Source organism: Eschscholzia californica, unplaced genomic scaffold (assembly GCF_041429995.1).
Source record: "Eschscholzia californica isolate CP2 unplaced genomic scaffold, dmEscCali1.0.p SCAF_1, whole genome shotgun sequence".
Classification (NCBI taxonomy): Eukaryota; Viridiplantae; Streptophyta; class Magnoliopsida; order Ranunculales; family Papaveraceae; genus Eschscholzia; species Eschscholzia californica.
The window spans coordinates 32473507-32545595 of record NW_028238198.1 but is presented as its reverse complement, the minus strand read 5'-3'; the positions used below and the strand labels follow the sequence as shown (position 1 = coordinate 32545595).

General features: G+C 36.1%; 5 protein-coding genes and 2 long non-coding RNA genes across 20 annotated transcripts; 3 read left to right on the top strand and 4 right to left on the bottom strand.

Moving 5' to 3' along the window:
* Positions 1–160: 160 nt before the first annotated feature.
* On the bottom strand, positions 161–1731 carry LOC147566165 (uncharacterized). The gene is made up of 5 exons (XR_015237397.1): positions 1598–1731; positions 1392–1463; positions 1150–1220; positions 938–982; positions 161–806 (listed from the first exon to the last, which is right to left on the bottom strand). It is a non-coding gene; the product is annotated as an uncharacterized LOC147566165 (long non-coding RNA).
* Positions 1732–2348: 617 nt separating this feature from the next.
* Positions 2349–10040, bottom strand: LOC147566164 (histone-lysine N-methyltransferase ATXR2-like). Of its 12 annotated transcripts, none has more exons than XM_086652655.1 (19): positions 9775–9976; positions 9229–9298; positions 8620–8789; positions 8360–8447; positions 7764–8080; positions 6371–6468; positions 6209–6297; positions 6005–6075; positions 5852–5898; positions 5532–5565; positions 5374–5415; positions 5215–5289; positions 5050–5127; positions 4286–4604; positions 4060–4145; positions 3838–3881; positions 3702–3746; positions 3349–3437; positions 2349–2813 (listed from the first exon to the last, which is right to left on the bottom strand). In XM_086652655.1, the coding sequence occupies exons 2-5, from the start codon at positions 9244–9246 to the stop codon at positions 8036–8038; spliced, it is 321 nt and encodes a 106-aa protein (XP_086508781.1). In that variant the 5' UTR covers positions 9247–9298; positions 9775–9976; the 3' UTR covers positions 2349–2813; positions 3349–3437; positions 3702–3746; positions 3838–3881; positions 4060–4145; positions 4286–4604; positions 5050–5127; positions 5215–5289; positions 5374–5415; positions 5532–5565; positions 5852–5898; positions 6005–6075; positions 6209–6297; positions 6371–6468; positions 7764–8035. The 12 variants fall into 12 exon arrangements, with proteins under 12 accessions (XP_086508781.1, XP_086508785.1, XP_086508778.1 ...); XM_086652659.1 differs by having other exon boundaries at positions 6221–6297; positions 9840–9941; XM_086652652.1 differs by having other exon boundaries at positions 4060–4604.
* A 7505-nt stretch (positions 10041–17545) lies between these two features.
* On the top strand, positions 17546–19086 carry LOC147566163 (uncharacterized). Its single transcript, XM_086652645.1, has one exon. It carries the CDS (start codon positions 17711–17713, stop codon positions 18659–18661), a length of 951 nt encoding a protein of 316 aa, XP_086508771.1. The 5' UTR covers positions 17546–17710; the 3' UTR covers positions 18662–19086.
* A 25232-nt stretch (positions 19087–44318) lies between these two features.
* LOC147566161 (uncharacterized) lies at positions 44319–47213 on the top strand. The gene is made up of 2 exons (XM_086653635.1): positions 44319–45131; positions 46993–47213. The coding sequence occupies exons 1-2, from the start codon at positions 44363–44365 to the stop codon at positions 47211–47213; spliced, it is 990 nt and encodes a 329-aa protein (XP_086509761.1). The 5' UTR covers positions 44319–44362.
* Positions 45462–46575, bottom strand: LOC147566162 (uncharacterized). Its single transcript, XR_015237395.1, has 3 exons — positions 46473–46575; positions 46318–46334; positions 45462–45788 (listed from the first exon to the last, which is right to left on the bottom strand). It is a non-coding gene; the product is annotated as an uncharacterized LOC147566162 (long non-coding RNA).
* A 5515-nt stretch (positions 47214–52728) lies between the features above and the next one.
* LOC147566160 (SNF1-related protein kinase catalytic subunit alpha KIN10-like) lies at positions 52729–59928 on the top strand. 3 transcript variants are annotated; one of them, XM_086652648.1, is made up of 11 exons: positions 52729–52913; positions 54326–54516; positions 54651–54835; positions 54943–55125; positions 55768–55899; positions 57184–57369; positions 57831–57923; positions 58063–58146; positions 58678–58818; positions 59042–59281; positions 59471–59928. In XM_086652648.1, exons 2-11 carry the CDS (start codon positions 54330–54332, stop codon positions 59582–59584), a joined length of 1545 nt encoding a protein of 514 aa, XP_086508774.1. In that variant the 5' UTR covers positions 52729–52913; positions 54326–54329; the 3' UTR covers positions 59585–59928. The 3 variants fall into 3 exon arrangements, with proteins under 3 accessions (XP_086508774.1, XP_086508775.1, XP_086508773.1); XM_086652649.1 differs by having other exon boundaries at positions 52832–52991; XM_086652647.1 differs by lacking the exon at positions 52729–52913 and adding an exon at positions 52937–53042.
* Positions 59929–60482: 554 nt separating this feature from the next.
* LOC147566159 (hyperosmolality-gated Ca2+ permeable channel 2.3-like) lies at positions 60483–69052 on the bottom strand. The gene is given in 12 exon segments (XM_086652646.1): positions 60483–60845; positions 61103–61336; positions 61463–61732; positions 62045–62321; positions 62529–62827; positions 63503–63672; positions 63675–63696; positions 63983–64192; positions 66839–66902; positions 67128–67283; positions 67517–67918; positions 68606–69052. Coding segments are annotated over 11 exon segments (2145 nt in total). The 5' UTR covers positions 67798–67918; positions 68606–69052; the 3' UTR covers positions 60483–60683.
* Positions 69053–72089: the final 3037 nt, after the last annotated feature.

Here is a 72089-nt window from a genome sequence, read left to right as displayed (position 1 = left end):
ATTTATCATGGGTTTGTATAATAGATTTAGTGAGTGGGTGAACGAATTGTCTTTTTTTTTTAGGTAGGTAAGAGATCTAAAGGCTAATATCTGAGAAAAATACAACAGACGGTTAGATTTATCTTTTGGTTTGTCCCAGTCAGCAAAAAACATTGCGTTTTATATAATACTAGGTATAACCCGTGCCCTAAGGGCACGGGTAATTTCTTCTTCTTTTTTGGTTGAAAGTGCACGGGCAATTATTTAACGCACGTTAGAGAAGGCTATGAATAAATAATGTATAGAGAAAAAAAGTATGTTTAGTGCTTTTAAAGTTAACTACATGAAGCAAAAGAACTGTACCAATACGTGAGAAAACGACATATTCTAAAAAACTTTCTGCAAATAAAAAGAACAATAAGAACACATTTTATTTTCTTTTTTACTATTTTCCTTCCATTATTATGTGACTTTGAAACTAAAACGTAGATGTGAGGTAAGAGACATACATGAGATTCGAACTGTATAACTTAGATCAACTAACAGACTTAAATAAGTTATTGAAAGAAAATGAGGAAGACAATGGTTGGAATTTGAGTTATTAAAGAGACGCTAAAGAGAAAATCTTGGAACAAAGGAGATTAAACTACAAAGAATGGTAAAAAAACAAAAATAACAAATATAAAAAAAAGAATTGCAACTTAGCAAATCAAATTCAAAACTAAGTGTTGAAGATAGATGGAGAGTATAAAGACACTCAAATTTAGTCTGAAAACCACCGATAGAGACTGATTGATATCAACTCTGAATTTTTTTAACACAATTGCCTACGAAGCAAAATATGAAAAAGAAGATTAGTAATTAACAAACAAAAAAAGTGAAACTACAAGGGAATTAAATAAGGAAGAAACTAAAATTAAAAAAGTTATTCCTTCCCACATAATGTCTGGAAATTTACCTATGTGCTTGAAATCCTACACGTTTTTCCGTTTCAGCTGAAGATCTAGAAAACAAAGAAAAGAAACTATAAGGTTACAAAGAAGATGATGAGAAATTAGAAATTTCACAAAAAAAATGATATCTACATAGAAACATACCGATTAACAAACAGAAAACAGTTAAACTACAATAAAATTAAATAATGAAGAAACTAAAATTAAAAAATTATACCTTCCCATATAATGTTTGGAAATTTTCTTATTTGCTTGAAATCCTACACCTTTTCCGTTTCAGTTGAAGATCTAGAAAACAAAGAATAGAAACTATAAGGTTACAAACATGATGATGAGAAATTAGAACTTTCACACAAAAAAATGATACCTAAATAAAAACATACGATTTACAAACTAAAAAAAGTGAAATTACAAGAAAATTAAATAAAGAAGAAACTAAAATTAAAAAAAAATATATACCTTCCCATATAATGTCTAGAAATTTATCTATGTGCTAGAAATCCTACACGTTTTTCCGTTTCAACTGAAGATCTAGAAAACAAAGAATAGAAACTACAAGGTTACAAAGAAGATGATGAAAAATTAGAAATTTCACACAAAATAGTATCTAAACAAGCAACTTTTAAGAATTCATCAGAAAAGGAAAGGAAGATGAAAAACTTTACCTTGAATCTATTAGTATAGCATTGAAGTTGTTGAAGACATTTTCTCTCTCCAGAGATTGGGTAATAAACCTATTTATACAAAATAGATGAGAGATTGGGTAATAAATATATTATACGAAATTTCCGTAACGGACAAGAAGATGAGACTTGAGAGGTTGGGTATTTAAAAGAAAAATTCAATAATGGATAGTGGTTATGATTGGAGTAAATACACATACCCATTTTCTTTGTGTAATAAATTATTGTCAGGTAAGAAAGATGAGAATAAATGATAGGTAGGGGTGGGGAGTTTGGCTCTTCCTTGCAACCTTATTTATTAACCGTAGGATTAAATTGGATGAACTCGAGATCGAGATAATATAACGGGGATAATTTTGGGGCCATTAGATTCATAGTTGAGTTTTATTTACTCTCTTGGATCAAGTGGGTTAGCTAATTTTTTATTTTTAGGGTAGGTAATACATCAAAAGGTGAGGACGAAACCGAAAACGCGATAAACGGCTGGATTTGTCTTTTGGTTTGTCCCAGCCTGCACAAAACATTGTGTTTTATATAATACTAGGTATAGCCCGTGCCCTAGGGCACGGGCATGTTCTTTTATCATATATATCGCAAATTTTATACAATTATACAACTCAAATTTTGTTTGCCATAACACATGAAAATTTAAAAGAGGAACAAAAACATATTTGTTTAAAGACCAAATCCAGCGTACAATCAAATAAAACATAGAAGTAACTAACGCTTCACGAACTATGAAATAGTCAGATGGCATATATGAGTTTAGCAGGTCATACCATGATAGATGTTAAGGACTGAATTTACATAATTTACATATTTTTATACCAACTTAAATGGCCGGGTGATGCAATTGTTTTCGATTTGGTTTATCTTCACGAATGGTGCTTTCGTCTAGAAATGATTCAAAAAATCTATACAGAACCTTAATTTACTACCAATCTCAACAATCTTATTACTTGTAGTCTTTCGCAAAGATGACAATGGAACTTTCCCGGTATGAATTTTGTTAATCTTGCGGTAACCCTGAAACAATAACCTGGGGGACATCTAAAAGTGGGTTAAAGTTCTCAAACAATAACCTGGGGGACATTGTACTTCATCATCTGCCGATTAATCTTCTTCAACAAATTGGTAATGGTAGATGTTGTCCACGGATTAAGACAGTTTGAAGCTCAACATGTCCGTCAATGTGGATCTACAAAAGACAATCCAAAGGGGTAGTCATGAAGCTAACAACAAATATGAACCTACAATATCATCGAATCTTCAAATATTTTAGAATTTTCAGCTCGGAAACAATATACATCTACATTATCAGTATCCTCCTTCGGCCACACCTACACCTTTCAAAAGATAGTGCACTATTTAACACTTCATTTGAGTGACTAAATGCTAGAATCTCATAACAAATGATGTCAACTTGCATCACTTCATCTTAAGTGACACCACACCTACACCTTTCAAAAGATAGTGCACTATTTAACACTTCATTTGAGTGACTAAATGCTGGAGTCTCATAACAAATGATGTCAACTTGCATCACTTCATCTTGAGGTACATAAAGGCTAATGTCAAAACAAATCATGTCAACTTGCAAATATATACCCAAGACGAAAGCATCCAAAAAACAAGTAATGACCCTATTATTCCTCATCCAAGCTAAAGAACTGTAAAAAATTATTACCTTATTTCTCTTATTTTACAACAAGAGTTGCTCAATCATAAATTACCTCCTTAGACAAACTACAATTCACTAAATTAGACATTCTCTAAAAATTTGGAGTAAATCTCTTTCAGTTCCTCGATTGGTTCAGCATTCCTGTAATACCCAAAAAAAGAACTTCTTGAAAACAGACACAAAATGCCCAGTTTCTCCCAAAGAAAGACAAATTTAAGAAGAAAATGAGAACCTTGAAATTCTCATTCTATAAACACTACCGGCTTTGCCCTCCAACAATAATGAATAAATGAAACGACATAAGCAAGATCTTTATACTGCATGGTCCTCATACAAAATTCATAATTTTGAGTTGCTGTTATGTAGTAAAAAAGCAATATACTCTAGGTTTCGAATGGTAGGTACCTGACTACAAAGTTTATCAACCATAGAGAAGTCCAACATCAAAACCTACGAAGAAAAATGAAGTTTTACTTTCTAGAACCAACATTTAATTGAATTAAATTACAACCCCCATTAATAATGTGTCTCATTGTCGTACCAGCCTTCCAAACAACGTGCTAACTCATCGATATCCCTTATCACCTGAAGGAAAAGATAACGGCTTGATCGGTAGACAACGTGAACGGACTAACCAACACAAGTAAAAAAGAGCTACATCTCCAACAAAAATCGTGAAGTTCACAAGTTTTATCTGAAACTTAAAAGGAAAAAAATAAAATCATTTTGCTTAGGTGAACTTAAGTAATGATTGAAGAATTACCCGAAGAAGACTGCGGGGAATATACCGAATTGAGTTCGATGAATGCCCTTTCGCAATGAAGGGTAAATGACCAAACATGATCCTCACTGTTATCATTGATGTTGTACAAATCAATAACAAACCTCTATATTTACAATTTTTGGTTTGTCCCAGTCAACTCAACACTTTACGTTTTCTATAATAGATAATATAAAACGTAATCCGAGTGAATATCAGGAGGACCTACTGGAAGAAGCAACTGGCTCTGGAGGGACCTGGACGCATGAGTCTTTGATGATATGGAAATTTAGGAAGTAACCATCTCTCCAAATGATATGAGCAAGGGAGTATTCGGCCTTATCCGAAAGACTCAGAGATTCGAACAAATGAAGGACTTCGGTCGACGGCCTTAAACAACTGGAAGTTCAAGTATGCAATGGGTGTTCCAAGGAATTGACAGAGTAAGCAAACCGAAGTCTAGGAAAGGAAGTCCTTCTTGTTTCCAGAGTTACAGATACGATAGATGCCAGAGTACTTCTTGAATTCATGAAGGGAATCAGTCACAGCTGAAAAAAAAGAGATACATTTAAGAATTCAGTCACAATTAGAATGCAAGATATAATGGCAATGAATTGAAAATAAACTTCAGTAATAGTTTAATTCATGATTACCAACTACAACACATTCTTAGCATATTTTTGTTGAATAAACCCCCTATCAAATACTAAAATTTTAATAAAAGTGAGATATAAATAAGCTTAAGTCTCACCTACATATTGATGAAAACCCTATAATTGGTAAATATATACGATTTGGCTTCTGACAAATTAGTCAAATCGACAAGGTAAGAAATACTTTATCAACATGACAACCCAAGAATATCAAATCTGATTTAAACAAACCTAACCCTTCATTATCAACCAAAAAGTAAATCATTAAACAGAAAACCTAAGTGAACATCACATGAGTTGCATCAAGGCTTCTACTTATCTAACAAATTACGAACCATACCTCTTCGGGAACTCGAAGATACTTAACTGTGTCCCCGCGAATATAGCATTCGGGCATCCTCCAAAACCTATCCCCATCCTATACACAAAACTTTCAATCAACTTCAATAAAACTTAATTACAACTTAGAGAAAAGAAAGGGCTGAGTAGCAAAATTAATTCTGACCTGCAGATAATAGATGAATGTTCATCCAATTAACAATGGACCAAATGCCCATTATAGGTTTCACGCTGTCACCAACTACAACACAAACAGTATAAGACTGAAATACAGAAGCTTATGCATAAACAAATCCAAATGGGTATAAACAAAAAATACTCTTACCATAGGATGCCCTTGGGCAGTCTTTAGTAACGAAAGAGGAAGCTATAACAAATCAAGATATTAGCAAAAAATTAGAATTTATTCAACTACATTAGAAAACAATAACAAAAAAGAAACCCTAACCCTAAAAGATCGAATCAAACAAGTAACTAACATACCATCTCTGAAAATCAAAACTTCTGGAACCACAATCTGCACTTAAACCATCAAACAAAATAACGTCAAGTCAACAAATATGTTCAAATGAACAATATTTCATCTAGAAACCAAAAACTAATTGAAATAAATACAATATAAATTAATAAACAGGAGAGGGATTTTTGTATCTAATTTTTAGTATGCATTGCAGGCTGTAGTACTCGGACTCTCCATATTGATGTTCACTGGATCAGTCTTAGCTCTAGGAGCAATAGTATCTGCCAAACCTAATGTTGAATTGCATAACAATTTATGCCTCAAGAAAGGACAGAATAATTACCAACCAAATCTTCTGCCATGATTCATCAAAACCCTAAACACCTAAACCTGAAAAGAAAACAATTAAAAACCATAATCAATTCATGAAATTCCATAATCAATTTGATTGAATAACGATTTGATGAAGAATTGAAGAGGTGAAAACCATAAACACCTGAACCTGAAAAGAAAACAACACCAACCAAATCTCCTGCCATGATTCATCAAACCCCTAAACACCCGAACCTGAAAAGAAAACAATTGAAAACCATAATCAATTAACACCCAAAGTTTGAAGTTGTGGAGAGGTCCACAATGTTTTTTTCAGAACAATCTTTATAGAGAGGCAGACCAAATTTATTCGGTAACAATATCTTACCTTATATCTTACCTTGAGAAGTATGATTCTTTGTTGAAGATTAGGGAGGACCATGAAGATTACTTTTTTTTATTCTGAGGATCTGGTTGCTGAAGATTAGGGAGACCCATGAAGATATCTGGGTCACTGATTACTACCGTTAAGATTTGGGGAAGAACATACCTTCAGAAGTTTGATTCTTTGCTGAAGTTTAGGGAGATATTTCTTCCACGAAGATATCTTCTTTTCTGAAGATGTGGGTGTGTGATTCACCATTTCTTCTGCCATGATTTCAACAATTAAAAACCATTAAATCACCATAAAAAACGAAGAAAGAAAACCCTAAATCTCTGAACCTAAATTGAAAAACAATGATCCAATTAAAAAAAATTAACTGGCGCGATTTCATCATTTGAAAAACCAATTAAAAACCCTATAATGCTTCTTATGTAAACTAAGTAAAAACTGAGAAGAATTGAGAGCGGGTGGAGCAACAGAGAAAATATTTCCGACTCATTTTGATCAAGCATTCTGGCTATCAACAGATGGACCTCCTAGAAGAAATTTACTTTAAAGTTATGCGTCCTCCCAAGGTTCGATGGTTGCGAACTTGCAATGTCTACATATTAATGCATGGACCTAGGATGACTCTTTACCACATGAAAACCAACCTTAAACCCGGGCACTAAAATAGCAAATCAATAACATGTGATTCAGCACAAACAACATTATGTAACGATGATAGCAGTAAAACCATGGACCTAGGATGACTCTTTACCACATGAAAACCAACCTTAAACCCGGGCACTAAAATAATCAATAACATGTGATTCAGCACAGACAACATTAAGTAACGATGATAGCAGTAAAACTTGGTCTTGTACGCTCAGAGAGGCATATTCTCTTTCAAATGCTTCATCTACCTTTGGAATAGGAAGCTACAGTGGACTAAGCATCAGTATCATTTAGTAACGATGAAATCACCTGAAAGTCTTTGGTCCATATAAAATGCCATCGCCTATAAAATTTTACCATAGGTGAGCATTTGTTATAATTATGTGATCGATTGGCTCCATATAACTCTATCTATAAGATAGGTGAAGATCAAATCCAAATATATAAGCAAGTGTTCTCTGGAAAAAGTAAGGAACATTTCAGGGTGAAGAGAGTAAAGGATTTGCTTATAATTGGCTCAATGACAAGGGTCAGCAGATTAGTAATACTCATTGAGATGCTGTGAAATTCGGAAAATATCTGCAGTCAGAATTCTTTCTTTTGTCTAAAGTATTAATTGGTGTACGAGTACACGAGACATCACGTTTAAAACAGAGAAATTAGAGGCTGAGACGAGGCTATTTGGAGGCTGAAATGGACAATTGAATAGAAATGATGCAATCAAAAACCATTACAAAACGAACTCCTAGCTACCTCATAGAATTCAAGTGGACTATTTTTATTTACAAATCATTTGGACAAGTAAATATTCTTGAAACACATTACATATTGCCACACAGAATCACAAATCTGAACATGAAATTTAAGAGGAACTTTCTTATTAAACCAAGAAAAAACTTACTGTTTGAGTATAAGGAGCCAATCGATCTTTTCGACTCTGCTCGTCATATGGGTATTGCCACTTATCTCTTTAATGAACTTGAGAGTAATTTGAAGATTTGGTTTCATACAGAGTGTGGGTTCATCTTGTAACAAATCCTCCTACAAACCCGAAAACAAAATCAAAATTAGGTGATTTTATAAACATCAAACCCCAAATTTCATCTATCAACTTCTCAATAAGCCTGAAAGAGAAGAAAAGAAACATCTATCTAGAAAACCATTTCAATTTCCTTAATCAGTTTTGGTTTTGGTCTTCAATTTCAATTTCATAAACACCTGAAATTGAAAAGAAAAAACCCATTAGAAACCCTAATCTCTATACACCAAAGAGAAAACCATTTCAATAAACACCTGAAATTGAAAAGAAAAAACCCATTAGAAACCCTAATCTCTATACACCAAAGAAAAAACCATTTCAATTTCGGAGTAATGACACCACACACCATTGTCCTTATTAAAGTGAAGCAATGTTGTTAACTGGACAAACTTCAGTAGTAAATTATAGTGTTGTAAAATGAAAATAGATTATTGCAAATAAAATAGCTGCAGAATTACCTCGGATGCTAACTCCTTTATTTCCAATCTAAAGGAAGCTTCATCGCAACGATCAACATCATCTGGCAACGCAACACAATCCCACCGCCTACACGTAAACCACAAGGAAAATCACCAATTACAGGGATGGACCATAATGCAATCATGTAAAATGACCGTTCACTTCACTTTTACTTTTGAAAATGAGCGGAGGAAAAAAATAAACAGTTCAATTTTGGTATTCAAGTAATCTGAATTTTTTGAAGTGAGCTACGACTTACGAGTTAAAGTTGAACCTGATTTTGGTATTCAGACCGAGTATAGCTTCCAAGCCTCCCAAAAGAAGAGAAAATTGGGAACTATCAGTTGCGTTTAGCTTGCTTCGATGATTTTGGTATTCAGACTGAGTTGCTTTCAATTTTTTGTACCTAAAAATAGTAGATGAAATTGCCTGAAAGCAGAGGTCAACAATAATGTAAGCCAAACTGAAAAATTGAATTTCGAAGGCCAATCTACCAGAAGACCAAACCAGTTCAATTCACAAAATTGAACCTGATATATTAAAGATAAAATAAGCTAACCTTGAAGACAAAATGGGTTACTTTTTTTTTTTTGATGAAGACAAAATGGGTTACTTGGTTGAGGATGTTCACCAAAAATAATAGAGCTCACAGTTCATTAATTTTATTACATATATACTGGAGAAACAATAAAATTAATAGTGAAAGACTCAGAATTGAGAAAGCCATGACAAATGATGTGGAGGTGATAAAGGATCATCTTCATCGTCATTGGCAGTAAATGAATGAAGGTGAAGTCATTAGAGAAACAGAAGGCTGTGTTAAAAATAAATACAAAACCTTACAATATCAAATTTGTAATTTACTTACTTGAAATCGATTTACCATCAATCAAATTCACAAAACCTTGACAAATGATGTGGAGGTGATAAAGGATCACCTGCAAATCAAGAGAAAAAATATATATCAAAATCTTAATTTACCATCAATCAAATTAAAAAAACCTAACTTTACCATCAATAAACTCAATGTTATCTTCAAATCAGCAAAAGAAAAAACAACCAAACCCTAAATACAGTTGAAATCGATTTAGAGTTTTGTTCTTCAATTTCGGTCATCACTTCGTCAGTTTACCCATTACAAAACCATTTCATAAACAACTGAAATTGAAAAGAACAAACAATCAAACCCTAAATACTTATCAAAATCTTAATTTACCATCAATCAGATTCACAAAACCTAACTTTACCATCAATAAACTCAATGTTATCTTCAAATCAGCAAAAGAAAAAACAACCAAACCCTAAATACAGTTGAAATCGATTTAGAGTTTTGTTCTTCAACCAAACTCAATGTCATCACTTCGTCAGTTTACCCATTACAAAACCATTTCATAAACAATTAAACTCTAAATACCTGAGTCTTAAAAGAAATTGGAGTTGGAAATCTTCTGTGAAAACCCATTACCAAACCCTAAATACCTGAGCCTTAAAAGAAATTGGAGGTTGTAAGGCTGGAATCGATTTGGAGTTTTGGTCTTCATCCGTTTTGGTCATCAATTTCGGTCATCAATTTCTTCGTCGGTTTTCTTCATCAGTGATGAAAACTGGTTTGTAACGCGGGAAGGAAAGGTGGGAAAAGGCGCCACCATGGATAACCGACCAGATTTAAGTGTTTTGTTCACTTTTTTTCAATTAGTGGGTCAATAAACCAAGGTGGGTAATTGATCTGAAGGCAAAAAATGTATCAAAATTCCAATAGACGACCGGATTTGTCTCCGAATTTGTCCCAGTCATCAAAAAACATTGCGTTTTATATAATAGATATATATATATATATATATATATATATATATATATATATATAATTTGAAGTTTGTATTTAGCAAGTATTAAGGTATAGTATACCTTTTAATATGATTTGAAGTTTGTATACTACTTTCAAGTTTTAAATTCGAAATTATTCTATACAATTTTCTTTTTGTGTCTATTATATCTGTCTTTATCAATCAACAATAATTCAAACGCAAAGTTTTTTGCTGGCTGGGACAAACCAAAAGACAAATCCAGTCGTTGATTGTGATTTTGATAAGATACTCACCCTTTGATCTATTACCCACCCTAAAATTTACAAGTTTACTGACCCACTCAATCTAACATAATTTTGTTCACCCTCATGAAATACTAATATGAATGTACACTAAAAGTGAATTAAATACCCTCTGCATTACCCTTATGAATCTAACGTTTCCATCATTATTATCCCCTCATGAAAACGTACACTAAAGGTGAATTGCATACAATTAAATACCCTCACCCTCCCTCAACAAAAAAAAATACCCTCACCCTCATGAATCCTACCGTTTTCATCATTATCATCCCCTAAAATCGAATACTAAAAGCACATGCATCTGTTTCTTTTTTCTTCCTACGGTTCTCTATCCTTCAATCACCACTTGACAACATAAACCTCTTATCATCCTCCTACGTTCTCTCTCCCTCTTAATTCATAATAAAATTCACTTTCCATCTTCCTAACTTTCTTTCCTAATCAATCTTTTACATATATGCGTTTCTTTTCTTTCTTTTCTTTAAGTACCAATTCATCTTCAAAATCCTCCAACTAAATATGGACAAAATCAAGGTGGAGATTCGAGGTAAGAACAACTTAATATAGTTTGACTAATCAAGGTGGAGATTCGAGGTAAGAACTAACAAATCTGTATACTAACCTTGTAACCATATTGTGAATATTTGATGTGGAACAACTTAATTTAGTTTGACTTAAGATGTTTGTAGAAATTCCTCAAAGAAAAATTGTTTGTCTCTACAAATTGCAAGAAAGAGAAAACACAAATCTTTATTTGAGATGTCTATCATCTTGTAAGTCTTCATCTCTTTCATTTTTTTTCCTTCTTTAGAAGAGGGACTTACTTAAATGGTTATTCTACATAAAGAGACGAGAATCGGGAAGAAATTTTCAGTGTTTAGGGAACATATTGTATCTTTAAAGAAGCTCGTCTTTCACAATTTTTGGATCTCATATATTTAGGGATTTGTCGGTTTACTTTATTTAACTTTTGTTGGATTAATTAAAAAAGTTTTCTTGTTTTTATCTTCCGGTGCAGGAAGCTAAAGAAATTGCAACATTTGCGACAAAAAAAATTGCAAAGAAGAACAAAATCTGTATACTACCATTGTACCATTATTGTGAATATTTGATGTGGAACAACTTACTTTAGTTCGATTTTAAATGTTTGTAGAAATACCTCAAAGAAAAAATGTTCGTCTCTTCAAATTGCAAAAAAGAGAAAACACAAATTTTTACCTCAGATGTTTAATTTAGTTTGACTTAAGATGTTTGTAGAAATTCCTCAAAGAAAAATTGTTCGTCTCTACAAATTGCAAGAAAGAGAAAACACAAATCTTTATTTGAGATGTCTATCGTCTTGTAAGTCTTCATCTCTTTCATTTTTTTTCCTTCTTTAGAAGAGGGACTTACTTAAATGGTTATTCTACATAAAGAGACGAGAATCGAGAAGAAATTTTCAGTGTTTAGGGAACATATTGTATCTTTAAAGAAGCTCGTCTTTCACAATTTTTGGATCTCATATATTTAGGGATTTGTCGGTTTACTTTATTTAACTTTTGTTGGATTAATTAAAAAAGTTTTCTTGTTTTTATCTTCCGGTGCAGGAAGCTAAAGAAATTGCAACATTTGCGACAAAAAAAAAAAAATTGCAAAGAAGAACAAAATCTGTATACTACCATTGTACCATTATTGTGAATATTTGATGTGGAACAACTTACTTTAGTTCGATTTTAAATGTTTGTAGAAATACCTCAAAGAAAAAATGTTCGTCTCTACAAATTGCAAAAAAAAGAAAACACAAATTTTTACCTCAGATGTTTATCGTCTTGTAAGTCTTCATCTCTTTCATTTTCCTTTTCTTCCTTCTCTTTAGAAGAAGCTAAAGAAATTACAACATTTGCGACAAAAAAAAATTGCAAAACATGGGCTGTTTCATTTTTCTTTTCTTCCTTCTGTAGATATAACCCGTGCCTCATGGGCACGGATAATTACATGAGCACATAATTAAAGAAGAAAAGAAAGAAAGTATGTTTAATTGTCTCCAAATTGAGTATAAGAAGTAAGGTTAATGTTAAAATTACACACCTATCAAACCAAAAGAAGAAAATATTAAGATATATAAAACCTTTGGATGATTATAGAAGTCACTAAGGAATAACCAACTAAAAAAATAAGATTAAAATTCAGTTACAACGAAACATTTTCTTTAATTTACATGACAATCTTCTCTGCAGAAAAAAAAAACTACTAAAACCGGTAGAGATATGTAAAATATCAACCCTTTTCAGAACAAATGATTTCAACAATTAGGAGGATTTCGACAACGAATATTTGTCAGTGCTTCAAAAATCAATTTCTCTATTTTCATTGTCGTTGTACAGCTAAAATCAGGTTTCAACCAAAAGTCTCTTCAAAATGTTATTCAAAGAACATTAATTCAACGGAATGGATTTTCAGGAAATAAAGATCAAACAAAAAGAAAGGAAAATAATAAAGAACAAAAAGCAAAGAGATTATTTTTTCTTACCCATAGCCAAAAAATAAGAAAAAGATGTTGTTGATGAGAGAAAATATGTAAAAGATTTCATAGAGTTGAGAGGGCGGAAATCAATTTACCAAGTAGATATTAACTACCTCAACAAAAAAAAGAGTAGATCAAATGAAAAAAATTGTATGTAGATGTCTATCCCACCTATTTATTCTGCAGCGCACATTAAGAACCGAGAAGAATTCCCTTTTTATGTTTGATATCCTACAAAAATCTCTTTAGAACTTTGAGAGTAAATCAATTCTTAAATTGTGGAAACAAAACAATCAAAAGCAAAAGTTAACAAAGAGACTGATAACATACTTATATTATTCGCTTGCCCATCACCGATCTACTTTGCTAAGAGGTGGTTGTAGCGCAACGACCTAGCCCAAACCTAAACCTACATAGATGTACAAGAAAAAAGAACAAATAAAAGGATATGAGACTAAGAAAAAAAATTAGTGAAAATCATGTAAATAATTCAACCAATACACACCTTTATCAGCACTTAAAACCGTAAACAATCATACAAACTAAAAGTCATGCCAAATAACCCTAAATTTCATACAAAAATATTGAACATCAAAGACAATAAGTCAGTGAAGAAATTGCGAAAAAAAAAAAAAAAAAAAATCATTCAAATTAAAGAATACATGATTTATGTATAAACAAACCAGATGATTGGCTTACAGAACGCTTGCTTTCTTGATAGATTCCTCGATGATTTTAGTAAGAGATAAATGAGGATTAGTACTATTAACAGAAAAGAACAATGAAAAAGCAAGAAACCATTATAAGTGAACCCATATTCTATGTACATAATTAAAAAAATGATTAAATTACATGGTATAACTAAAAACTACTAAGACAAAGTGGATTTAGGTGGACAATTAAAATGTATAACCTCAAGAAAGTACGAGCTTGAGAGATCCCTTCCCCAATGTGCGCAAGAGTCCTGCTTCATAAGCCGCTTATCGACACAAGGAAGACAAAACTAATGGTCACAATATGACAAGCTTTGAAGATCCTGAGAAAAGAACAAATATTTAACAAAAAAAATCTTTTATGTGATAATAGAAGTTAGTTGTCATCGATTGAAATTTAAACTTATAGACAGACTGAACAATGAATCTTCTCCTCTGAGGCATCGATATTGATCTTCCATGTCTTCTACCTTGGTCATAAATAAAGCAAGAATGAACAGATTAAAGAAAAATGAATCAAAAAACACCTGAATTTACAAGCAGAAGGTGAAGAATTAATGCAAAGGAAATTGTCCCAGCAGAAAAAGAAAAACGAAGAACGAAATGGGTAGGTACAAAGTTCCATTATAGAACCAAATAAGAAACGATCAAATTTCGATATTTTATTTTGGATTAGAAAAAAATGAAAAAGAAAATGAAAAATAAGTGAAGCAGGATAAAAAAAAAAAAAAAGCTTCATGTTTAATAGCATCCATAACTCCACATTGAACTTTAATATTTTTTTTCTCTAAATTTGTAACCGATACATTGATTTAGAATAGTTAAGAGCATCCACAAATCTAAATAAATGACCATAGGGAAAAAAGAACTTGCTTAATTTCTCTAAATTTGTAACCGATACATTGATTTAGAATAGTTAAGAGCATTTTCTCTATATCATAAGGTGAACGATGTTTGTATAATGGATCCAATGAAAGGGTGAACAATATTTTAATTTCTTGGGTAGGTAATGGATCTAAAGGCTAAGATTTGAGAAAAAACGCAACGAACGACCGGATTTGTCTTTCGGCTTGTCCCAGTCAGCACAAAACATTGTGTTTTGTTATATAGATATATATATATATAAGAGATAAATTTAAGAGAGGAAAAAAGGGGAGCAAGAAATATAAATGAATCATTGATTGACGTTTTATAATGAAAGATAGGGAGCATAAATAAAGAAGATACCCACAAGAGAAATAAAAGTGTGAGATAAGGAGACAGTGGAGAGTGAGAAGAAGAAAATGACACAAAAAAAAATCAAAATTAGAGAGAGAAATTGAAAGTAATTGGACAAGTAAATTAGTAAAATCATGAAAAACAGAAGTCAGGTTAATAGGAAAAGTGATGACAAAAGAAAAAGAGTGCCAATGGAATTCTAGAAAAAATTAGAGGGCATAACGAGTTGTTCATGCTAGGGGTCATTTTTTTAGAGATTTTATAAGTAATGCACAAAGTTGTTAAAGACAATGTATTTTGCAAGCTTGACTTGATCAATTCATTATGACCAAGTCTGTTTAAAGACAATGTCCTCTTAACCAAATTTAAGGGTTATCTTCACTCACGTTGACATTATTAATACTCCTACATTTCTGACTTTGAAAAGAGAGAAAAAGACAACTTGAATGAAGATAACCCTTAAATTTGGTTAAGAGGGCATTGCCTTTAAACAGACTTGGTCATACATAATTGACCAAGCCAAGCTTACAAAATACATTGTCTTTAACAACTTTGGACGTTGCCTATGAAATGTACTTTTTTTTTATTAAAAGAGATTTAAAATTAATAAAGAAGAGTGCTGTTACAATACAAATGTGAGATAAGTTTAGGGATGTATTTCTAGAATCTTTGACCTTGATTTTTCCTAGTCCATTTTGCTAGCTTGTCAGCGGGTTTGTTCTGAATTCTGGCTATACGAGAGAAACGAAATTCAGTGATGCTTGGGAGTAGCTCATGGATTAGCTGAATATGGATTGATTGCCAATGGATTATATGCTTGTTATTCCGAAGATGTCGTATGAGTGCTTGATTATCACTTTCTATGATCTTTTATAGTGATGTTCAGTTGCCCATCGACTTCCTGATATAATGGCTTTCGCTTCACTTTCCTCGCTAGATCGCGCCCTAAGGATTTCTGCTTTAGCTTCAATGAAATTTGCCGCGAGTCATGGATAATAAAACTTATACCGATGCTATTATTCATGTCAGTAAAGGAGACATCAACATTAATTTTAATAAAAGGTTGAGGTGGCAGATTCCATCGTTAAGAGACTTTATGAGTGGTAGGTTTTGTGTTTCTCGTTACTTTGGGAAAAGTCAAGATTCGATTAATAACTTGATAGGTGAGCTGATAATATTTTCAAAGCAACGAAGAAAAGTCAAGATTTGATTAATAACTTGATAGGTGAGCTGATAATGTTTTTAAAGCAGCGACCACATTGAGTTTTCCATATGGGCCATAAAATGGTGGAGAAGTGAATAGCTGTGTTAGTACATGATGTATTATTTGAGTCCTGCCAAGAGAAAATCCAGTCTAAAATAGAAGAAATATTCGTAGATAATACATTAAAATAAAACCATATATTTTTAGCAAATTGACGGTGAAGAACCACTCAATCAACAACTTTTACTTTCACTAGAAAAAATTCAAGAAAAGCAAAGATATTACTATACAAAGTTTTATTTTTCTTCGATAAAATTATTAAATAAAAATAACTAACTAAAATATGTTATAAATTAGAGATATTTAGGGTTAGAGTGAAAGAAAAATATCGATATTAGCATTTAAGTCCGGAGTTTGTTCATTATTGGGTTCGGGTCACAGATAAACTGTTGACCAGTTAACTAGCGACGGTCTTTAATGATTGTTAGTCTGTGACCCAAATACTAATGCCGGTACTTTTCGTTGACCCTAACACAAAATATCTTAGAAGTAAATTATAATGTCAAAATAAAAGCATATCGAGCCATCTAACAAAACTACAATATAATTCAAAAATGTAAATGTTCATCGTATTCATTATGTCAACTGTAGAGGGAACATAAAAAGTTGGACAATGTAAAGTATGACATATTCTAGCATTTGTAGGCAACATCTAAAAACAACATTTTCAAACTAAAAATCGAATCTGAGAAATGGTTTCTATTTTCTAGATGAGCGTTCAATAATAGTGCCTCTAGGAATCTCATCGGACGAGTTCTTACGATTATTTTCTTGATACGGTGAAGGGAGCTATGCTAAAAGAAGTAGATACATTGAAGGTACGAAGCTATAATTTATTGAACTTATACATATATTAACTAGAAGTGGAACTTAAGTGTACATAAAGTAGAAATATGATTTACTGAGATGGTAGTTATTGTACTTACAGGAAATTGGGCAGCAGATTCAATTTTAAACTATTTTAAGTTAAAAACACAAGTTATATGTTCTTTTTTACTCAAAATTTATATTTTTTTGGTTAAATTGAAATTTTTGTATTTTGTTTGGTTAAAAACCTAATATTTTTTTGCGAAGTTGTTACAAGGTGTTGAAAAAATGTCGTAGTTGTAAAGTGTTGCAAAGCTCTCACAAGGTGTTCCAAACTGTCGCAAAGTGTTACAAAGCTGACGCAAAGTTGTCGCAAATTGTTGCAAGTTAAAAAAGTACTTCGAGAGCTAGAGGCTGAAAAATTTGATTTATCTTTTTTCACCAAAATAAAAAGTTTATATAAGGAGTTTTGACCAAAATACGCCTTAAGTTATTCAATTGAGGATTATGATTGGTTTCTAAAGTTATTTAGTAGGTTCTTGTAAAGGCCAAATTTGTTTTTGAAGATGTAAGGAGCAAAAACACAGTATTATATAGGAGAGTATCCTTATGGAGACATCGTCGCCCTTACTGCCTTGCCATTGAAGACTTTGAACATTTGAATTCGATGACCTCTTGACTCGCAGACATAAATTCTCTCTCTTCTCTCTCATCTTTCCATCCTTCCATTTCTCAACCATGGCTAAACCAATTCCAACCAGTTTCTGTAAAATCCTTTCAGAATCATCTAATATCGTGAGAAATCATCGCCGCCATTTTTTAACTCTATCAGCCCTCTTCCTCCTCCCAATTTCATTTTCCACTGCCATTCTCCAATCTCTCCTTTCCACAACTACTCCCCATAATCAACAAAATCAGACCTTCCAAATCCTCTTTTACTATCTTCTTTACTTGTTCACAATCCATTTTCTCTCTCTTTGTGCTACTGGAACTATCACTTACTCTGTTTATAATGGATTCTTTAGTCGTCCAGTAACATTCTTTTCCGCCATTAAATCTTTATCAAATTCTCTTATCCACCTCATAGGAACAACAATTTCTACTCAATTTATCATCTTCTCGATAATTTCCATCCTGGGTCTTGTTTTATTTGCAATATTTAAAGGGGTTGGGCTATTAGGGTTTGAAATTTCTTTTTCCTCTCCTTATCGTGAAATTATTATCTTGGTATGTTGTTTGGTTCTAGGGTTAGGGTTATTATATGTACTGATGAATTGGTCATTAGCTTATGTGATTGTAGTAATGGAATCAAGTTGGGGGTTTACTTCATTGAAGAGAAGTAAGTATTTGATTAAAGGAATGAGAGGGATTTCTTTATCTATTAGTCTGTATTTTGGTTTAATTTCTATGCTTGCAATTAAAATTGGGAATTTGGGATATGGTCCATCAGGGGTTTCAAATTGGATTTTGTATGTTATTGGAATTTTTGGGGTTTCTGTTACTTTAATGGCTTCAATGCTTCAAAATTTAGCTGCAATTACTGTTCTATACATACACTGTAAAGCTTCTCATGGAGAAGAAGTTGATGAAGAAATTTATAGAGATTATGTGAGCTTGCCTTATGATGAAGAGAAGGTTGATCTTCCTGTTGTTTCTGCCATCCCAACCTTGAAAAAGTATGAGTTTTGATTTCTTGATACCAATAAAGATGAAGAAAGGAAATGATGAAGTTGGATGGATTGATTACAAGTTATATTATGTTGGATTGTTTGTATTTGAAGAGGGTTTTTGTTTTTTAAACTTGTATTATAGTTTTGTAAGTTTGCAAGATCATCTATAAGCTTGAGTTATGTATCCATGGTTTGAGTCTAGAGTGTGATGGAGTTGTCTCATATTGAGGTCTCCAGGATATAGTGGTCAGTTTATGAGTATGCCTAAAAACCAAAGTTGTTCAAGTCCTATTTATGGAAGGGAGAGGTTCTAATGAGGGGAAGAAGAAAGTTGTTATCACGACATAGTGGCGGTCAGTTTATAAGTGTGAGGAGGTTCTGTTAATATTTCAGTTTGTCTAAATTTTTTTTTTCATATAAATAATCATAATCGTGCAAATAAAATCTATAGTACTCCATATAAAATGTTGTAAGTTTATCATTTTCTTTAAAATGTTAACTTATAAATTTTTCCTGTTACGTGCTCATAAGTTAGCTTTCTTGAGAGGTCAATATCTACACTCTTTGCCTCTTCCTCTGCCATCTAAAACGTTACTCATTAAACATCTCATTCATTAGTATTCTTGATAACTTAATAGTTTTTCTTCTTCTTCTTCATGTTCAACTTCTAAGATTTGTCATCTCTAGAACACCAAATTTGAACCTTTATTTGTCATCTTGTAAAGAACGCAATACTTAATTCCTTGGAGAGACTTATTTCGAGTCTTATTACTAAGTAATTGCATGATTGACAAACCGCCATATAACAAAAAAAAAAATGCTACATGCAGTGGGGAGGCGAGGACTTTTTTGATGTGGGGGCCCATTTCAATAACATGAAATAACAAATGCATATGATATAAAAAATAACTTTTATTAATTCATAAAAATTCTACTGAATTACGTATTTATAGTTGTTATCGACGAGTTTTCATTTTCTGAAATCGTTGCATAGTAACTTTATTACTAATAGTATCAAATACATCATTCTCAAAGTATGCAAGTAAATTATTATTCATCAATTCGTCTCCCATTCTATTCCGTAATCTGTTTTTTTACAATACTTATACCAGAGTACACTCTTTCTACTGTAGCAGTTGCAACTGGAAGTGTTAATGTCAATAGTAAGTAAACAAGCGGGTAGCTTTCAACAAAAAAAAAAAGTAAACTAGCGGGTACACCTTATCTTTTCTTTTCTCTACCATTTTCTTTGCAAGATTAGTGATCACTTTAAATCCCGTGAACTCATCGCCAGACTACATATCAATTATATAATTCTTAAGTTGGTCTTCAAACACAATAAGCTTTGTATTAGAAAAATCTTGTGGGTAAAATTTAGCAAGACGGATCAAATTTACTTGTCAAATGCTGCAAATGAGTCGACTGCATTCATACTAGCTAGACAAATAAGTAACTCAGTGTTCATCTCATTGAATTGATTATTTAACTCTTGAAGTTTCGTATCAACGAATGCATAAAATAACTCAACACGACAATGATGCATATTTGTGATTTCTTGAGTATTAATCCTTGGGCGACCTTCACGTCTGAACACATTATCCATATCAGAAACTTCAATGTTGTGTTTCTCACACAAACAAGTCACTTAAATAAGCAAAGAATCTCAACCATTATCCCGCATCTCTTGCAGTCGTGATTTCCATATTTTAACTAACTTCATAGCATTAACATTCTCCTAGTCTTTTCTTTGTAATGCTTGTGACAAATCATTTGTGATCCCCAGTATATTTTTGTTAGATTGAGAGATAAAGCAAAACTTAATGTTTGAGTAGAACTTAGTACAACTTTTGCTGTAAAATTGTGATCAGATTTGTTGTCATCGGCCACAATCTCAACTACACCTATTATTGATGAAAATATATTAATCATTCCTGATAAAGTCTTGTGGTGTGATCCCTAACGTTTATACCCAGCTCGTGTAAGACTTGTTTCTTGATTCAGTCCTTGTCCATTAGAAAGCTCATTATTACATAGGGCCTCTCAAATAACATCAGCATGTTTCTCGTGAAGAATATCACGACGTTTTGGTGATGCTCCATCAGCATTAACAACCAAAATAAATAAATCATTAGTTTTTGTATGATTCTTTGCCACAACAACTGTAGGGCTTTGTATGCCTCTTGGACTACTTAATCACCTAACTAGTGTTGGAAGCGGAATCTCAAATATCATATGTTTAACACTAGTCTACCAGGATCACATGCAAGAACTAATAATGAACTAGAAACATAAAGGTAATACCTGGATTCGCTTTCCCGAATAAGATTTCAACTCCTTTATCCCGAAGATGAGAGCTTCATGAGTAGCTCCTCTTATTGAGACACCCGAGTAAGTGATTTGATCCCCCTTCTTTGATGTCATTTAGGACTCTATTGAAGGTTAAGAAGAAGAATGATGAGACATGAAAATGTCCCATTTGAATCTCTTAACTCGGGTTAGTTAGTCTAGTTCGAGCGGTTACTCTGATGATTTGTTTGATTTTCTTTCTCAGGTCTCATTTACGGAGTTCAATGCAAAAACATCGTGATAAAGACATACTTGAGGGGCATTTTGGTCATTTTAATGATAAGGGTATTCTGGTAAATATTAGTGCTCATGTGAAAGTAGAGTCCAATATGAATCTATCGGCGAAAGCGGAAGTGGAATCGGAGTCCGGAGTGTAAAACTAGAGCAGGTCAAAGACAGTTGACCAAATGTTAGATGGAAGACACGTGGTACTAATCCAATGGGGCGAAGGGTTGGAATCTGACGGCTCAGATGGAATCCGGGCTAATCTCGGTCTCAAGAGGTTGTACGTTGGGATGACGAATAGCTCAAGATTCCGTTTACCTGAGAGTAATATAGTACTGTGAACCCGAGTTCATATACAAAAAGGCTAGAACGTATTCCCAGCACATGGCTTCATTTGAGAGAGTTTTGCAGCCTATTAACTTGCTCCATGATACACCTGATTGGCCCAAAATTAGGTCTATTCCCCAAGTATAGGGAGTCAAGTTATAGTATTTATAATAAGATCGAGTATCGTCCCAAGAGATAGGTAGGTAACTTCAGATATTGACGGCGAGTTTAGCCTAATAATCGAAATGTTAATAACTAACTTAGACTAAAACACACACACACTCCACTCATAAATTTGATGATTGATTTGTAAAGAAATAAGAAAATAAATAAAACTAACTAAACCTATCTAAGAAAGAGGCGAGAAGATATCTAAGGTTATAAAATCCCCCGCAATTTTCACTTTATAAAACAAGCACTAATTACTTAAATCTCTTTTGTATATACTCGGGATCCAATATAATGAACTATTTGGATTCCGGATGATGTTCTAGATAAAACAATTTTATGATTACTAATTCTAATTGTCTTCCTTATAGAGATTCGGATTGCTTAACTATTATTCATCATCTAAAAAGCATACTCCATCTAACAACTTAACGAAAGTATGAAATATCTAATTATGATGCATGAGTAATGGAAAGAAAATCCAATCCATATAGATAAACAATCAATAGACATTAAAGCACATCAAGGGATTTAATTAATCAAGAACAAGTATTATAAAGATCCAACATGGGTTCATCTACAACCTTAGATTGCTAAATTAACTATACATGGAATCTAGAGTAACATTCATTGACATTGTAAAATAAATGAAAATACTAAGAAATTAATGGAAAGAAATCACCAAGAATGTTCAAATTCCATATCCCCATGTATCTCCAATTTGTCCAAGATTTGCTCCATTTGTGCTCAAGAATTTTACTCAAAGAAATCCAAGTAATAGCTATTTTATTGCCACCCAAATAAGAAAAAAGAAAGAGAAGGAAGAAATTAGATGTAGAAAGAAGTTGGAAAGAAGAGATGAAAGGGGATAAAGATGATAGAAGAATATGGAAGAAAGAAGGAGATGACTATTAATGGAAGAATAATAGTGGTAGAGAGGAAGTAATAGTAGTAGTAGAGAAAGATGGAAAAAGAATGGAAAAGATGGATTTAGTAGTAGAGAAGAGAATAGAGAAAGAAATAAGTAAGAGGGGATAGGTAAGAGGAGATTTTAGGGTTAGAGAAAGAAAAGTAGAGAAAGAGAAGGTATGGGAATAGAGAAGAGGGATTGAGAGGGTTTGCAAGTCTAAGTGCTAATGAGGGAGGAAGGGCCATTAAATAGAGTTAGGGTTTATTAAGGACAAAATGGGGATTTTTCATTGTTTTTAATGATGAAGTCGGCTAGGGTTTTTGGTGGAGCTAATGGGAAAGGGAGAGGCTGCCATGTGTCGGCTAATGAAAGAGGAGAGAAATCTGGCCGTTAATGAAGATGTAAGGACCTGGACAAATGAAGGGAAGGGACACTTGTCAATTGGACAGAGGGTAAGCAATCTGGTAGGAGCTGGGTCACGCGGCTAGGATGCTTCGCGGGTGTGGACGAACTACGCTACATAAAGCAGCATCCGTCGGATCAGGATAACGCGGGATCTGGACGGTCCGGGCGTGGACACGCGTTTGGGAGCACGCTATCTATGCTGCTACAGGTAACACGGGAATAGAACAAAGGGGTGACGCTCAACAACCGTCGATCTGGGACACGCGGAGGAGAACGGTCAAGATTAGAACGTGGGAGCGGGATTACCATACTAAGTTGCGACGCGCTACACTCAAGTTTGCTTTTGGGCTCCATTTCAGTGCTTAGCGGGAGTACGTAACTTCGATATAATGCTATCGTTGATGCACCACGTGTCCAGTAGTATACCGCATGCCCGAACGATGCCCGACATTGTCCCGGATGTTGACCAAGTGTTGACCTGACTTTGACGTTACATAATTCTCTCGTCCGGACTCCGAATTGACTTCCGTTTTCTCCTACGGACTCGTCTCGACCTCTAGTTTTCAACCACGCACTGACATTGGCCAAATTACCAGAATATCCTTGACTCCAAATGACCAAAATACCCTTCATGCATCTTTTCCTCGTTTTTAACCGTTTTTCACACCTAACTCTGCAAAAGACACCTAATCAAGAAAACCAACCATTTTATTATAATAAAGACTCGAAACGGACTAACTTGGCTAAATTAAGCGACTCAAATGGGACATTTTCATGACCCATCAAACCGTAACATTCCTTATTGACAACTAAGTATACTCGGTTGGCTGATCCCAAAATCTTTGGGAAATTTTTCTCCCTCTCTTATCCCCTCAATTATGGGTTAGGTAAATTTAGGGGTGGGATTTTGGCCCGAAAATCCGGAACCCTCCCACGACCGTCCGAGTCCGAAAGATCTGTGACCGTTCGATGCCCGAATCAGTCTGTACCCGCCCGATCGAAAGAGTTTAAGCGGACGGACGCTGGCATAGGTCCTTACCCGGTGTTCCGATCGGAACCCGTCCGCTTATATAGTCCGCCCGACCAAACCCGTCCGTTTATCCTACCCGTTATACCCGCCCGCCTATATGGTTGATTTTAAGCCTTTAGATTTGTAGGATTAGCTACAATCGTTAGATTTCAAGAGTAAAAATATATAATCCTAGAAATCACTTTTTTTAATCTTGTCTTCGTCTCACTCTCCATAAAAATCTCAATATCTCATTAGTAACCCAAGAATCTGAAGGATTTATTCGTTCGGTCTGAAGGAGATGTCCTTCCGAAGGAGTGTCCTTCGACCAAGGTGGCAATGCGATCAATTTGTCAGTTAGGATAACGACGACCACACGTGAAGATCATCCAGTCCGGTCCAATTAGGGGTCGTAATGCTTTGCTAGAAGCCAACTACGATCGTCGGATCAAGGAGTTGATTCGCGGCTAACATAGATCGGATCCTACAACGGGTTACACATAAGAGTGGTAGCTTGATCGGAGAGACTTGACTAGACGGGAACTGGCTAAAGTTGGATGGGATCCAACTAGAAAGGCCGAAAGGGTCCGAATGGAGATTCGGGACAAGATAGAAAAGAAGGCTCATTGGGCCGGCCATGTGATGGCGGACCAGAGTAAGTGGGCCGGCCATATAAAGCCCATGGCGGGCTGCCCTGGCCGGCCACACTTAAGGGATTATCAAAATACCCCAAAAGGGTATTTTGGTAATTATCTTTTTTGTGACCCGAAAATAGAAAACCTAATCTGAATGGGATTCTAATTAGGGTTTGTCTATATATTGGGTCAGTTGAGAATAAAAAAGGTGTGGATTTTTCTCTAGTGGAAAAATATACAGCTCTCTATCTCTCAATATACAGCTAGTGGAGAGAGAGGAATATAGAGAAAAAACTCCCGTTCTATCAATCTAGTCAAGAAGAAGAGTTCTTCTCAACCTTCTAGTAAGTCCTAGCAGTCTGAAAGGAAGGGAGATCAAGTCTATTCACTCGGTGTCTCAAGTAGAGGAGTTACAATTGGAGCTCTCGATCTTTACATGCGATTGGAATGGTTCGAGGGAAAAACGCGTTAAGGTATTTATCCCTCTTCTAGTTCATTGATTAGTTTATGCATATGATCCTGGGCAATCTAGTGTTAAACATATGATGTTTGAGATTCCGCTTAGAACACTAGTTAGTGTATAGGATACACAAAACCCTACAGTGGCATCACGAGCCGGTTGCATGAAACTATCTCTGACTAGTCGAATTAGATTCGAGCTTGATTGAATAGATGATGTTAAGTTTAAATAGGGATTTAGACATGAAATTGATTAGTTTAAATTGGATTTAGACTTAATCGGATAGAAAATTGAAAGAGTTTCAATGGGACAACTTTAAAATTTTGAGTTTTTGAAAAGAGTTTTCAAAAGAAAGTTTTAAAGTGGATGGTTTTTTGAAAAGAGTTTTCAAAATTGCTAGTTTTTGGATGAAGATTCATCAAAACAGCAGCAAAAAGTGGGAAGAATACGAAAATTGGATGGGAAGAAGGTGTTGTCCAGGAGCCGGACTGACCAGGACGCGTCCCAGGACGCGTCTGGCCAGTCGTGGACGCTCAGGACGCGTCCCAGTCCTTCCCGGACTGGGAATCCGATAGCGTCTCGGATAGGACGCGTCCGAGTTTTTCTCGGACAGGAAGACGCATCCGAGATCGTCTCGGACTGGGAATCCGAGAGCGTCTCGGGTAAGACGCGTCCGAGTTTTTCTCGGACAGGAAGACGCGTCCGAGATCGTCTCGGACTGGGAGTCCGAGAGCGTCTCGGACTGGGAGTCCGAGAGCGTCTCGGACTGGGATCCCGGGAGATCCGCATCTGGCACTTGAGGCCGCGTCTTCAGGACGCGACCACAGAGAAGTCCGGACGCGTCTCGGATTGAGAATCCGGACGCGACCGGGACTGTTCCTTCCAGAACGCGTTTGGGACGCGTCTGGTGAAACCAGTAGCAGTCTCGGACTGGGAGTCCGAGAGGCATATGCTTGGACAGAGCGTCTAGGACGCGTTTGTGGGACTGGGAAGCGTCTGGCCTAGGGCCAGGACGCGTCCACCCGAGGGACTTGGCACGGTCTGGAACGTGCCAATCCGGGTTCGACCTTGGCTCGGACCTTGACCGTGACTTGACTTGGTCTAGTCAAAGGGTTCCTTGACCAAGTTTGACTTAAGTCTTTGGAGTTAGACTCGGGTCTTTTGGGCCTTGACTTAAGTGGGAGGTTTCTATTTTCTTCTTCCGACTTTGACCATATTTTTTCCGAAAGCGACCCGGGCCAATCAAAAGCCTAAAACGGAGTTTTTCCAAAACGATTTCAGAATCTTTTAGGATAAAACCAAAATGAGCCATTAGTCAGAATTTTGAGAAAATTAGACTTAAGGCACGTTAGACATAGAGATGTCGGTAGTATCTCCCGAATAGCTATCTAGAACATAGCAAACCTAGATTCGATCTAAGGTAGCGAATCTCATACATACTTGGGTGTTTTATGAGTGTCATATTATTATGTATGTATGGATGTGAATGCGGGTTCTAGTATGGCCATAGAATTGTTCTATCTTGTTTTTACGCACGGATGGGTGCCCGATGTAATTAATTTAATTTCAAGTTTTATACGATCTGCGAATCGTTGAGTCTTGTAATTAGAGTTAAGGGTCCAAAAGAGTCCATTGAAGAGGCAAAGGATGAGATCGTGGTTCGAGTGGGAGAATTCAATGGATGTTCGAGGATGGAGATCCAGGCGAACGGAGGCTAAACAAGCAAAGAACCTAAGAAGATTAGATCTTTTAGGTTAGGAGCCATACTAGGATCATGTCTGCTTGATTTATTTTCTCGTGCGCATTTACTTATTTACGTTTTATGTGGTGTATGATTATGTTAGAGTTCACAGTAATGCATGCAAACAAAAACGTAAGATTCCCCAAAAAGAATTTTGAGTAATGCCTACCCAGATTAAGACACCTGTTGCGCCCTTGTTCATCGATGGTGGGTCATGCCAAAGCAGGGTGCCATCTTTTACCTCGGGACAATACGGGTAGACCTATGAAGAGGTCTACATGTCTAAATGGTTATTCTCAACGAGTCAGCAAAAGGGTTTTAGATTTCGAGGCAAAAGGATGAATTGAACACATAAGTGTTATTCATCAACCAAGAGTCGTAGGAGTATGATCAGTAAGGAGTTACTCACCCAGGAGGGTGTAGTTAAGGGCAGTGCCAAAGTACGCTTAACTCCACAGGAATGGGATCTTGGAATCATATTATTCAAAGGGGGACGGTTTTCACTGAATAATATAGCAAAAACTGTTTTTGCAATGATAAAAAGTTTTAGGATTTTGTTTTATTTTCTTTTAAAAGTAGAGGATATATGACTATTAGAAAATAGTTTTCCAACCTTCGTTCATTCCTTCAGAAGGAATTAAACGAAAATTATTTTCATGATTGGAAAGGAATCCGAGAAACGTTTTCGAATTCGAAATAAAGAAAACGTCCGAGAATATCTCATTCCTAATGTTCATTGGTTCTTCAGACGATTGAGGATATGATTATCCAAAGTCTTTTGTGAACATCGATAAAATTCTTCTCTCACGTAGGGATTAATGATATGGATGCGTGCACAACCATTCGACAACTAAAGGAAGAGTTCCACTAGAAGTCCTGAATGGAGAGGATGGTGCCTCTAAGAAAGTCGTCTTGAAAAGAACATTGAGGAAAAGTGAATCTAAGAAACGTTCTTAAGATTCAGAAACCAAAAGAATATAAGAAGAGTTCTTATGATTCAAAAGGTTAAAGGGTCGACGTAAAAGTTTGGCTAGGCCATTCAAGGAAACTACCTTGAGTACGTGGAAGACGAAAGAAAAGGAATTACAAATTCCGATTCTTATATCTTTGTTAATTAAGTTAATCTAGCAAGTTTTGTAGATTCCCTTCGTGGAAATAACATACTTGACTGAAAGAAGAAAGGATCCAAGAGGGAGCAGAAGCAAAGAGTTGCTAAGGATGCTGAAAGGGATCAAAGTCTTCTTTTAGACACTAATCTAGGTAGAACTTAATAAGCGTTATTATGTTCTTCTAGAAACATCAGATGTTTTAAAATAGTGCTAAATTAATGAAAGGTTCTTAGAGAACCAAGAGCATTAACAATGATACGATAGGCTATAATTAAAGGATTCAAAAAGGTCAACTCATGTTTTGTCATTGGTCAAATTGACATTAGACACATGAAGAAGATCCAATGGTATGGACTTCTAGGTCTAATGATTTTGAATCATACGACATATGTGAATTTTGTTCAACGTGGCCATTTGACAAAGTCACCTTTTAGAAAGAGAGAAATGGCTAGTAAACTAATAGTCATTGTACATACAGATTACATGAAACTATTAATCTACTAACTAGAGTTAACCTGAATCCACTTGACGAAAATATAAGTCATTCGATTGGATCGAGATGATGAATATTTGAATCAGAAATTTGATGGCCATCAAAAGAAGTTGAGAAATAGTTTCTCACCTTGCTCCACAAACACATCATATGGATGATGAGTCTAGTGGGAGTAATCGAACATGTGAGACATGAGTCGATCAATGATGGGTTAAGGCCAATCTTCCGAACACTTTCTAGGATATATTCTGAAACACGGTCGTTCTTCCTAGCTAACCATATTCCGTCAAAAGCTGAAAAGACACCATAAGAGTATGGGTTTGGAAGGGTTCCAAAAGTGGTCTTTTCTGAAGGTCTATAGATATGAAACGTAAATGGTTTCCGAGAACCAAGTTTGCATATCAAGAAAGAATATTTATTTATGGGATAAATGAATATTGGGGATTCTTCCACAAGCAATCAGAGAACAAGGAGGTTGTTGCTCGTGATGGTGTCTTCCTTGAAATAAGAGTTATTTCAAGAAGACAAGTGGGAGAAATATTAGATATCGAAGAAATTCGATCTGAGCAACAAAACTGACAGTGAGGTACAAATGTCAGAAATTGCGGTTCCTATCTATTCAGAGCCTATAGATAAGGAAAGAGAGGTAGAGATAGAAGATCTCGGAGATCCTCCCGCGCAGAGCGAATGTGATTCGCAGGAGAACTTTCAAGGAGTTGAGAGTATCTCAAAGTTGCTCACACCCCTTATAGACCTTGAAAGCTCATAAATCTGTCTCAGAGGATGGAGATCCGGCTGAAGAAGAAAATGAGCTAGCTACACAGAAGCTATGACGGAATCACTCCGAAACATGGCTTGGAGCCATATGATCAGAATGGAATCCATGTCTGAAATCAAGTTTGGAACTTGGTCTATTTTGCTTAAAGGAAGGGTTCCTGTTAAGTCCAAATAGGTTTTTCAAAGTGAAAAACAGACAAGGATGGAAACATTGGTGTTTCCCAGAGCATGACTAAAGATCTAGGAGTTGAAATCTTCGATTCAGCAAAGTATACAAAAGTTGTTTTCTTTGGGAATGAAGAGAAATCTTGAATTTAAAAAGTTCAAGAAGGTTAGTGGGAGTGACCCAGTTTTCTTTGGTCCAGTATGTAGAAGACATACTAGAGATTGAGAACAACATTCTGATGTTGAAAACAGTTTAGAACTGACTCAATAAAAGGACCACATAAAGGTGAAATGCTTTTTGGGCACCAAAGATCTATGGAGATGGATCGAGAAGGTGATAAGACTTGTTCAAGAAAAGGTCTTGAAAAGTCCAATGTGAAACACTCAAACAGAGTATTTCTACCCAAGTCTCATGGCACACAGCTTAGCAAGATTTAGAATCTGAAGGATTCTGATGAGCAAGCACGCATGAGAAAAATGGTTATGCAAAAGGCATAAGATCGGTCATGTGGGACATGATTAGCATTCGCCTCGACGTCGCAAAGTACTTGGAGTATTTATGGTCGTCACTAATCAAATCCAGATGAGTTGATCTGGATCACACAATGTACTTGAGAAGAACTTGTGAGATCTCGGTATGAAAATAAAAGGTTGAAAAGTCATATGTTGCAAACTTCCAGAATAACATGACAATCTTGACTTGGAAGAACAGTAAGCTAAAAGGGTTCCAGGCAGAGATTGTTGCAAACTTTACAAATAAAAGAAAATAGTTAAAACTTGGGAAGTTTTAATTCAGTATGGTGATACTGGAGATTATCATCAGATGATAACAAGCAAAATCCATATAAATTTGATCTATTAACTAAACTGTCACCTTCGACTAAGTATGGAAGTAATACTAAGGTCATAGGCATTAAGCTTTCCTGAAAAGCTTAGACTGGTAAACTTGAGGGTGTAAGGAGTTACACGGGAAGGCTCAAGATTTACAAACTCTTATTATCAGAAATAAGTTAATTATTTCGTCGTTAAATCATGGTTTAGTGTTTAATGACAGTCCAAAAATAATGAGGCATTCCAGGTAGGTTTATCAGATACGTGATCTGGTAAATGGAACCCTACTAAGTGAACATGGAATAGATTCATTATTGAGTCCCTAGTCCAGGTCATTGCATGGACAACAATGACTCAAGAAGACTAGCATGGGAATTGACTGATAGCGCAGTTCCATGGGCTATAGGAATATGGTATTTAAGTCAATTACATGGGTGTATGATTGGGGAATCTACACTGGATAACCCAAAGATGAGAGTTCTTCAAGGAGTTGAAAAACGTCACAAACTCTCATAGGCAAGATTGGAGAGATTCCTTAAACATGAGTACTCCACTCATCTTATGTAAGGAATGTCGAACTTTGGTACCGTCAAACGCCGCGCCGTAAAAGGAGGTTATAAAGGCGGGATACTGGGGGAGACAGGATAGACATGAAGTTAAGTGGGAGTACAAGACTGGATGATGTCCTCCTATTAAGTTAGGAATAAGTATCTCCGGGCCACTTGAGGGGAACCAACTGGAAAATGTGTGGCTACACTCAAATGGATTAAGAGTTAATCATTTGAATTGACAGTTGTTCTCTAGATCAAGAAAGTCTGAACGTGTGACGTATCAGATGAGATATTAAGCGACATGGGAATCGAGCATTGCACTTGTTCTAAGTATAAGTGGGAGACTGAAGGATTTATCCGTTCGGTCTGAAGGAGATGTCCTTCCGAAGGAGTGTCCTTCGACCAAGGTGGCAATGCGATCAATTTGTCAGTTAGGATAACGATGACCACACGTGAAGATCATCCAGTCCGGTCCAATTAGGGGTCGTAATGCTTTGCTAGAAGCCAACTACGATCGTCGGATCAAGGAGTTGATTCGCGGCTAACATAGACCGGATCCTACAACGGGTTACACATAAGAGTGGTAGCTTGATCGGAGAGACTTGACTAGACGGGAACTGGCTAAAGTTGGATGGGATCCAACTGGAAAGGCCGAAAGGGTCCGAATGGAGATTCGGGACAAGATAGAAAAGAAGGCTCATTGGACCGGCCATATGATGGCCGACCAGAGTAAGTGGGCCGGCCATATAAAGCCCATGGTGGGCTGCCCTGGCCGGCCACACTTAAGGGATTATCAAAATACCCCAAAAGGGTATTTTGGTAATTATCTTTTCTGTGACCCGAAAATAGAAAACCTAATCTGAATGGGATTCTAATTAGGGTTTGTCTATATATTGGGTCAGTTGAGAACAGAAAAGGTGTGGATTTTTCTCTAGTGGAAAAATATACAACTCTCTCTCTCTCTCTCTCTCTCTCAATATACAGCTAGTGGAGAGAGGGGAATATAAAGAAAAAGCTCCCGTTCTATCAATCTAGTCAAGAAGAAGAGTTCTTCTCAACCTTCTAGTAAGTCCTAGCAGTCTGAAAGGAAGGGAGATCAAGTCTATTCACTCGGTGTCTTAAGTAGAGGAGCTACAATTGGAGCTCTCGATCTTTACATGCGATTGGAATGGTTCGAGGGAAAAACGCGTTAAGGTATTTATCCCTCTTCTAGTTCATTGATTAGTTTATGCATATGATCCTGGGCAATCCAGTGTTAAACATATGATGTTTGAGATTCCGCTTAGAACACTAGTTAGTGTATAGGATACACAAAACCCTACAGAATCCATAATACACCGATCGTAATCCATGAGAAGAAGAATAGAACCGATCTTAATCCATGAGAAATCTCAATGATTATTATTAATTTTGTAGTCATTTACTTTTTAGAATTGTAAAGTGGAAGTTTAGAAAGTTGTATTTAGCTACTAAACAATTTTAGTTTCGAATAAAAATTCTTTATTTGATCATTAGTGACCGGTGCTCGACCGACCGATATCCGGTTTGCCCGACTATCAAAACGGTCACGGACGGGCACTTTGTTGAGAAAAATCTGAAATGTCCGCCCGTTTTGTCCGGATGCCCGAGTGGACACTTAAGACTTGTGCCCGTTCAACCCGGACCGGTTGAGTTAGTGTCGGTTTCCCGCCCGTCCGGACCGTTTCCCACCCCTAGGTAAATTGCCCAGATTTATGGGAATTACTTAATAACTTCTTTCCCTCTCTACTAACTCTATTAACAGCAAAGAAGATTTGAAAACAGGGAAAGACAAGATTTTTCTTATCCTAATTAGGGAGAGATATCAAGAGAGATTCATGATTTGATTATTTAGATAAAGGGATAGCTGGAAGTAGAGGAAAAAAAGGCAACTTCTTATTACAAATTCGAAGAGATTCAGAGAAGGAGATTGAGGAATATAATTCCGAGAGACAGAGCTTATCATTTGAGCGTTAATGGCAGAAGAGTTTAGAGAGAGAACGAAAATGGAAGTAAAGAAGATTATAGAATTTTGCAAACAAGGAAACTAAAGAAAGAGATTGAGTTCGATAGAGAAAGATTTTTCAGAGAAGATTCGGCTGAATATGAAAGAGGATAATGGAGATGATTTGAGTATAATCTTCACTGTTGGAAATTTTGGATTCGATGAAATATCTTTAGAAAGGGAAAGAAGGATTTGGCTGGATTAGATAGAAATCATGAAGCTGGAGATGGAAAGTTGCAAAGAGTTGAATGAGGATTTGATATGGATGAATTTAGAAAGGGAAAGATTGATGGAAAGACAGGATTCGATTTAGCTATTCTTTGTTTCAGAGATGGAAAGAGGAAGAGAGAGAACCGAGAACAGAATCATATAAGAGTTTTTGGATAGAGATTTGAAGAAGAGATCAGAGAAGATTGAGGAAGGATTGAAGTGTGAGTTTTGGAAAGATTTTTGGTGTCTCTGCTTCCACTATATATCAGAAACCATGGATCCTCTTCGGATCATCTCATCTCGGCTGGGAGCATCATCATCCTCTAAAGCTCGACAAAATCAGAATTATTAGAGAGAGAGAGAGAGAGAGAGAAATCTAGAGAGAGAGATGGTGTATGAAAGAGAGGTACTGGAAGAAGTTTAAAACAGTAGAGAGAGAGAGAGAGAGAGAGAGAGAGAGAGAGAGAGAAAAACCAGTGAAGAAGACGAGAAAAGAGATTGGAAAATAATTTTCTCACAGAGAAAATATTTCCGAGAAGACGAGAAAATCGTTTTCCCTAAGGGTCTGTTTGTCTGTAAAACAGTAAAAACAAAAGGAAAATAGCTCCCTTAGGGCATGTTTGGCTGCGACAGGGAAAATCAGTGAGAAAATTTCATTCTTTTTCCATTTTCTCTCTTATTCTTCATAATTGTTTTAATCTCATATTATGATTAGCTAACCATCTCATCTAGGGCTAGGATGAAACCCATTTTTAAGCTTTTAGAGACCAATTTTTTGTGCGATTAATTCTCTTGATTGTGTTTAAAAGTTCAAGTTGTTTTAGTTAGTTAAACTTGTTTTCTTTTCATTGTCTATATTTTTAGTTTGATACACCATGCTTAGATTAAATTCTTTGATGGTGTATGCTTATCGATTAATAGTCAATAGTTTAGAGATTTGTTTTTCTAAATACAATAATTACAAGTTTATGATTATCAATCGGGTTTTAACGAATACATCTTCCGGAATTCGGGTAGTTCATTACCTTGAATTTTGAGTTATAAAAAAGAGAGTTGGTTAGATAATTATTGGGTCTGAATGTGATTTTATGTGGTGAACTCCTAAACCCTAGGTCCTCTCTCCCATTGATCCGTTTACCGTTTTTATTCGTTTTAATATTTTAATATCTTCAATCATCAAAACCAAAATCAAAACCATTTTCAAAATCTTATTATTTCCTAGTTTTAGAATAAGTTTAACTAGTCTCTGAGGAACGAACTGGTCTTTCCGGAAATATTACAACTTGACACTCGTGCACTTGCGGGTGTAGACCTATTTAGGAAACTTTTTAGGCCCATCAAAGAACCATTATTCTTTTGACTGAGTAGATACTAGATAGATTAAGAGCTTTTTCTCAAAACCCTCTCTCTCCACTTAGTTGTCTAAGAGAGATAGAGAGGTCGTTTTCTCTTAAGAAAAATTCACACCTTTTCTGTTCTATAATGATCCTTATATAGAGAAAATCTAATTAGAATCCCAGTCCAATTAGATTTCAATAAGAGCCCCAGAAAAGATAAACTTGTCAGAATCCCTTTCTGACTGGGAATCCCAAATGGGAGGGATTCTCATTAGGGTTTTCCCTTTGATGTGGCCGGCCAGACCAGACCCTTAATGGGTTTGGTCTGTCCGGCCCATTATTTTCTTACCGGTTCTGATCAACCCATTATTGGGCTTGATCTGACCGGCCAAAAAATGGGTTTTACACTTTTCGGGCTTCCCTTTTGAGTCCGGTTCTTTCTATCTTTTTGCGCCTATCAAACAGGATCATATCCATCTATAGGCAAGCTCCCACTAGTAAACTCTCTCCGATCAAGCTAACACTCTTTGGTGTAACCCGTTATAAGATCCGGTCTATGTTAGTTGCGGATGACCGAAGTGACTCGATGATCGTAAGCGGCTTCTAGCTAAGCATTGCGATCCCTAATTAGTCCGGACTAGATGATCTTCCGGACAAAGTCATCGTTATCCTAACCGACAAATTGAGCGCATTGTCATTTTATAATTTGTCACGAGATTCATCAACAAGAACGGAAAATCTAGACTCACCAATTTCTCTAACAATTGCGTTGATGATTTCAAATGAAATTGCATTTGCAATGTCCTTTTGAATATCAGATGTCACCAATTTCAGATTTTTCTGGAGCATTTTCCATGGTGACAACTTTTATATCCTCGTTGTTATCTCTAAACCACTTCAATAGTTCGACAAAATTTCCTGGGTTACTTGAATATTAAGACTCATCATGTCCACGAAATGGAAGACCTTGCGTTAAAACAAATCGAACACAATCAACTGATACATTCAAACGAACTTTATAATTCTTTCGCACTTCATCGGACTATTTGCACAATGACGTATATATATGTTGTTTCTCTCGTAATAAATCTTCACCATTTCTTACTGCATTATTATGAGCACTATTAGGACTTCCTACATCCACTTTCAACCTTTCATTTTCTTCCAATTGAAAAGCCTTCCACAACAAAAGAATCGTCACGATCAATAAATAGATAACAATACAAGCAGAATACATTATCTTTAGATATACTATATTCTAACCAATTAGAATAATCACTAAACCAAGTCGGACTAAACCTTTGCTTTTTTTCTCAAATTTGTCATAGAAAAATTATGACTTCGAGGTTGGCAAGGTCCTTTTAGTAGGTATGTTCTTCGAACTTGGTCTCGGATATTTGGATGATAATCTAAAATACATGTTCGACATCCAGGATCCGCGGGAAGAGTAGTAAGGTCAATGTTTGTCCACTTAATTTAAATAAGACTCATTTATTACTGGTTTTATTGATGCTTCTACATCTACCCTTACTTTTAATACTAATAAAAAATTTCTATTGGTTCTACGCTAATTCCAATGTAGTTTTCATTGTAATACTTTAAAGTAAATATGGGTAATTTAGGAAAATACATTTAGTTAGGAAACAATAAATGAAAATCCTTAATAAGTTGGATCTCCCAAAAGGTCAAACAAAATGAGACGGAGGGAGTAAGTGTCTTTGAAATTTAATATAAAAGTTAATGATGGGTCTTGGAATTACTAATTAGTGTAACACATTAATTGTATTAATGGCCCCCTTGCATATGTTCAAACAACATTTTTTTTTTCTTTTCGAAGGAAACAACATATAGTAGGTTGGTCTTCAAAATTATATTTGACCGGTGACATTTAATTTGGGCAGAAACTAGACTCAGTCCTTAAAGCCCCCACAGGCCTCTACGTGGTCTCGCCTCTGGCTACATGTATAACTAAATTGCATACAATATGTTTCATATGTTATATGGTATGTGGCTGCCCACATAATCATTGGCTATGCAAGGGGACTTGGGTACCTTTAATATACCTTTTTCTTATCCAACTTATATCTGTAGCCACCCACCATTTCTACAATACTACCTTGATGAGGTGTCACCTTATGGTAGCTCCATATGACAAGTGCTTATGGTTAAGTGACACCACACCATGCAAGTGACAACACATAGGGTATGTGTCAACTTCCTATTACTTCTCCCACCCTATAAATAGATGTACTTTGTGTATTGTTGGGATGAGTTTGTAAGAGATGAGTTGGTAAGAGATGGAAAAGGTTTGGAAAGAATTCATCTAATAAAGTTTGGTTCAAGTTTATCTCTTTTATTTTAGCTCATTACCTCTATCTCTTCCCCTTCTCTTAATTCCATTAAGTTGCATGCAAATATCGATACACATTGAAGCAAATAGACCGACAATTTACAACACCCATATAATCATTGGCTATGCAAGGGGACTTGGGTGCCTTTAATATACCTTTTTCTTATCCAACTTATATCTATAGCCACCCACCATTTCTACAATACTACCTTGATGTGGTGTCACCTTATGGTAGCTCCATATGAGAGGTGTCACCTTATGGTAGCTCCATATGACAAGTGTTTGTGGTTAAGTGACACCACATCATACAAGTGACAACACATGAGGTTATGTGTCACCATTCTACAACTCCATATGCAAAGTGTCATCTTGGTGGTGACAACACACCATGCAAGTGACAACACATAGGGTATGTGTCAACTTCCTATTACTTCTCCCACCCTATAAATAGGTGTACATGGTGTAGTGTTGGGATAAGTTTGTGAGAAACGAGAAAGTGTATGGAAAAGATTTGGAAAGAATTCTTCTATATATAGTTTGGTTCAAGATCATCTCTTTGTTTTAGTATATCTTAATATTTCTATCCTTTTCTCTTCCTTTATTTCCATTAAGTTGCATGTGAATATATACACACATTGAAGAAAATAGACCGACAAATTTACAACACGTTATCAGCACGAGTCTCTAGCCAGCTGAAAGAAGCCGTTACTCTGCTCCGTTACCGAAATCAACATCGGTGGAATATCGAACAAACTAAGCCGCTACTCCGTCTAGTGAAAGGTATAATATTTTAATTCATATTTCATAATGTCTAACCTTGCTAGACTTGAATTTGCAGCTCTAGATATAACAGGTAAGAATTACATGGAGTGGGCAGTCGAAGCTAGACTGACTCTAAAATACAAAAATCTCCTGAACACTATTGTTGAAGGGAATAATGCAGAGGAAATGTTACGGGCTCAAGCATTAAGCTTTTTGAGACGTCACATACATGATGACCTGAAGTCAGAGTATTTGTATGTGGAAGATCCCTTGGCTTTATGGAATATCTTAAAAGATAGATATAATCACCTGAAGATGGTCATCCTTCCAAGAGCTCGAAATGATTTTATAAATCTTCGACTACAAGATTTTTCTTCCATTTCTGCTTATAATTCCAGCCTTTTTAAAATTGTTTCCAGACTAAAAGTGGGAGGAGATATTATCACTGATGAACAGATGATAGATAAAACATTGAGTACGTTCCATGCCTCGGATATTGTCCTGCAGTCACAATACCGAGAGCGACGTTTCTCTAAATTCTCCCAGTTACTGACTTGTCTTTTGGTCAATGAACAGAACAACCAGTTGTTGTTGCATAACCATGAATCTCGGCCCACTGGGTCCGTACCTGTGCCTGAAGCACATGCAATATTGTCAAAAGATCATGGAGGGAAACAAAATTACAAAGGGAAGCGTGGTTCCGGAAGAAACCACCTACGTGGATCCCGCACGAAAAATTGGGAGAGAAACAGGCAAACCCCTTACCACCGGAAGTGGGAAAATGGAGAAAATTCAAAGAATTATGCAGCGAGAAAGCCTGATAAAGTAAAGGGTAAAAATAATACCCCTCCCAAAGCTCGTGAAGAAGCTTGTTACCGTTGTGGTATGGAAGGTCATTGGTCCCGTACCTGTCGTACGGCGAGACATTTGGTGGACCTATACCAAGCATCTCTGAAATCTAAAGCTGCACCAGAGATGAACCACATGGAACTTGATCCACCATTGTGTGTTGGAGATTATCTCCCTGAAGGAGAAAATCAAACTGATGATATGTTTAATATTTAGTGTATTAACTTTTCTATCTATTATAATGCTATATTATAATAACTTTTGTCTGTTAGATATTAGATAGTATATTATATGTATCTGTAATAGTTTTGTTTATGTTATAAATAGTTGTGGTTTGAATCTTATATTATATTATGAAAGGTATGGATTCTAGAAGAAACATATCTAAAGGTGATGAAGATGGCTGTCTAGCAGACAGTGGGACCACAAATTCGATACTTCGAAATACAAAATATTTCTCGACCTTAAAATTATGTGAGGAAAATGCGATTACTATCGCTGACTCATCAAACATTATAGAAGGCTCCGGAAGAGCTACTATAATATTGCCCCGTGGTACGAAAATAAATATTGAGGATGCTTTGTACTCGACTAGATCTCTGAAGAATCTATTGAGTTTCAAAGACATTCGTCTGAATGGGTATCACGTCGAGACTGGGTCTGAGAATGATAAAGAATATTTATATATCACCTCGAGTATATCATGCCAGAAGCGTGTTCTGGAAAGACTTGAAGTTCTTTCTTCTGGGTTATATCTTACAGAGATTAAAACAGTTGAATCATATGTCGTTGTCAACCCGAAGTTGCACGATCCAAATACTTATAAAATTTGGCATGATCGACTAGGACACCCAGGATCTACCATGATGAGTAGAATAATACAAAACTCTTAGGGACACCCTCTTTAGAACCAGAAGTTTCTGATAGATAGGGATTTTACTTGCACTGGTTGCTCACTGGAGAAGTTTATTACTCGCCCATCCCTGACGAAAGTACATATCGAATCTCCCAAATTTTGGAAAGGATTCAAGGTGATATATGTGGCCCTATACACCCGCAGTGTGGACCATTTAAATATTTTATGGTATTAATAGATGCATCAACTAGATGGTCTCATGTAAATCTGCTCTCGACGCGGAATCAGGTGTTTGCAAAGTTATTAGCTCAGATAATTCGTTTACGAGCTCACTTTCCTGATTATCCGATTAAGTCAATTCGTCTAGATGGAGCAGGAGAATTTACATCGAGTACTTTTGATTCTTATTGTCTCTCGGTTGGAATTAATGTTGAACATCCTGTAGCGCATGTTCATACTCAGAATGGTCTAGCTGAATCATTCATTAAGCATATCCAACTGATTGCGAGACCAATGTTGATGAGGACTAAATTACCGGTTACTGCATGGGGACCTGCAGTTCTTCATGCTGCAACTTTGATAAGGTTACGTCCTACTTCAAATAATCAATTCTCACCTTTGCAATATGTTCAAGGCCAGCAGCCAAACATATCTCATTTGCGTATTTTTGGATGTGTTGTATATGTTCCTATTACAGCCCCACAACGCACAAAGTTTGGGCCTCAGCGCCGACTGGGAATATATATTGGTTTTAATACACCATCTATTATTCGATATTTCGAACCCCTGACGGGTGAGACTTTCACTGCACGCTTCGTCGATTGTCACTTTGATGAGACAGTTTTCCCGCCATTAGGGGGAGTAAATTTCCCTGAAGCAAATGTTACCAAAAAGGAACTTTCTTGGGTTACACCAAATTTGTCTCATTTTGATCCTCGTACTAATCAATCTGAAGTTGAAGTACAAAGGATAATACATCTATAAGAGATTGCTAATAAAATGCCTGACGCATTTAATGACGCAGCGAGAGTGACAAAGTCACATATACCTGCTGCAAATGTTCCAGCAAGGATAGATGTCCCTGAAGGACACGATAAAAATATTGCAGCAAATGAATCGTCCAAAGCACGTCTGAAACGTGGACGACCAATCGGTTCTAAAGATATGGTTCCTCGGAAGATGAAAAACCAACCACAAGTAAGTAATGTTCCAGAAGAAACGACAAATGCACCCCTAGAAGTGGGTAAAGCCCCAGAAGAGGCAGAAGCTCTTGAAGAGCATGAGTTATCTCCAAATGAAGAGATATCTATAAATTATGCTTGTAGTGGTAAAGTGTTGAATCGAGATAACATAATCATCGATGATATATTTGCGCTTTCGGTAGCCACTGATATTATCACTGAAAATCATGATTATGAACCACATTCTATTGAGGAATGTCGGAAAAGGACTGATTGGGTAAAATGGAAAGAAGCAATCCAGACAAAGTTGAATTCACTGTCAAAACGTAACGTTTTTGGACCTGTAGTCCTGACACCCAAAGATGTAAACCCTGTAGGTTTCAAATGGGTATTCGTTAGAAAACAAAATGAGAACAATGAGGTTGTCCGCTATAAGGCGAGACTCGTGGCACAAGGTTTCCTGCAGAAACCAGGGATCGATTATGAAGAAACATATTCTCCAGTTATGGATGGAATAACCTTTCGATATTTGATCAGTTTAGCAGTTCTAGAAGAACTCGAGATAAATTTAATGGACGTGGTCACTGTGTATCTATATGGAAAATTAGATACTGACATTTATATGAAAGTCCCTGAAGGATTTAAATTGCCTGGAGGCAACCCACGTACCATGTATTCACTAAAGCTTAATCGAGCTTTGTGCGGATTGAAACAAGCTGGACGAATGTGGTACAATCGTCTTAGTGAATATCTGATCAAAGAAGGTTATGTTAATGATCTCGTTTGCCCATGTTTATTTATCAAGAAAGGAGATGCTGGATTCGCTATTCTTGCAGTATATGTTGATGATATCAACCTTATAGGAACTCCAGAAGAGCTCTTTAAAGCAGCAGAATATTTGAAGAAAGAATTCGAGATGAAAGATCTCGGAAAAACAAAATTCTGTCTTGGCTTACAAATTGAGAGAAGCACAAGTGGCATACTTGTACATCAAACATTATACACAGAAAAAGTCCTGAAGCGCTTTAACATGGAGAATTTTTATCCTCTTAGTACTCCCATGGTTGTTAGGTCTCTCGATGCTCTTAAAGATCCATTTCGACCTAAAGAAGAGGACGAAACACTCCTTGGTCCAGAAGTACCATATATGAGTGCTATTGGTGCATTATCATACTTAGCTCAATGCACCAGACCGGACATTGCTTTTGCAGTAAATCTATTGGCCAGATATAGCTCTGCACCAACTAAGAGGCATTGGGTTGGAGTAAAGCAAATTCTAAGATATCTGAGAGGAACAACTGACATGGGATTGTTTTATTCAAAGAACTTATCTGGTGATTCTCAAGTAAAAGGATACACAGATGCCGGTTATATTTCTGATCCGCACAAAGGGATTTCTCAGACAGGTTATGTATTCACAAGCGGAGGTATAGCTTTCTCATGGCGATCTAGTAAACAGAGTATGCCCGCTACCTCATCTAACCATGCAGAAATTATTGCTCTCCATGAAGCAACAAGAGAATGTGTATGGCTTAGATCCATTATTGAACACATTAGAAGCTCAAGTGGTCTAGATTCAATCACAAATTCTCCCACAGTCATTCACGAAGATAATACAGCTTGCATCTCTCAGATCAGAGAAGGATACATCAAAGGCGATAAGACTAAGCACATATCCCCTAAATTTGTTTACTCACATCATCTCCAGAAGAATAATGAGATTGATATCCAGAAGATACAATCGTGTGAGAATTATGCTGACTTGTTCACCAAGTCTCTGCCTACTACGACGTTCAGAAAACTGGTAGATGACATCGGAATGCGACGCTTAAATAGCCTGATGATGTAAGACTACATCGTTCCAAGATATGATATTCATCAGGGGAATTCTATTATCATGTGCAGGTTCATGTATCGCTATCTACGCTCTGTACTCTTTTTCCTTCGTCCAGTTTTTGTCCCAATGGGTTTTTCTGGCAAGATTTTAACGAGGCAGTATTTAGCGTATCCATCGTCACTCGGAATCTATTATTTGTACTCTTTTACTTCATCAGATTTTGTCCCACTGGGTTTTTCTGACAAGGTTTTTAATGAGACAATTATTCCAAGTGATGGTCATCCAAGGGGGAGTGTTATATGGTATGTGGCTGCCCATATAATCATTGGCTATGCAAGGGGACTTAGGTGCCTTTAATATACCTTTTTCTTATCCAACTTATATCTATAGCCACCCACCATTTCTACAATACTACCTTGATGTGGTGTCACCTTATGGTAGCTCCATATGAGAGGTGTCACCTTATGGTAGCTCCATATGACAAGTGTTTGTGGTTAAGTGACACCACATCATGCAAGTGACAACACATGAGGTTATGTGTCACCATTCTACAACTCCATATGCAAAGTGTCATCTTGGTGGTGACAACACACCATGCAAGTGACAACACATAGGGTATGTGTCAACTTCCTATTACTTCTCCCACCCTATAAATAGGTGTACATGGTGTAGTGTTCGGATAAGTTTATGAGAAATGAGAAAGTGTATGGAAAAGATTTGGAAAGAATTCTTCTATATATAGTTTGGTTCAAGATCATCTCTTTGTTTTAGTATATCTTAATATTTCTATCTTTTTCTCTTCCTTTATTTCCATTAAGTTGCATGCGAATATATACACACATTGAAGAAAATAGACCGACAAATTTACAACATCATATTGATTTTTTTTTTGCAAGGATGAAAACGAAAAAAGTATATTTTTAAGCACATTCTTTGACATTATAGAAAAAAAGGTGAATACAACTATAAAGATACCTTTTACCGTGGACCGAGGAAAAAAAAGAGACTATGGAGAGAGAGAGAGATGTGAAAGTCGATTTTTGGGAAAACAAAGAAATTTTCCAAGGCACAAAACCTTTTTGGTCTTGGTTTGAACTATGAAGCTTTAGGATCGTCCATGTAAGTTTTAGAATTCAATTGATCAATTCCCTTTCGTAACCCATGGATTTTCTTTGTAAATCTTCACCAATTTGTAACCCATTTTCAAGAATGTTGCATTTCACGTAGAATCAATGAGTTTCTCTTTTATGAATTTACTATTAATTCTAATCGGATCATCCATTGTTTTTTGTTTCTTGTAACAAGTTTCAACTTTGTATCTGCTGTATAATTTTTCAAACTCATGCTTTTAGTGTTGTTCCCAAGACTAAATAATTATGTTAGTTTCGATAAAAAAAATAATTATTGTGATAAAGACAAAAACACCTCTGGATTTCATGTAAAATACATATATCACATAGTGATATGTTGATGTCATTTTTTTCGTTTGGCATCAAAGACTCAATGTCAAGAAGCTATGATTATCTGGTTTGTCGTGGTTCTCTTGGTTTTGTACATTTGCTTCAACTTTGCTCGCTGGCATACATTCGTTTGACAAATAAGAGTTTCCATTTTTCATATGTTTCTATAACAATAGGTTCTTTTTTGCGAAGATTTGAATGTAGATATACTAAGCTAACCTATATGTGTTGTGTTTTTTTATTACCGCTCTTAGTTTTATCTGTGATTTATCATAACTCGGTCTAATAATACACGTAGGTTCAAGTGGGCAACTTAAATGCTATTCTTTTAGTTAAATCATTACTATTCACATACAATTAAAATTCCAAAATGAGTTATATATCAATCGATCGGGCTTTATCAGTCGGACTAGGACGGAAGGCCGGTTAGTGCTTCTTGTCCGTGTCCGTCCGTCTAAAGTTGGTGGTCTGGACGGACAGTGCCCGTCTCGGACACCGGATGGTGCCCATCTCGAGTTCGTGGACACATTGGACTCGAGCGGTTGAGGGTGGATCCGGGACGCGGACTTTATTCCACCCCTACCCTTACGTCCTCCCCATTGAAGACTTTGAAAACTTGAACGCCACGACCTCTGACTCGCTGGTTTAAATGTTCTCTCTTCTATCTTTCTCTCTCAACTTTCCTTCCTTCAATTTGGCAGCCATGGCTGAACCAATTCCAACCAGTTTTTGTAAAATCCTCTCAGAATCATCTAAAATCGTGAGAAATCATTCCCGCCATTTTTTAACTCTATCAGCCCTCTTTCTCCTCCCAATTTCATTTTCCACTGCCATTCTCCCATCTCTCCTTCCCACAATTACTTCGAATAGTGAACAAAATCAGATCTTCCAAATCCTCTTTTACTATTTTCTGTACTCATTCATAATCCAATTTCTCTTTCTTTGTGCTACTGGAACTATCACTTACTCTGTTTATAATGGATTCTTTAGTCGTCCAGTAACATTCATTTCCGCCATTAAATCTTTATCCAATTCTCTTATCCATCTTATAACAACTACAATTTCTATTCAATTTATCATCTTCTCGATCATTTCCATCCTGGGTCTTGTTTTATATTTCATATTTATAGTGGTTGGGCTATTAGGATTTGAAATTTCTTTTTCTTCTCCTTATCGTGAAATTATTACTATCTTGGTATGTTGTTTGGTTCTAGGGTTAGGGTTATTATATATATGGACGAATTGGTCATTAGCTTATGTAATTGTAATAATGGAATCAAGTTGGGGGTTTACTCCGTTGAAGAGAAGTAAATATTTGATTAAAGGAATGAGATGGATTTCTTTATCTATTAGTCGGTATTATGTTTTAATTTATGTGCTTGCACTTTACTTTAGGAATTTGGGATATGGTCCATCAGGGGTAGGGTTGGGAATCGGTCCGGACGGACAGTCCGCGGACAGACTTGATCCGGGTTCGGACGGAACGGACAAAACCTCACATTGACCGCTCGGACAAGCGGACTAAACGGACGGACTAACCGGAATTTTTATCTCAAAATGTCCGCCCGTGTCCGTATAATCGATCCGGACATCCCGGACAGCGAACGGTCGGGCTTCGGGTATGAAGAATTAAATAAAAAATACAAAGATGCAAATTTTTTTGACACACCATTATGTTGCCAATGAATGACCCTCATAGGTTTCAAAATTTCAACAGACACAAAGGTCGACTTCAATCAAACTCAAGAAGCCTAACCTAAGTAACAAACCATCATAATCAAAAGTACGAAGATTCAGCCTGTAACTACTTGACATCCATAGTCCTTATGAACAAAAATTTAGAAAATTACATATTCAAAAATTTAATCAATAATATCATCATTCCGCCGTCACTTTGGTTGCATTCTTAGACTGTTTCAAAATCAACATTGTGCGTTTTCGAACAAACTTGAGTATGCCTGAAGAAATCAAGCGTACCAGTCGTAGACTCGCATATCTTTCTTTCACCACAGATTTTACATTGCGCGACTTCTATAATTCTACCAGCGTCATCGGGATCAGATACTTCAACGATGTCCCACATTTTCCAGATTTTGGCAGTCTTCTTCTTCATGTGTTGTTGTTGTGTCCTGAAATAACAAATAAGATATAAACTGAAATCATTCAAACATAATACAACAACATACACACAAAACATACATCTTGTAGATCTTATGATGTAAAATTATCAATCCATGTAAGATGAAGAAGATGAATAAAAAACAGAGAAAATGAATGAATCAGTAAACACTATATTTCGAACAAAAAATAATTTGTTGGAACACAAAATATTTCTAGATCTTAAACAAAAAGTTACTTAAAATTATTTCTGGATCTTAGAAACAACAAAAGAAGAATGAATATATTTAGATCTTAAAAATTAACAAAAGAAAAGATTAATCAATAAATGCTACAACTCAAAGGGAGTTTCTGTCCATAACCTAACTAAACCCAAAATCAATAAGGAAGTTTATAAGAGTAAACTAACTAGACCCAAAATCAGAACACAAAATATAATAAAGATTAATCAATGGAAGCGTTTGTCCTTAACCTAACTAGAAAAAAATAACAAAGAAAAATGTAACAGTATACTAAAAACAGGAATATAAAAGTTAATACCTTTAGATCTAGCAGATCTTGCATAACGAAGAACAATATTTGTATCGCAGCCCATGTAAGACGAAGAACAAGTGAATATAATAAGTAATTATTTCTAGATTTTTATTATAAGTAAACATAGAAGAAACCACTGAAGAGGGTTGAATGAATCATACCTTTAATCGAACAGAATCGAAGGTTGAAGAAGATAATAACGAGTAACGACTTCACCAGTTCACCACTTCGTTGAAGAATGAAGACTAAAAGACTAAAGAGGGTTGATGAACATTCGAACTTCAAAAGATTTGGAAGCTTAGGGATTTAGGGTTAGGGTTTTTCTTTGTAGCCGAGAAGCTATAAGAGAAGAACTGAAGATGAAGAAATAAGATAAAATGACTTAGGGTTTTCTTTGGGTTTATATACTTAGCCTTACGAAAATCCAACGGCTTTAACATAACCCTATAAAATCTAATGGTCGATAGTGTTCCGGTCAAGGTTCGGGCGGACGGGCAGTAACTAAATCGGACGGTCACGGGCGAACCTCCGGACAGACCCTTTTGTCCGTGACCGTCCACTAGAGCCTTCTCGGTCGGACGGGCTTTGCCCGATTCGGTCACGGGCGGTCGCGGTCCTTTGCGGACGTGGGCGGACGCGGGCGGATTCGGGTTTTCGGACCAAATTCCCAACCCTAATCAGGGGTTTCAAATTGGATTTTGTATGTAATTGGAATATTTGGGGTTTCTGTTACTTTAATGGCTTTAATGCTTCAAAATGTAGCTGCAATTACTGTTCTATACATACATTGTAAAGCTTTTCATGGAGAAGAAGTTGCGGAAGAAATTAATAGAGATTATGTGAGCTTGCCTTATGATGAAGAGAATGTTGATCTTCCTATTGTTTCTGCCGTCCAACCTTGAAAAAGTATGAGTTTTTTTTGCTTGATACCAATAAAGATGAAGAAAGGAAATGAGGAAGTTGGATGATTGATTTTCTTTTTTTATGATAAAGTTGGATGATTGATTACTAAGTTATATTATGTTGGATTGTTTGTATTCTTGTTGCTTTTCATGGAGAAAGTTATCAGGGCCGGCCCTAGTAGTTTTGGGCCTAAAGCGAACTGAAATTTGGGGGCCTTTTATATAGTAACTATAAAAGACTATTTTTTTGTCGTAACAAGTACGAAAAGCATACTAAAAAATAATAAATGTGAACTATATAGTTTATAAGAAGTGCACCAAATTCACATATAGAAATTGACTAAATATGTTTAAACATTCTTCTTGCTTTTTGAAAAGCAAAATTACTAATTATGCGTCAAAAATATTAAGAAGTACATAACATGTATAATAGGCAAAGATCATACAAAAATATAATATAGTCACTACTAAGTCGATGATACAGTCTAGAAACCTGTATTAATCCTAAACTAATATTTTAGATTAACTCTCACAAAACAAAACTGATAAGAACAGAAAAAAGTGGAAGAGATAGAGAGAGAGCATAAGACACTAAAATTGAACAAACAAAGAAGATAAGAGAAAGAAAGAAGATGAGAGAGAAGAGAGAACACAGTGAAAGAGTAAACGAGAGGCAAAGAGGAAGTAATTGAATATGATTAGGTTATTTTTGTTGAAAGGAATGTGATTAGGTTTGGTCTTTAGATTATTTTAGTTGAATAAAGTAAAATAAGAAAGTATGTATAGATCTAGGTGTTTCCTTTTTCAATTGTAATTAGCCAATTAGGTGTTTACCTAGTTTTTTTTTTTTTTTTTTTTTTTGTTGAAAGGTTTACCTAGTTAGGTAGGTCAGTAACTTTATCCGTGAAAAATTGTTTGGGTAAATAAGTAACTTGGTTTGGGTTCACCGGTCAATCTAAAAGCAATATCTCTTCTCTAAATCTTTTTTTCATGTGGGGGTGCCTTTAAGTAAAACGAGTGTTGGGGCCCTTTTCCAAATGGGGTCCAAAGCAGCTGCTTTGGCTGTTTTGGGCCTGGGCCGCCCCTGAAAGTTATGCTTATGCCGGGATTCTCCCCTAGTTGGATTAAGCTCATTAGTACTTGTCTCAACACTAGCTCCATGGCGGTCCTGATAAACGGACGCCCCGGTTTAACTTTCAATATTAGTCGGGGGATTAGACAGGGTGACCCTCTTTCGCCTTTCCTCTTTGCGATCGCCATGGAAGGTCTTAGCCGTCTTCTTGTTAAGCAGACTAGCCAAATCCCCTTTATCGGCTTCCCTATTGTTAATTCAAATCTTACCATCACTCATCTTCTTTTTGCCGATGACTGCCTTATCTTTGGTCAAAATTCTCTTGATAATATCCACAATCTCAAAAACATTTTGAAAGAATTCAGCGACGCGTCGGGTCAGATGATTAACTACTCTAAATCCAATATCTTCTTCTCTAAAAACTCGCACCCAAAATTCAAGCGTATGATTATTCGGGAGCTTAAAGTTCATCAATCTTCGACCGGCGACAAATACCTTGGCACTAAGCTCTTCATCAAAAACTCGGCCTTCCAATCTCTTCTCACCCAAATTAAAAACAAGCTTGCCAAATGGCAAACTAACCTCCTCTCTCAAGCTGGTCGCTCGGTAGTCATTTCGACTATCGCTGCGGCCGTTCCCCGATACCAAATGCAGTGCTTTGCCATCCCGAAAGGCATATGTAACAGCATTGAGTCCATCCAAAGGACTTTCTGGTGGGGAAATCCAAATCTTTCCATACTATCAACTGGTCAGCTATTTGCAAACCTAAGAAGATGGGTGGTCTGGGGCTTCGCCTCCCTCTTCTGGATAATCAGGCCTTCCTTAACAAGATCAACTGGCGCATGATCAATAATCCTAATGCCATATGGGTTCGCGTCCTCAAAAGTAAGTACTATCCCAAAACTCATAAGCCCACTCCTCCGAAAGCCAATCATTCCTGGCTCTGGAAATCGATTACAAAGCAATATAATCATATGGATAGTCTGATTTTTTGGGACATCAATAAAGGTGATAATATTAACATTTGGAAGGATTTTTGGATCCCGAACCACCCCCCTCCAATAACCAACCAAAGTGGGTCTAACCTTAATTGGGTTTCGCAGCTTATTACTAATAACAGTTGGAATTTTCAGATTTTACAGCAATGCTTTAATAATGAGGTTTGCAGAGCAATACTGAGCATTAATATTCAGAATAATCAAGAGGATAAACCGACGTGGACGTTAACAAAATCAGGTAACTATTCCATAAAATCTATGTATAATTATTTGAGAACAGAAAGCACGAATCAAATGCAGGATCAAACCGACTGGTTCTTTATATGGAACATGAATGCTATCCCTCGAGTTAAACTATTTCTATGGAAGTGTTGTACTAATAGCTTACCTGTGAAAGCTAAAATAGGCAAATTCATTGGAAACTCATACTCTTGCATTAACTGTGATGAAAACGAAACTTTAGATCATGCTATGCTTCACTGCACGTTTGCAAAAGCAATCTGGTTTTATTTTCAGATTAGAACAGATCAAATTAGATCTACTGATCAATGGATTCAACAATGGAAAGACCTAAATGAGGAAATCACTAATCAATATGCCAAAATCCTTTGGTTTATATGGAAAGCTCGTTGTGAAAACTGTTTTAATGCAAACAAACAAAACCCGAGACAAATTATTGACAGAATTAATAATGCTACTATCACCCCTCTCAAGATTGAGACGATTACCACTAACAAAAGCAGGAAGAACACTAAGCAACGCACGTGGAGACCTCCATCGACACCATACTTAAAGCTGAACGTCGACGCCTCTTTTACCAACTTTACAGATCCGGCCGGTATTGGATGTATCATCAGAGATGAAGAGTCCACCTTCATTATAGCAGCAGCGGACTCGGTGCGATGCCAAAATGCGGAAGAATGTGAAAGCCTAGCCATCCTCTACAGTATCCGATGGGCATTACAATTGGATATCACTCACGCTCATATAGAAAGCGATAATCAATCTTTGATTAATTTTATCAACGGTCACAGTGTCGGACTCCACTGGCAAGCAGTAAAGATAATGCAACAAGTAAAGATCCTTGTAGATAAATTCGAGGGCATCATCTTCACGTTTATTCCTAGAGAATGCAATACTCCTGCAGACGCGCTTGCCAAATGGGGAAGAAGGAATGCTTGCAGATATGTGTGGAATTCTGTACCTACGTTTATTTCTGATTTGCTTTAGTTTCTTGGTTGTTCTTTTTACTCTTGGTTTTGGTAATGCGATGTTCCTCTCATAAAAAAAAAAAGTGTTAACTTATAGTAAATTTTTTGTCACAATAGAATGAGCCTTCATTGTTGCATGTTACATGCTCATAAATTAGCTTTCTTGAGAGGTCAACATTTACACTCTTTGGTTCTTCCTCTGCCATCTAAAAGGATTATTTAACTCACTAAACATCTCATTCACTAGTATTCTTTTTTTTTGTTAAGGGCATTCACTAGTATTCTTGATAACTCAATATTTTTTCTTCTTCCTCATATTCAACTTCTAAGACTTGTCATCTCTAGAAAATCAAATTTTGAATCTTTATTAGTCATCTTGTTTTTTCTTTTGTTGAAAAATTATTAGTCATCTTACAATACTAAATTCCCTGGAGAGAATTTCAATCTTATTACTAAGTAATTGCATGATTGACAAAGCGCCATATAACAAAAAAGAGCTTATCTCATCAAAAAAAAAGAAAAAAAAAAAAAGAATGCTACATGTACAACTAAATTGTATACAATATGTTTCATATTGATTACCCAGGTATATATTTATTGATTACCCAGGTATATATTTGCTTCAAAGAATGAAAAGGAAAAAGTATATTTTAATCACAACCTTCGACATTATAAAAAGAAGAAAAAAAAAAGATGAATACAACTAAAGATTCCTTTTTACTATGGACCGAGGAGAAAAGAGAGAGTATGGAGAGAGACTGATCTATAAGTCGATGTTTTGAGAAAACAAAAAAAATTTCCAAGGCACGAAACTTTTTTGGTGGTGACTCTATATTTGTTTTCCAAACCTTCACCACCACTTCTTTTCACATCGGCAAGGATCGCCGACAGATTGTCACTACCAACAACCCTTAAACGTTCACATCTTCTTCTTTCTCTTCACGTCCTACCACCACCACCACCGCAATCATCTTATTCTTTTCTGTCTAAAAACCCAACAGATTTCAAATCTGCTAGGAGTTTTTAGCGAGAGCAAGAGGGAAAGGAAGGGATAAAAAAAGAAGAAGATGGAAAAATGAAGAGAAAGAGAGAAAGAATGAGAAAAAATGGTGGTGGTGGTGGTTGATGATCCAAATGATTGTTTCCAGATGACTACTGTCAATAAGTCAAGAAAAGACTAAAAGCTTAACGGGTTAACCCGTATCAAGTCAATAGGGAGGTTGAATCCGAAAGAGGTTTACCACTTAAGCCCATAATTGAGGGGTCCGTATGATCGTCCTAGGTGCATAAGCTCTGCTCTAACTCAAATACAATCAGGTCTACTCTGTGATTTAAGAGAAGATAAGGGGGTGCGTGTAAGTGGGGTCGGCTGAAAGCTCAATCTCGAAACATGGGGTAGAAGCGTGTCTAATGCTTTACCAACTTAATCCTGAATCTCATCAAAGATCTCAGCCGGGGATGATCTTAAGTATTTATTAAACTTTGGATGCAATAGTCTTACGGGGAGGAAACTTTCCCCCCACAAAATCTACAAGATCGGAAACATGATCTATCCTTAATACTGAATATCCTCGAACAAGGGAACTTGTATAAATAAAAAAATACGGTAAATCCCGAAGATGAATCTTAATATCTCACATTTAACTACAAGTACGATCTGACTGTCTTAAGCGTCATGAAGATTTCCAAGTTCCTTGAAGGTTTTACCTCAAGTTCGTGAGGAGCAGATCGAGATTCAACGTAGTAGTATCAACATCTTGAATGATACTAGAAGGACAAATTTTGACATCATCAGTGGTTGTGGTCGGAAGTTGTAGTAGCGGAAGTAAGATGACGATGAAGATTAGATGCTAAATTACAATCAAATTTATTTTTGGACAAAAAAGATTAAAAATGTCGATCGAGTCAATCCTAATATTTTTTTTTGAGAATTCGACTACGTTCTACGTTAGTCGCTACAAGACATTGATACATCATGAAGATGTAATAAGCACGATAACTGCTTAATTTAAATCAAGAATGAAAGAGCTTAAACCCCAACAAATTATTACATTATTCATAACCTAAATTACATAGGATAAATCTTGATGGCAAACTGCTTCTACCGAGACTCGACCGCACGACTTCATGGACTTAACGCGAGTATCCAACCATTGCACCAAAGGTTGGTGGACGAGTCAATCCTAGTTGATCGTTATAGACTATTTTGGATGCAAAGGTGGTGCCTTTAATTTGATACCATTAGTCATTTGGAAGTAAGAGGATGCGCAGTGTACCACTTAAAACAGCCCCGCGCAGGATAAGATTTTAAAGGGGAGAGAGGTCCGACTTCCGTTAGTAGAGAGAGAGAGAGACCAGCAAATCAGGCAATCCTCCAAAAATCATCTCGTGGTTGAGCACAATTTACAGGTCTATTCTCGTAAGTACTCTCTCTCTCTCTAGATTACATCGTTCGATTTCAGCTTTTGAGCTTCAATATTATCTCAGATCTTCAATTGTAAGCTAGGTTAATTTTATGTTTATTCGAAGCTTCGATGTTTATAAGCAGGTGGAAAGATGTTCCATTTGATTTTTCTGCACTCATTTTTGTAGAAAAATAGGGTTTTTGCAATTTTCATTTGATGATTCTTTCTTTATAAGTTGGAGATTAGTAAAATGATTTTAGGGGGAAATACTGGCATAAAGGAGAAGGAATTTGATAAGCGAATAGAAAATATTATTTCAGATGATTGTAATGTATTCATTCTTTATTAGGTTTTCAGTTGGTTTATTCTTCTTCTTGTTCTTTAGTGAAAAAGCTAGAAATTTTGTAGGATTATCTAGAAAGTACTGAAATCTAGAAGAGAAACATAATTCTACATTATGGGTGTGACATCATTATATGTTTGAATATTTTGATTACTTGTTCCTCTAATTGGACTGTTCTTCATATCAACTTCATTTCTCAAGAATAATTTGTCATAACCCTAATCCTACCATCAATGAGAGCTTACTAGTGTGTAAATTTATTGTTGTTTTGAGTTTTTATGGCATGTTTAAAGAGATTGGTGTTTAGTTTATTAAAGTTTATGAGATTACCCTGTCGATTTTATGACTATTTAAGAGCTCACCTACCTGTGAAATAACGTGGATAAACTTTTATACGCAAGCTTATAAATAAGCTAATCTGTCTGAGGGTTTATTAATTGTTTGATAACGTGATTAATTGTGGCACTTAATCGATATATAGAAGTAGGGTATCCGCTTTCCCGCATATCATTCTCTTTCATTTAAGGACAAACACTAGTAATTAATAGCTAGATTCTTTAGCTATATAGAATCCGGATTGCAAGGGAATTGTTTGTGAGAGTCCTATTCATTTCTGAAAATCTTATATAACGAAATAACGTGTATTAAGGCAAATTTGCACAATGTGATTATTTACCAAAGGTTGCACAAAATAGTCATTAATGAAGAGCGTAAGAGTCAGGGTCTTCATACCACTTGGTCGATTTGTTACGTCCTTCTTTTAATAACCCTACGTGACACATAAATAGAAGCTTCGAGAGAAAATCTTTTCACTCCAATTTTTGAACTTGTGACCCCGTGGAAAGTGATGATATAGGCAAATAGGCATACCATTCATTTCACACTATTCTATCTTTTGAGTGGTTTAACTCATGAAAAAGTCTCCGGACTCTCTTCCATTGGTCCTAAGCCGACTTAGAACATCATCTTGTAATATAATTTTGTTTGACACTTGCTTTGCATATTTTTCGCCTAGTTACTTTGCTGTACATAGTTTATTTGGAGATGTGCCTGTCCTGAATTTTTTTGGTTTTCTTGCTTCAGGGAAATGGATGCCCCAGGTGGAAAAGGAAGCACTTCAGATTCATGTTTATCACATTATAAACTTGGGAAAACTCTTGGAATTGGTTCATTTGGCAAGGTGAAAATTGCGGAACATGCACTAACAGGTCATAAGGTTGCAGTTAAAATTCTTAATCGCCGCAAGATAAAGAACATGGATATGGAAGAAAAAGGTATGTGTGCCCTCATTGATTCATTTCTTTACCATGTTTAGTATACACCAACTGAATTAGTACTAAATTTGACATTCCCTCAGAATTATGTATCTGGTGTGAGTATTAGCCTGATGTGCTTGATATCTTTGCAGTGAGGCGAGAAATCAAAATCTTGAGATTGTTCATGCATCCTCATATTATAAGGCTTTATGAGATTGTAGAAACACAATCAGATATTTATGTTGTGATGGAGTATGTCAAGTCTGGAGAGCTTTTTGATTACATTGTAGAGAAGGGTAGGCTACAGGAAGATGAAGCTCGCAAATTCTTCCAGCAGGTAATCTTCGATTCTTTGTTTTGTTCCTTCGTAGCTTTACTTCAAATGCCTAGATTTTCATGAACTAATGAGGTTTTTCCTTATCTCGAATATTTGCCTTGCAACAGATTATTTCTGGTGTGGAATATTGCCACAGGAATATGGTGGTTCATCGAGACCTTAAACCAGAGAATCTACTTCTGGATTCAAAATTCAATGTGAAGATTGCAGATTTTGGATTGAGCAATATCATGCGTGATGGTCATTTTTTGAAGACAAGTTGTGGAAGCCCAAACTATGCTGCTCCTGAGGTACTTCCATTGAGCCTAGGAATCATGCATAGAAGTTGGGAAACTGTGTTGATGGAAAGCTTTACTTTTTCCTCCCTAGTAACATGTATATGTATAATTTTTTTGTTTTGTTTATTTATTTATTTATATATTCTGTTATTTTGTACAGATTCTTTTGTCTGTACCACATTTCATTAATATATCAATCTTACCAATAGAAAAGATAAGTTTCATCAGTTCCAATTACTAACTGCACAGACGCGAAGGTTGAGAGTGTTTTTCGTGCCTAGCTAAGACTCTAAGAGTGGCTCTGACCCGTAACTCGTAAGCCTAAAACAGTGTAAATTTTTGGTCACCTGAAAAACAACTTGATTTAGTATACTGCTTTGAATAGCCTAATGATGTAGAAAATGACGAAGAAAGAAATAACGACCAGCCTGAAAAAAGAAGAAGCATCAACAGTAAAAAGGCGACACCGGGGTCATAGTTTCAGATCTTGTGTCCAAAATAACAATCCTGCTATAAATGGGATCGCAATAATTGGTTATGTTTCTGATTTGATACCTTGGCCAAAATGATCTTAGAGAAAAAGCAATGTTAGGTGTAGAGTTAGTCTGTAGCTAATCGTTTAAGCTCTAAAATATGACTCGTGAACTTTTGCAGGTTATTTCAGGAAAACTATATGCTGGGCCTGAGGTAGACATTTGGAGCTGTGGCGTTATTTTGTATGCCCTTCTCTGTGGTACCCTTCCTTTTGATGATGAAAACATTCCAAACCTGTTCAAGAAGATAAAGGTACCTTCTGCTGTCTTAGTTTTGATGCATCACTTTGCTATGTTGCGGTAACGTGTATGACTCGCCTGTCATAAGTATAGTGCCATATTAGGTGAATATGTACAATTATAACGTTTGGGCTTGTTTGTACATTTTTTGTAATTTGTTACTAGATGTACATAGTAATTAAGACAATGATGGATATGTATGATACGACACATCTTGTTCTTATGACGTGCCTTATTTTGCAATAAACAAGTCAGAGCATGCTTTTGTGTTCCAATCATTACAAGAAATCTCTGTGGAGAATGTATACCTCGAATTTCATTCTTAAAGACAATCCAATGAGCAACAAAAGCACTTCTCTAGTTTGGCGCAAATCAACCAATTAACTGTGACACTTTATAGTTGTAAATAAAACTGGCTGGAGTTGTCAATAAAATCTGCCAACAACCCTTGGTTGAAGTGGTAAGAGGTTTAGTCTTCCACTTTAGAGGTCAAGGGTTCGAGGCACGCTGACAATTCAAAAAAAAAGAAATTGGCCGGAGTTTAACACGACCAACTTGGATGCCTTCACTTCTTAATTTCTTTGCTGTAAAAGAAATAGGTGAATTAAGTCCCGCATTGGGATTTTACTTCGAATTTGGGAGGCCTTCACTCTGACTCTTTAAGTTACGACATTTAATCTGGCAGAGGCCGTTTCCTGTGACTCTGTGAGGGCCCTTTTCTTGCTTTATAGGCTATTTGATAACTGTTTAATCATTTCTTTTCTTTTTAATAATGCAATGATTATTTTTCTTTTTTCAAAAAATAAATATAGTTGAAGTAACTTGTAAACACAATGCCTAACTTCAAGGGAGATAGCTAATGACTTTGAAAACATCAAGGCGACGATACCCACCTTAATTCTCTATTGGACTAAGAGAAAGATTGGACACTCAAAATATCTTATTTGGATTTTGTTACTAATTGAGAGGTTATTTTCAAGGCATTGTAATGATTAAGCTTTGTGGGTCTTCCATACTAATTGTGGCCCTTTTACCTGTAATTCTTCAAATGAATCTTTTTTCTTCATAAACAGAAATTTTAAGAACCAGTTGATGCTTGATAGGTATCAAAACTATAATACTAGAAAGCTTTCTAGTATCCATTATGCCTCTTTCCGGTGTCCACTAGAAATTGGGTGTGTCTGCACTGCACAGGAAATTGTATCTACTTTTTCTTCCTGTTACTTTTCTTGGGTGTAACTACTTCTGTAAGATGAGAGCGCGTTTATAACTTCCAGTTATATCTAAAACTATGCAGGGTGGAATATATACTCTACCAAGTCATTTGTCAGCTGGAGCAAGGGATTTGATCCCAAGGATGCTTGTAGTTGACCCTATGAAACGAATGACTATTCCTGAGATTCGTCAGCATCCCTGGTTTCAAGCTCATCTTCCACGTTATTTGGCCGTGCCCCCGCCAGATACTGTGCAACAGGCAAAAAAGGTACAAGCTACTTTCTTGCTTTGGTATTTGCAAATCTTTGCTTAGTCAACTATAATTTGATGAATTATTTATAATACATGAATCTATACTAGTGGACTAACACTTTTTTAGAGATTATATGGTTTAAATATGTAATAAAACAGAAAAAAAAATGTACACTGTAGTTCTGTAAGTATTTTATTTGAAAAAGTAATTCAAGGTAATGTATCACGTTCACAGGCAAGATATAAGTTGGTTGAGTATATGTTGGCTTTCAATCTCTCACTAAATTTTTACATGAATGTCATTGAACTCATGTTAGGTAATATAACGAGGCTGTTCACAAATGGACGTATCTTTACAAAAAAGGACATTATAACATGAATGACTTTTTCAGAAGAAAGAAAACTGGAACCCTTGTATGGAATTATTGCTTTTGATTCTCTTTTTCTTAGCAAATATTATCTCTCTCATTGTTGCAGATTGATGAGGACATTCTTCGGGAAGTAATAACTAAAATGGGATTCGACAGAAATCAATTACTTGAATCCCTTCGGAACAGAGTACCAAATGAGGTAGTAATTTCCTAATGTATAAATTCCTACAAATAGTTGCCAAATTCTTTTAGCCTAAATTATACTATGTATCTTATGTGCAGGTTTCTATCTTTAATTCCCTAATTTTCAATTGTTGGTTACTTGTTAACCTTTTCAGGCAACTGTTGCATATTATTTGCTACTAGATAATCGCTTCCGCACGACCAGTGGCTATCTTGGAGCTGAATTTCAGGAATCCATGGTTTGTCTATTTGTTTATGAGAAATTGTGTTTATTTCTTTCTTCTAGCTAGTGAGTTCCTGGGGTAGTTCATGCCTTCATGGAAGACATTTAGCCCACAGTTTTATAGTCCAAAATAATTTTGTTCTAATAGAAGGTTGAGTATCTTCCTTAGATTCTAGATGATCTTCGAGGTGGAGGTCATTTAGTGTTGGGTTTAGTACTCCAGTGTCATGCTTTCAGCAATCTGGTATTTTATAGTCCAAAATAACTGGGTAGATCTAAATCATCAACAGAAGGTTGAGTAGCTCCTGTAGATCCTACATTATCTTTGAGGTGGAGTTCATATAATGTTGGGTCCAACGTTGTGCTCTTAGCAGTTGGGACAAGGGCTCCATCTGGGCTTGGTGAGGACTGGGCCTGAGGGACTCGAGGGCAACTTGTCTGAAAACTCGCCTTGATATCGGAGCACTCCTTTTTGCTTAACCAGAGATCGCCAGCATTCTTTAGATCACGAATTCTGACATTTCTGTTTTATTGGACATTTCTCCAGGACTCGGGCTTATCGCATATGCTCCCAGGTGACACTGCCAATTCAGCCATTGCGCTCCGTCCTCCAGCATATATGGATCACCAAGGAGTTGGGTTAAGAACCCAATTTCCTATTGAGAGGAAATGGGCTCTCGGACTTCAGGTTATATTTCCTTATTTTCATCCCTTCGTTTTGGTAGACAAACAGGCAATCTTTTTCTACCTTGTCAATACTTCCACGGTGCATCAGATGGTGGATATCACTGATCAGATCTATCAAGTGCTTAAGAACCGTCTTGGGTTCAAAAACTGAATTACACGTATGGGCATGGTAGGATGGCCAACCCTTTTTTATTTCTTAATTTCATCGTTTATTTTCTTGGCAGTCTCGAGCCCATCCTCGTGAGATCTTCACGGAAGTTCTCAAAGCTCTACAACAACTCAACGTCGGATGGAAAAAGATTGGACATTACAACATGAAATGCAGGTGGTTTCCTGGCTTTCACACCCACGCCGGTGGGCTAGTAAACAATTCTATTCATGGTGGCCAATTTTTCGGGGATGAATCAACCATTGTCGAGAATGACAGCATCAACTCTCAGAATGTGGTCAAGTTTGAATTGCAGGTATTCTACATTCTCAATACTTCATTTAAGTCATTACCACCATATTTAACCAAACATGACGTATACCGCTCGCTCTAGAATGAAAAAGGGACAGGAAAAAAAACGAAACTGTTTTTAGTTCATTATGAGAATAATCTACGTTTTTATCATCAATTGCGTTAATTGTACTAAAATTCTCATTGTTAACAGCTATACAAGACTCGTGACGAGAAGTATCTGCTAGATTTACAAAGGATCAATGGACCACAGTTCCTATTCCTTGATCTCTGTTCTGCTTTCCTTGCTCAGCTTCGAGTCCTTTAGAACTGCTAAGGAAAAAAAGACCTGGAGCGTTCTGAAGATCCTTGTTAATAAATCTGAGAATGAAGGTTTTTGTTGTACATATGAAGTCTCATGATTACATTTCTCTTTTTTTAGCTTTTTCGTTTTTGCTTTTTAGTTTTTTATGACCAAAGTCTCTTCAGATGGTAGATTTTTGCTGATTGATTTTGTAGTCCAGGCTTGAACTTATATCAGTTTAGTTGTCATAACTCGGTTAATAGGTTTCAGAATTTGTGGAAAAAAGTTCATAAGTTGTTGTGTTAACGGTTTTTGTGACTTGCACATTTTTTGGATTGAATTTAAGAGATGCTACAACTGCGTTAAAAGTTGAGTTAGAGTCATATGTGACCTTCAGTTTTAAATCATTGAGATTTAAAAAAAACAATTACTCTCTGAACAAGATTTCACTGTCTTCTCAGTCAGTAAGAATTAAAGGCAAGCAAGAACTTCTTTACAATCTACTGAGGCTGTTTTTTCAAAAAAACTCCGAAGAAATTTTTATCTTTTCTGAGCCATCTTTTTTTTTTCTGCCACCTCTTGCCTTCTTAATTTCTGTTGAAAATCAAGTTATAACCAGTTCTCTTAGACCCACGTCCATACTCTTTTGTAGAATTTCCTCAGTTTGAGTTATACTGTAGAAGTAGAACTAACAAAATGCAACTGGGTTTACATGATAATTCTCATTTCCCTTCAAAATTTGGCATCAATTAACCAAAATGGCTAACCTCATCACAAATGATGCCCTAATGTAAGATCTTTTGGTGAATATTGGGAATGGAAGGGAGACGTATCGAGTTGGTCATTAAAGACAGGCTTTACGAATGCGGTGACGGTTATGTCACACAAAAAGCTCGAGGCACCAAAAAAGGTGCAGAATAAGTTGCCACAACAATGATAAATCCTCTTTGCATGTTCCTTGTCATTTATCCATACATGACGAACCAAATGTTGTGTACGAATTTACTAATATCAGTTGATAAAAGTAACACGACAAAGACAAGGACAAAAGTCATTTCAATCAATCATACTTATCCTTCGCAGTTCACAGTATCTAACATTTTTCTAAAGTTGTAATCCAAACTCAAGCTTCAGAATGAGAAAGAAGAGGAGTACGATGATCACTGTCGTTACCCGAGTACTTTATTGGCATTAGAGCTGGATCTTGGTATGCAGTAACTAGTTTATCTCGAAAATCAGACATTATAGGATCGTTTTGGTCTTCTCTGTCTTTCTTAATCAAACTCTGCACCAAATCGGAGATGCCAATCATCAGAAAAGAGGAAAGTCTAGATGGACTAGAACTGATGAAAAGAGACAATAAAGCCTTTTTACTTGTCAAGAAAGTATGAACTGATTATACCAAGGATGAATTGATTGCTCGTCAATTCTAAATCATTCATTTCAGTTAGAACTTCTACTTAAAGAACAATTATTTTAACATGCCATACGTACGAAAAGTAGAACGAGAGATGCAACTGTGGTAAGTAAAAGAGTAAGTACCTCAGCAGAGTAGGCTTTGAACATGGGTAGGAAACGTTTCCGGCAGTATTCATTGAATAGAAGTGTGAGAACTATAAGAGGAATAGTCAAGGTCGATGCAAGAGAAAGCTTCTTCAACCCAAATATTCCCACTGCAATTGCTTGCATTACTATCAGAGAAAATATTGTTGAATTATGAACTATAGGCCAAAACTTTCCCCCAGTTTCATATTTTGGCTCGTATACATTTAATAACTGCAAATGACCATTTCCATAAGTTAGTACAAGATGAAAACGTGCATCTGAATCACGGAGTGTAAGTTAAACGAAAACTTCAAATTCATAAAGTAAGGGACAGAAAGGGTGAATAACTGCTCCAACCTGATTACGGTAGATAATGTATCCAAGACAGTAGTAAACCAAGAGAAAAGGCACAATGAGTGGAGATAAGAAGAAGTATGAAATACCAAGAAGTCCAAAGAAGAGAACTCTTGGAACTTCACTGTGATATGAAAAAGATGGGACTACCAATTCGTCATCACATCCAGCAACTTCTTTACATAAATTAAAGATAAGATATACCATCTGGAAGAGCTCTGACGATAGACTAGTCCATCCAGTAGTAACAACATAAGCAATGTAGAATGATGCCTGTATCAAAAATAATTAGAAGGTGAAGCAAGCATGAAATGAACATCAAGAAATGGATATTATAACAGAGAATGATCAAGCAAGCAAGAATAAAATCAATCATATTATATATGGAAAAGTATATTGTGCTTGAACGCTATGCCCCACCTGAGCCTGGGGGTTACCACCTCCCAATGCCCGAAAAAAGATGAAAGAATGAATTGTCTGGTTGTTAACCACATAGTGTTCAGGCTAGAATTGGGCAAGGGGCATAATATTGAGAAAATCTAGTTCTAGTAAATTTAAAATTGCTGAAAAGGAAGACATTATTACCTGTGCTGGAACAGACACAGCTAGTCTTCTAGGAATGTTCTTGAGCTCGAGGAAAGTATCAAGTTGAGTTAGAACTGACCCAGATAGTACATTGGCAAAGAAGATGTTCCATATTGTAAACAACAATACTTTAGAGCAAGCACTTTTTTCTATCCCACTATTAGAAATAAATCCTTGCATGGCCGAAAAGATCTTCATGATTGGAGGTACAATGTACAGAGACATCTGAAGTATGAGACTTGGAAGATATCCGGTGACCACTGAACTTACAACTGGTCTGCAATTTAATGCATATCAAAGTTCATTAGTCAAAGTCAAACATACTTGTTAGGGAGGTTGGACCCACAATTTTTTGTGCTTCCACCCAAGAAATTCAAATAATCAGTAGAGCTGAATAGTAACTATGCAAGAACATAAACTAACTTCGACATTTGACTCGTAAGCAAAAGGTAAACTAGACTAACATTGAAGATAGGCTACTTACATGGTTAGTACGCCTTTTAGAAAAGGCAACCAAATTACCAGTTGATTCAGATTGGTAAGACCTTGTACAAATACAACAGGAATAAGGAATACAAGGGTAAGGAGAATTGATAGGAAAATAACTACTAGTCTCGAAACCCATATTTGTACGAAAGACGCAGAAAAGAAAGGCCAGTAAACATCATGAGGTTCAGGTGCTTGCTCTGTGATCCAACTTGTTGGATTGTCTGATTGTGGGATCTGGAAAGCAATTGCAGCAGCATAGCGTGATTTAAAGGACACAAAGGCCGCTGGTACTTCCTGTTAAATTGGAAAATGCAATTTACCGGGATAACTAAGTATCTACAATATTAGATTATAGATATTCAAGAAAAAGTAGTGACTGACGAGTCTCAAAAAAGAAAGAATTATGTGTATGTTATGATATCAGTATGCTTTGAGAACCAGCAGATACAAAGAGTTTCTCTTTTTTTCTGAACAAGAGGACGAATATTTCATTAATATGTAATTATGTAAAAACAATTCGATGTTCCCACCAGTTCTAGTTAAGGAACCAGTTGCAAAATCTCCTGTTAATTATCAGTGAAGTTTCTTGAATTTATTGAACGGTGTCCAATTTTTTCTCTTAGCCCAAGAATATACCGAAGTGAGTATATCCATCTTCATGCTTACAAAATTGACATATACTCCTCTAGACATCTCTTGTCTTTCCAAATACCCGATATAATTTCCGAGTCAAAGTCTCAAAGGGTGCTGATCTTAAAAGACATCTGCACTAGTAGCAAAGTAAAAGCGCACCCTGGTTATTGTGGCTAAACTAAAAGCCTAAAAGTACTATTTCTGCCAGTAAATCAGGAATCTCTCGAGGTTAGTGGAATAGTTTGCTTCAATAATTTAACCAATTCCAAAGGTCTTAACAGAATGAAGGTCTGTTAACTTATATTGTAGCAGAACAAAGAGCTAAGTAGTACACACCTTTCCTGCAAATGAAACATTACTCTGCCCCGTTCTAACACTTCCGTCTAAATCTCCCATCTTTTTCTCATAATGGTCTGCAGTATCAACCTTCCTCCCAAACAATCCCAAGAAACCATCACGCTTAAACGTCTGCTTAGAAGGACAACTAGACTTTAGATGGGTAAGAGTTTATAAAGCTCCTCCAGATCAGCCTAGAAGGATGTAATAATAGATACAAAAATTACTTACGATCTTACATCATATATATTGGCATAATTTTTTTTTAATATAAACATCTTGGTCCATGTTTAGGATAAGATAGATATACATGACACCGAGTGATGATGAATGTACTCTATTTTAGGCACTTACTGACATGTCAAATCTGCCACTATGACGATGCTTATATTAAACTAAAAGAGCCCAATATCACTTACCCAGAGTTGAGAACAATATACAGCTTAATGAGAGAAAAGACGCTACGGAAAATACGCTTACCATAAGAGAATGAAGTTTGCTTTTCCTGTGGACTACCAAATGTGACAAATAGCTAGAAGAATGAAACTCTGTAAAAAATCTTGCAACACTGTTACTAAAATTCCCATCAGTGGATGAAGGGATACCACGAACTAGAATGGTGAACTGATGTGGTTGAGGTTTAGATGAGGAAAAGCAAGCAACTCGTTTGGAAGAAATATATTTGTACTCCTGCAGACATATGATGTTTAGCCTGCATGTTGATTTTTTCAATAAAAAAGCATTTACTAGTCTAGCATGTCATATCGATATCGGTATTCTTACATGAAATGTTTAAACTATTTCACTTTGTACAATAAAATATCAATCAGCAAAATAAATGGATTCGACAAATGGGCCTCATATCGGTGCATGTGTGCATTGTACAGTAGAACAGAGAAACAGTAGACTTGGTGTGGATGTTTCTAACAGATGGTTTGAAGCGTTTTGTGAAAACTTTCAATTACTCGTGGGTGCTTATAAGACTAATCAAAGATAACTTTTCCCCGTGGAAGTTTCCCGGGTAAATCACAAGATGGATTACGTGCAAACTTATTTTCTTTCCCACAACTTAGTTATTCCGGAAGCAGAGGAAAATAAAATTTTGAAGGGTGGAAAGCGACGAAATAGATGCCATTATAAAATCAAGACCAAAGATTAACTTATCGGCATAAAGATATCAACGAGATTCAATTTTCAGGCTCTATCCTTACTCCCTCATCCTCACAAGCTGGAATGATATTTGTAAAACTGTACGAAATCTTTTTGGAGGATAGAGGGTCGTATAAACACAACATGAACTCGAAAGGCTGCAAAATGTTAGCTAGTGATTAACTTGGAGATGTACGGGCTAAAATCCCGCAGAGAGCTCTCGAAATACCGAACACTTCACTCAAACTTCTTTCTTGTACTCTTACTTCTATTTCTAGCTTGATCATCTTTGGTTTTCTCTTGTACTTCTTCTCTCTTGAGCAATGTCCCTTTTGTTGCCCCATCATTATTGTGGTGTATCTTTAACTACCGTTCTTATTTAGACAACAATTTTTATTGAATTTTTAATACGAAATACTTTTGATTTCTCAATGTTATTTTGAGCCTCTTTAGATTTAGAGGCTCTTTAATTTACTGAGCTTGATCACATGAATCCAGAGGCTCTTCACATGCTTGAGCTTGATCGTGTTGGGATTAAAGGCTCTTCACATTACTTGAGCTTGATCACGTTGATTAAGAGGCTCTTACAATGACGCCACCAGTTTTCATTTTTTTCCATCTGCTTTATCTCCTTTTCTTATTTTTCAGTTTTCCTTCTTTTTTTGCATTCTTTTGTGAGAATTACACAAATTTCTTCATGTTTCAACTTTTTCATAGTTGCTGGAGTTTTTGACAAAAGCTTTTACAAGATAGGACTCAGGATTGAGTCGATTGACCTCTGGCTCAAATACCAATTGGTTAGGGAAGGAGTTATTTTTCAGTTGGGATGGTATAGAGAAATAGGAGAGTAGGTTAGTAATATAAATTCTGGGCATAATATCCAATGAAATAATAAACTATTATTATAATTGGAAATACTTTTTTTTGTGAGAAATTGACTACGATCTACGTTAGTCATTACAAGGCATTGATACATCATCAAGATGTGATAAGCACGATAACTGCATAAGTTAACCAACAATTGAAGGGGCCTAAAACCCAACAACATAGAGCCTAAAGCCCGACAAACTTAGTAGTAGTATTTATACCTTTAATAACCCAAATTCAATAACCATGGATTCCACCTCCTCTGGTAATCGAACCTGGGATCTCCAAGGGTTTTGGAAATAATTAAGAGTCATAAACTTAAATTAAACTTGGAGATGTGTGAGTAAAGTTCCAGTATAAAGCTCCTTTCAAAACTCTATCTTGCACAAGCTTTCTTTTAATTCTATTTACTTATTTTCTTGGTTGATCTTTTGGATGATTTCTAGTGTCATGAACAACATGTTCATGTGCCAACAACTGGTAGTCCAGTTGGTTAGTGCATTACTCTGCAATTCAGAGGTCCCAGGTTCGATCCACTGGAAGTGCAAATCCGGGAATATTGAACTTAAGTTATTAAAAGTATAAATAATGTAATAAATTTGTCGGGCTTTAGGCCTCTTTCATCTTGTTGGGCTTTAGGCCTCTTCCATTTCTTGGTCTAGTTTAGGTGGTTATTGTGCTTACCACATCTCCATGATGTATCAATGTCTTGTAACGACTAACGTAGAACGTAGTCAATTTCTCAACAACATGTTCATGCAACTATTTATAAAGTGGTTGTCTCAAGACTCTAGATCTTCTCATTCGATCAAGCAAACTCAAAGGACTCTCTAGACAATTAATATAATTAACTATGAATCTTTAGATTAGTAACTAATGACTTTTTAAATTATGACTTATTGACTCATAATTTCTAATAACTCATGACCCTCACACTTCTGCATGACTCAAATACATAATTACTTTCCACAATTCAAATTAACATTTTTAGCAAAAACTAAAAGGGAACATAGCCACTCAATGTTGAGTGCCGGCTATCATCACGCTCAAGTTTATGCTTCGGCTAACTATTCAAGTAATAATTTTTGCCTTCATGTTCAAGTTTATGCTTTGGCTAACTATTCAACTAACAATTTTCCGCCTTCTCTAAAAAAATGCAGTCAAGTATAAATCATCATTTTTTTTAGTTTTTGCATAAATACTACACACTTGGGATAATAATAGGTTAGTTATAAAAAAAACATCCGAATTTACTAGATCATATAACATAAAATTTTTTTGGTGAATCATATAATATAAAAATTGAACAAAATAACTTACAGTAAAAAGAAGATAGCAAACAACTGCCGTGACAAAATAAATGACAGAGAAGTGAATCCATAACCTGTAACCGAGTAATATAAAATGATAATGTAAACCCCCTTATAGCTATAAATTAAAACAGTAAAGAAAAAAAAGGAAAAAAATCAAGTTTATGTGTTCAAATGTGCCACCCACTTTAAAACATGGAAATTCATATCCACAGTGAATCAGTGATAATACATGACACTATGAGATATGAGGCATCAAACTGCCTAGACAAAAGAAAAAGGATATGTAGCTTTTTTACCTTTTGGAGCCATCTGCTACATTTGAAATGCTGAATAAGTCTAGTGACTTATTCGGAAGATCAGAAAAGTCAAGATCCTTTAGTCCAGTCCCAACATAATTTATTGGAAGAAGAATGAATATCCCAGCAACCCCAGCAACAGAAAATACTTTTATGCTGCATAACAGAATAAATAAACACATAGCTCGAGTTCATACTATAACAGTGGATATGAAGAAAAAGTTCAGATTTTATGAATGTGTACTATTCCGTGAAATTGCCACCGAAAAATGTAGAGAAACACCAGCTTTAAGAAGATATATAACATTCTCCAATGGTAAACTAGGCGTGTCAGATTACTAATACTGTAAACCAAGTAACAAGGATAGCTCATAATAATCAAATTTTACCTGAAAGTGAAAATACGCATAAAGACCACAGCATCCAGACCTGAAGTCGATAATAGCTCTTCCTCTGAGGTCTCCCATGCCCTCCTCACCCAACCGGGAGAAGGCAATAGCCTCTCTATATTAAAATTAATGCTTCGCTTAGCTTTTCCTTCAGCAACCAAGCGTGGAATATATACATTGACATTACCAGGTTGCTTCCTTAGTATAGAATATAATGTGACAAATAAAATACAAAGACCAAGATTGATACCGACAGACGTTAAAAGAGCAGAGACAATCATTACTTAGAAAGCTTATAACATTAAGAACGAGTAAACTTATTAGTTTTGCGCTACCATACAAATTTGCGAAGCCAGAAACAAAGCTTCAAAAACTCCTGAGTTCAACTCCCATGTCAAAGACCTGCGTAAAAAATTACAAACCCAGAACAAATCATATGACTGATATAGCAACATATACTTTTCTTAGTAAGATATTGCATATGGAAAAGGATTTGAGAAAAATCGACCTCTCACTCTTTTTGGAGCATGCCCGAAAGCAAGCATTAGTAGTATATAAACCCTAAGGTTGCAAAAACGGCGCCTAGGTGCCTATAGGGCTGTGTGGTAGGGGTGTGTGGACCGTGGCAACATGGCTGAAACCTTACCAAACACTTGACATATTCAATTATGTCATCAAGAAGTTCATTTAATTGAATGGATTGAAGAATTTATAGCTAAGCATTTGGAGCTTTATAAAAAATGAAGACTTGGTTTATAAATTGGGAATCAATTATTACTCTAAATAGACTATACCTATTACCTAGTAACAAATTCCAATTTCAGAATATAAACAAAAAGCTATCAATTATGACATAAGAAGAAAAACCTAGTTACCTATATATTTAATAACAACTTACATATAGTACTAGAAGAAAGGGTTTCTGTTTAGTAACGATTTATTTCTTAGAAACCAAAACGGGTTTCCTTTAAAACGAGATTGAGATTCATTCATCACCATAAGTTTAACAAAAAGAAGAAGTTCACTCAGAGAGGAGAGAGAAAATCATATCAACAAATTCTAGAGAGAGAGATAGAGAGAGATACTTACAACAGTAGGATTTATGAAGTGTGATTGATGGAGAGAGTGAGGGAATTAGGATTTTTTTCATTCATCGTTTGGAGTTCTCAGTAGAATTTCAAGCGTGGGGGTTTCGCCACGCAACTAACGTTCTTACTAACTACACTCATTATTGGCACGTGGGATCTCTCTTAATTCTCCAATCCCCTGATCGTTCCAGACTCGAGATATACTAGGCGGTGCTCAAGACAACTTTGAGTGACTTTCACACTGAGGCCGCCCAATTAGGATCATTCGTATCCAGGGTTACTTCAAAGGATAATGCTACTCATACCGACAAAAAATAAACCCTTTGACAGTGTGGATTTTATTCACTTTACATCATCAAGGTAACCCTTAAGTGTCAACTAGTGGGTTTGACTCTACAAGTGTCAGTTCGATTTGAACCCCAAATGCTAAAATACTTTCTCATCGTCCAAAAAAATTCTTCAAAAAAAAAATCTCCAAATATTATAATCCACCTCATCCCTCCTTCTATCCTCTATTTCATCACTTCTCTCCTCTACTTCACATCTCCCTCTTTCCACTTCACTATCTTTTCTGACGAAAGTCGCAGGACGATCACTGTTTCCAACGACCTTCCAACTTAAAAAAAAAATTTCTTTATCTTCCTTTTTAAAACGCGAAGTGTCCAAAGCCGGAACTATAACTATATGCTCAAGCTTAGTAAGTACTAAAATCTTTTGGGTGGCTAAGGTTTGGTGCTTCACACTCTTCCTTAGCCCGAAACCTTGCCAACCAAGAAAGAATTTGTTAAGTTTATTAAAACTTGTGTAATCTTAATTCTTTCATGGTGTGGTTCTTATCTTAAATTGTAATTAGTACATTCTAAACTTGAATATTGAACTCTTAGAACTCGTTCATTTCGCAAAGTGAAAATTGCAGAGCATGCACGACATGTTATATGTTATGAGGTTGTGTTGTATGTGTCATAAGTGAGTTTATTTGCAAGTGTCTGGAAGCAATATGTTGCATACGAGGTCGGCACGAGTCTCCTAAACACCTTGAACTCTGTCATGGCTTAAATGCCAACAGAAGGGTGGATCTGAGTCAACTCTGTAACCTGAGCCCTGTAACGGGAGGTCTGTAGTAAGTATGCTCGACACCTTGAGCTTTGTTCTGCCTAAGAGAAATTTCGTCTACACAGAAAGTTAGATAGCACCAAATATCCGCTTGCCTTGTCTCAAGATAAGATCATATCCGCCATAATCAGAAAATTTTACTAACGGCTCTGCACGTGGCCTTCTTTAAGTCAGTGGTTCACCACCGCCATATTTGGTCCTGATTTTCTAACCTACATGTTAGAAAGTGAGCCTCTAACATATAAAGAAGTTATGTCAACTCCAGAAGCTCCTTTTTGGAAAGAGGCAGTGAACAGTGAGATTGAGTCCATTATGAATAACCACACATGGGAGTTAGTAGATCTCTCGATAGGTTGCAAACCTTTAGGTCGCAAATGGATCATCAAAAGGAAATTGAAGACGGATGGATCAATCGACAAGTATAAAGCCAGACTTGTGGCTCAAGGATTCAGACAGAGAGAAGGTCTAGATTATTTCGACACTTACTCTCCTGTTACTCGAATCACGTCAATAAGATTGCTAATTGCGATAGCATCTATCCACAATCTAGAAATACATCAGATGGATGTAAAGACAGCTTTCTTAAATGGACAACTGGAAGAAGAGATCTATATGACTCAACCAGAAGGGTTTGTGGTACCCGGCCAAGAGAAGAAAGTGTGTAAGTTAGTAAAGTCGCTTTATGGTTTAAAGCAGGCTCCTAAGCAGTGGCACTTGAAATTTGATCAAGCAATGTTATCAAATGGGTTCAAAATAAATGAGTGTGACAAGTGCGTCTACACTAAGGTCACTGCTAAAGGATGTGTAATCTTATGTCTGTACGTAGATGACATGTTTATTATGGGAGATAATATAGATGTCATAAAAACAACTAAGCAAATGTTGTCGAAGAATTTCGACATGAAAGACTTAGGTAGGGCTGAAGTCGTTCTCGGAATAAAAATATCTAGAAGCTTTTCTGGGATAAAATTATCTCAGACTCACTACGTTGAGAAAATTCTAGAAAAATTCAGCAAGAATGATATGAGTTTAGCTCGGACGCCGATAGATCCGACCGTGCATTTGATGAAAATCGTGGTCAAGGAGTAAACCAGTTAAGGTACTCACAGGTTATCGAAAGTCTAATGTACTTGATGAATTGTACACGTCCAGACATAGCCTATTCTGTTAGCAAATTGAGTAGGTTTACTAGCAATCCAAGTAAAGAACTTTGGACGGCTATAGTAAGGGTACTCAGGTATTTGAGACAGACAAAAGAGTATGGGCTATTATATACCAAGTATCCAGAAGTATTAGAGGGATATGCGGATGCCAACTGGATCTCAGATACTGATGATACCAAGTCAACTAGTGGATACGTATTCACACTAGGTGGGGCTGCCATATCATGGAAATCCTCAAAGCAAACATGCATAGCTCGATCGACAATGAATTCAGAATTCATTGCTCTGGATAAAGCAGGAGAAGAGGCAGAGTGGCTGCGACACTTCCTGGAAGACATTCCTATATGGACTAAGCCGGTGCCTGCAATAAAAATACACTGCGATAATCAGGCAGCTATTGCAAGAGCACATAGTAAAATGTATAACAGTAAGTCACGACACATTCATCGACGACATAACACCGTAAAACAATTACTCTCAGAAGGAGTCATAACAGTAGATTATGTCAAATCTAAGGATAACCTAGCGGATCCATTTACAAAAGGGTTACCTAGAGAGTTAGTAATTGCTTCATCAAGGGGAATGAGACTTTTGCCTAAAGTAAATGAGTAAAGTCATAACGGAAACCCAACCTATGTGACTGGAGATCCCAAGATGTAGGTTCAACGAGAAAACTGAAGTTATATACTGACTCGAACGGAACACTGAAAGAGATTTCTCTCTTACCCATTCCTAGGATGACATCAGTGTTGTCTGCAATGAGAGGTTAAGCGTTAAGCTTTTAATGAATCCGAAAACTTAGAACTTGAGTCTAACGTGAGGTATAGCAGAATACCTTATTACGGATAACCTATATGTGTGCGAACTGATGTCGGTTCTATGAGAAGGTCGTAATGGCCGACTTCTCTAGAGCACACATGAAAAGCAGGTTGTTCAGCCAAAATGAACACAACCGAGAACTTTTGAAAGTAAGGAACTAGCTGTGTGATAGTTACTCGTTGGTTTACAACTCATGGGACGCAGTTCAAGACATAGTTCACTAAGGTGTTTGTAAACCCGATGGCTACTTGATGCACCCGAAAAGGTTGCAAACCCAAGCAGAGGTATCAAGTAGTAATCCGGCAAAGCCGGGATCGATCCAAGGATAGGAATGTAGCTTGGATATCGAATGGTCTTATTTGTCAGTTTAGATATCAAAGGCTTACTTAG

Coding starts and splice junctions, on each gene's coding strand:
- LOC147566163 (XM_086652645.1), top strand. CDS start 17,711: ATGGCTAAACCAATTCCAACCAGTTTCTGTAAAATCCTTTCAGAATCA.
- LOC147566160 (XM_086652647.1), top strand. Junction 55,126..55,767: donor CAAACTATGCTGCTCCTGAG/GTACTTCCATTG, acceptor GAACTTTTGCAG/GTTATTTCAGGAAAACTATA. Junction 57,924..58,062: donor GGAACAGAGTACCAAATGAG/GTAGTAATTTCC, acceptor TAACCTTTTCAG/GCAACTGTTGCATATTATTT.
- LOC147566164 (XM_086652654.1), bottom strand. Junction 8,448..8,619: donor ATCAGGTTCAACTTTAACTC/GTAAGTCGTAGC, acceptor GTTTACGTGTAG/GCGGTGGGATTGTGTTGCGT. Junction 8,081..8,359: donor TAAAGGAGTTAGCATCCGAG/GTAATTCTGCAG, acceptor TTTCAATTTCAG/GTGTTTATGAAATTGAAATT.
- LOC147566161 (XM_086653635.1), top strand. CDS start 44,363: ATGGCTGAACCAATTCCAACCAGTTTTTGTAAAATCCTCTCAGAATCA. Junction 45,132..46,992: donor CGCGGACAGACTTGATCCGG/GTTCGGACGGAA, acceptor AACCCTAATCAG/GGGTTTCAAATTGGATTTTG.